At 39.1% G+C, this 72,089-nt stretch overlaps 4 protein-coding genes and 1 pseudogene across 6 annotated transcripts; 1 reads left to right on the top strand and 4 right to left on the bottom strand.

Annotated features, from left to right (window-relative positions):
• Positions 1-23,508: 23,508 nt before the first annotated feature.
• Positions 23,509-24,155, bottom strand: LOC148740044 (uncharacterized). Its single transcript, XM_088748083.1, has one exon. It carries the CDS (start codon positions 24,088-24,090, stop codon positions 23,509-23,511), a length of 582 nt encoding a protein of 193 aa, XP_088604209.1. The 5' UTR covers positions 24,091-24,155.
• Positions 24,156-33,683: 9,528 nt separating this feature from the next.
• Positions 33,684-34,976, bottom strand: LOC148740043 (uncharacterized; annotated as a pseudogene).
• Positions 34,977-35,639: 663 nt separating this feature from the next.
• LOC148740042 (uncharacterized) lies at positions 35,640-42,227 on the top strand. Of its 3 annotated transcripts, none has more exons than XM_088748078.1 (3): positions 35,640-36,629; positions 36,743-38,712; positions 39,367-42,227. In XM_088748078.1, exons 2-3 carry the CDS (start codon positions 36,893-36,895, stop codon positions 41,297-41,299), a joined length of 3,753 nt encoding a protein of 1,250 aa, XP_088604204.1. In that variant the 5' UTR covers positions 35,640-36,629; positions 36,743-36,892; the 3' UTR covers positions 41,300-42,227. The 3 variants fall into 3 exon arrangements, with proteins under 3 accessions (XP_088604204.1, XP_088604203.1, XP_088604202.1); XM_088748077.1 differs by having other exon boundaries at positions 35,640-38,712; positions 39,367-40,729; positions 40,874-42,227; XM_088748076.1 differs by having other exon boundaries at positions 35,640-38,712.
• Positions 42,228-43,316: 1,089 nt separating this feature from the next.
• On the bottom strand, positions 43,317-44,394 carry LOC148740041 (uncharacterized). The gene is made up of 4 exons (XM_088749633.1): positions 44,131-44,394; positions 43,738-43,852; positions 43,437-43,559; positions 43,317-43,354 (listed from the first exon to the last, which is right to left on the bottom strand). The coding sequence occupies exons 1-4, from the start codon at positions 44,377-44,379 to the stop codon at positions 43,317-43,319; spliced, it is 525 nt and encodes a 174-aa protein (XP_088605759.1). The 5' UTR covers positions 44,380-44,394.
• Positions 44,395-57,727: 13,333 nt separating this feature from the next.
• Positions 57,728-61,127, bottom strand: LOC148740040 (uncharacterized). Its single transcript, XM_088748113.1, has 2 exons — positions 61,006-61,127; positions 57,728-58,912 (listed from the first exon to the last, which is right to left on the bottom strand). Exons 1-2 carry the CDS (start codon positions 61,109-61,111, stop codon positions 58,284-58,286), a joined length of 735 nt encoding a protein of 244 aa, XP_088604239.1. The 5' UTR covers positions 61,112-61,127; the 3' UTR covers positions 57,728-58,283.
• Positions 61,128-72,089: the final 10,962 nt, after the last annotated feature.

The following is a 72,089-nucleotide window of genomic DNA, read 5'->3' as shown; positions in this document are numbered from 1 at the left end:
GTGGGTTGCTTGGTTTCCAGTGCATGATTCTTAGTTATATCTTCGTTAGGCTCAGACTATTCCTCCCCCCCCCCTTCCCACGTCTTAAGGTCCCCTAGCCTAATCCTGCTGACCACAAATTTTATGCTATTTATTCGTATATTTCGTACTATTTAATCGTATATTAATACTTAGTTATTTATTATTTTATTTAAATTATCTTGTTGTGTCCTTACTTAGTGGTTTTATTACTGCTATTTTATAATTGACGCATGAATAAAGTTCATCATCATTCAAAATTGCTTCCGGTTAGTGACCGGAAATGATAACTAGCATACGTAAACTTTCAGGCTTTATGTTTTCGTGCGGTAAGTTTTAACTAGCATCATGGCGGACGTAGAGCCAGAATTTGACTTGAAAAAAGACTTACCTGAATTTTTATCGTCAGTACTCGAAAGAACGGAGCAGTGTATACAGAAAAATGAAACGGATATCAATGACTTGCAAGCACAATCTGTAGTTCTCGATCGAACCGTTAGTCTTTTGAATTCTATTGCCTTAACTGACATTGAGCAAGGCCGGATCGAGCGGGAATCTCTAGTTACTACTTTTGCAGAAGTACTACGGGCCATTGAAAATCATCTCAAAACTCTAGCATTAAAATCTTCATCAATTTCTCGACGTAAACGTACAATTCTCCGAACGGGAAACCCTGGGAGACCACGGTTCTATATATCTCCTGACACGTTTGAATATCTTATCGGACTTGGATTTTCATTGTAAAAAAGTTCTTGGTTATTTGGTGTGTCTCGTTGGATAATTTATCGTAGCGCACAATCATATCTATTAAGTTTTAAATACAATGATATCTAGCTCATCGCTTTGAATAGTGTTTACAAGTGAAACAATAGATGGAACGTCACTTTCAAATGTTTTTACCGTATTGCACATAGTTGAGGGGGTGGGCTAGAGGTGCTACATTTAAAAGGGTTATGTTTTGCTGGGCTCGGCCAATATCTTGGGTATCATGTCAACAATGGACTTTAAAGACTGGGCCTAAATTGTTGTATTTCCAGCTGAGATTGTATAAGATGTTTAAATTTATATTTGAGATGTATGTTAGAACATGTTGAGTTGCAAAAATTGCTTTCTCTGGACCACTTGCACTATAGAGAGGACATGTTTAGTGGTGCCTTATAATTGTGCTGCACAAGGATTTGTCACAAATAGTAGTTCAACAGTTGATTTAAATAGGATTTTAAGAATTATGAAGTTTTTCAGTCCGCTTAAAAGTATTTTCAGTTGCCAGTGCTCATACAGTCATTGCACACATAACAATTCATGGGAAAGAATGAATTCCTCAGTAAAAAATTTGATTACAAAGTTGTGGCATGGTGTCTAGAAAATGAGGGACAACATAAGTTGCGTTTCATTTGTGAATTAGGTATCTATGTCTGTTAGCAGACTCTAAAAGAAAATCTTCAACAAAAATACTTTTTACAGTAAATGGTTTGAACCCGGGGGTAACATGTGAAGGTGTAGTACTTTTTAACTTGTTGTTAGACACAAGAACTTTCACCACTTGATTGTAGCATTGTATCTATTGAAATGTGAGGATCATACCTGTGCTATCAAATATAGACAGCTGCTTAAGTAAAAGAGTTTCTGTTTTAAGGTACCTGAATAAAGTTAAAGTTAAAGTCATTTTTGATACTAGTGGAAAACTGATTTTCTTTGGCAATTAGGTAGCCATATCACACCCTGTTGCCTGTTCTTTTTGCATTTGATCAATAATGACACTCAATTGTTAACTTTACTGCCTACACATCTTGCATAGCAATTGAACATGGACACATGATTTACCAAAAAGGTATAGTGTTCTTAACTGTTTTCAACACTTTCTTTTTCTTGTCGTTTGTTCGAAATATAAAGAAATGTATGGGAGAATATTGAAGAGTCGTAATATCGTAAACTTGAATTTTATCAAGGAATGTCTATGTTAATTCTCAAAATAAATGTAAACCTACCTCACTTGCTGTGTATTGTCGTTTCTGTGGTTTTAAATGGCGAATTTGAGCGATTTGGTAGATTTTGCGTTGACCGTTACTTTACTGTATAAGAAGGAGACAAGGATGGAAAGCTAATTTTCGACCGCTCCAGCGCGAAGCCAATTTTCACCCAGAAATTAGAATCGCCCGGCTTCCAAATCGAACACCAGATAAACTAAGAGGTTGACGCTTCTGCTCTCTTGTCATTCAATCGAAGGTCCATTCAAAATCCAAGCGCTAACCGCCAAAAAACTTTCGAGAAATGCAGCTTTCCAAGGGATCGGCATCCGCGGCACAGATTTCATGTTCCAGGGAGCAACTGTCACGCTGTTTGCTCCACGCTGACTGATGATGGTAAACAATGTCCTGTTTCAAATGCCTCATGTGAGAAGGGAGTCCGGGGCATATTCGCCCCGGCGATTCATCTACTGACTAGCCTGGTGTGAGGTTTATGGCGCGTCATAAAATCACCGGCTTGAATATGCCCCTGACTCCCCTCACATTAGGCATTTGAAACAGGGCATTGGATATGTTGGTTACACTCGCGGCTACCTCCACGAACGCGTTGGTGAACACAAACAAAAATCGTCGTCAATTTGTAAACATTATTTTAGCGAACATAACTCTAACGTACCACCTTGTCTTTCAGAACAATTTCACACGCTTACTAAATGTTCTAGCAACTTTGATTACCCACTTAAGGAGATGCTTTTTATAAGGAAACTCAAACCATCCCTAAACGTGCAAACGGACTCGATTCGCGCAAAGGTATTCACTTGAAGAACTTGTTATCCTTTGTTATTATGCTAGTTTGTAGAGACCACGGAAATAAAATATTTGCATTATTTATTCACTCTACCAATTCAACTTTGTTTATTCACTTTGCCTTGAGAATGGTGTCATGATGAGGCCGAAACGTCAGCATATTTATTCATTTATCAAAACATCAATTTAGTCATCTAATTATTCTCTTTATGCTTATCCAATCAAACATGTAGTGATTGATTTAGCTTCAGCATTTTCTTGATAAAAAACCGATTAAAAAAATTCACACATCTTGCATATTTTATTTCTGACATCACTGCACAGTCATCAATGGATACTTGATATTTCCTTGAAAAGATGAGGTGTGAGTCCGACTTAAAATCATTTTATTGAATATGAATTTCTCGAACAGGCTCTCATGGCATTTGAATTGTTGCCGGTGAAAATCTAAAGATGTTAAGAGATTTTGACGTTGCGGCTGGGGTGATGGTGAAGTTATTTCATCTTTGCTGGGAGAGGAAGAAGATGCGTTATTACTGACCATTTTAAAATGTTCATCTAATTTATATCACAATGTGTTATCAAAAAGATAATATCATTTTTACAAAGTTCTTCAGTTCTAAACTAAGTTTGAAAAATAAAGGCATAATTATCTTCAATGTATCCATAAGTTTAACGAGTAGGACTGGGATGGAGCGTTTCCAGTGTTAGCATCATAACCAAAGTCATGTTCCTAATGGTTTTCCAGAACAAAAGAAGCTTCTTTAGTTTCTGTGATTCCAATCCCGTGATCAGCACGTGCACAGCTACTTCCTCCTCCACCAATCATCATCACTGATCCATCACCATCTCTCCAGTCACACCAGAAGCCGATCTTGTTGGCGCTTTGAATGCTTCCACTGCACTCAGCCTGTTGAAAGCCGTCTGTTGACTTGTACTTTCCGCCATATTGAACCATACAGCTACCCAAACACTGATTACTGGCCCAAGCCTTAACTTTTCTAAAGTCGCCAAAACTTGTGATTTTGGATCGAAATGTTTGTCCACCCAAACATTCACAACAGCATTTGCAACAGAGGGATGTGGCTGAAGTCGTCGCTGCGTGTGACCATCCAAAATGCTGGTGAGATCATGTCAGCGTTTGTAAATGGGCTATTTGTCTTTCCAGTAGCAACTTGCTGGTCGTACCACCAATATCAGCTATCAGCCATCCAGTCCCTGGCGTCATTATTTGAGAATCGGGCGATAAGAGTCCAGCCTTTACCGTCTGTTGTCATGTCACAGAAGACCTACCGTAATGGTAAAAGAAAAAAGTGATTAACGGATACGGAACCCTGGAAAAAATGAATTGCTTCAAATACATTTTTTAACAATTCAAGTATGACTTTTTTTTTTCAATTCTGTTTTCATCGCTGAAATAAGCACACAAGACCGTAAGCCCGAAACAGAATACAGCCAGTGTACCGGCGGCCAGTCAGGCGGCCACCTATCTGTACACGCCCCAATAGCCTGCACCGTTGTCGGATTTGTTCGCGCTTCAAGGTTTTACGTGCATTAGCTGACGCGCGGCGAAGCTTTCTGAAATGGGGGTTGAGAGATACTTTACGGTCAAACCGTAGACACATGTTTAGACATACAACTGATACAACCAATCAAATAACAGCTCGTAGCAACTAACCGGTTATTTCTTCGAATAGGGGTAGATCCTCGCAGGTGAGATGCAATCAAATAAATTGCAGTTAAGAAGCCTGAAAGAAATCAGGCTTTGGTGGCTTTCGAACGATGTACCTAGAAAATTTAACCTTGCTTCCAATGCAGGACTTCGTGGGTCAGTTGTTCATAGCGCTCAACTGGTGTCTGGGAGGCACAGGGTCCAATTCTGTCGAGGCCTACATTTTTACTGGCGTATTTTTACAATTAATTCCCTTAATGGAATGAAGAATCTAACAAAAGTTGTCTCGTGTCATATGCGTGGCTTCGGTACTCAGTCAGAATAGCGCCAAACTAGTGTCTGGTATGTACGGGTTGAATTCACCTTGAAGGCTAAATTTTTGTTAGTTCTTACACTCACTCTAAGGGAAGGACGGGTGGGATAGGAATGGCATGAGGAAAAGTGAGGATATACACCTCGTCAGATTGGAAAAGGTTCTTCTCTTGCTTAACGTTAACATTATTTTTTTTGTGAAGGTGTAGTCTGATCGTCCGGGTGAGTGTAGTCCTGAGAAGGACTGTTGTCGGTGGCAGTGACTGACGTTTCGACAACCTGTGCGGAAGTCATCATCAGAGTCAAGTGAGTGATTGTTGTCAGTACAATGTTCTTATTCCAGTTCGTGTGAAATGATCGGTTGGTTTTGCCGTGATTTTATTGGCTGTAAGACTCAAGTGACGTAAGTCGTTCGTGATTGGTCTGTTTCGGTCTGTCGGTAGAGCTAGGTTGTTCTTTTTCGGTCGTTTGTGATGTTTATGTCGTGAATGAGTCGTTTGTATGGGGCGGGTAGTTGTTGACATCTGTTTAGGGGAGTCTGTTCTAAGTTAGTAAACCAGCTTTCCAGAGTCAGTCGTTGAAAGTAATCAGTGCTGTAGGTTAGGCATTGCGCAGAGTCCCAGTCAATGTTGTGGTTGGTAATTCGATGGTGTTCAGCAATGTGATTGCTGACATCACCTTTCCTTGTCGCCCGTCTGTGTTCAGTCAGTCTTGTTGTGAGGTTTCTGCCAGTCTCACCGATGTAGGAGGCTTGGCAGTCGGAACAATTGATCTTATAAATCGTTCCCTGTCTGTTCCTCGGTTCGTCTTTGTCTTTAACGTTGGTTAGTAACTGACGTAGTGTGGTGATGGGTTTGTGGGCGACGCGGATATTGAATGGTAGTAAGATGCGCGAGATGTTTTCAGACATACCTTTTATGTACGGTATGGTTGAACACACAGGAGGCCATCCAGATCGTCAAAGCCACCTGCAGACGACTGGTCAAAGCGCGGATAAATGATTGCCACAGAAGACTCAAACACCACAGAAACAAATTACGACAACTACACGACCAACTGAAACAACTGATACCAACTGACCTACTTGACACCGTTACGACAATTGCCGACAAACGAGCCAACAAGACGACTGAACGCGCCCGCACTGGACATCAACAAAAATTGACACGACTGCTACGAGACAAAGAAGAGAGACGAAGCAAACCGGACGACAACTGGGTAAGTAACATTTCTTCTCGTTCCTTAGACAAGACTGAAGCTCGGGTACTATCATACGGACTAAAACACTCAGTAACACCTAAACGCATACCGACTGAGGCTATTGTATCTAGTGTTGAGGCGGCCCTGTCTCGGCAACGAGAACTATCTGAGCCGACCAAGGATAACATCAGAAGCAGAATTGCCTCCACTATACAATCAACGTCACTACATGACAGCAACTTGACTAAAGACGAACAACGCGCACTGAAACGACTGAGAAACGACGAGAACATAGTTATCCTACCAGCCGACAAAGGACGAGTTACTGTTGTTATGGACAAAACTGACTATCACGACAAAATGGACGCACTAGTTAACGACAAACGAACCTACGAAGAACTCAAACGTGACCCAACTCCTGCCCTTCAACGTAAACTCAACAGTAAACTACTGACACTCAAGAAAACGAACGCCTTTGACAACCAACGGTACTATCGACTGAGGTGCTCGGTACCACAGCCACCGAAACTCTACGGTTTGCCGAAACTACACAAACCTGGTTTCCCGATGCGACCTATTGTTTCTTTCTGTGGCTCTCCCACATACCAACTATCCAAGTACCTGACGACAATACTACAACCGCTAACCGACAAATCCAGACATAAACTACAATCCACTGAAGACTTCATTAACGCTACCAAGACTGTTCAGATACCTGACGACTACAAACTAGTGTCATTTGATGTGAAATCACTGTTCACAAGTATTCCACTTCAATTAGCATTACAATGCACTGAGACTGCAATCCGAACATCTACCGAACCACTACCGCTACCGACAGACGACATCATGGACTTGCTAAACATTTGCCTAACGTCTACTTACTTTCAGTACAACGGTAAACACTACAAACAGTTACACGGCACTGCCATGGGGTCTCCAGTTTCTGTTGTTATAGCAGAAATTGTGATGCAGAACATCGAGGAACGCGCCCTTTCGACTTGCCGACAAACGATACCGCTTTGGTTACGTTACGTTGACGACACATTCACCGCCGTTCGACACGACGAAATTGACGCATTCCACAACCACCTTAACGAACAAAACACTGACATACAGTTTACCAGAGAAGTCGAAGAAAATGGCAAACTTCCTTTTCTAGACTGCCTGGTAAGCCACAACGACAACTCATTACGAGCGACAGTTTACAGGAAACCGACACACACCGACAGATTACTAGACGAGTCATCCTACAACCCTACATCACACAAAGCCACAACTATCAGAACTCTAACACGACGCGCACAACTAGTATGTGACTCGACAGACAGCTTATCCGACGAGAACAAATACCTTCACCGTGTTTTTACGAAGAACAACTACAACAACGACTTCATCCGACGAAACACTCACCGACCCACTACCACTACCGAAACAAACGACACCGCAACCCCTACGACTACAGCAACCATACCGTACATAAAAGGTATGTCTGAAAACATCTCGCGCATCTTACTACCCTTCAATATCCGCGTCGCCCACAAACCCATCACCACACTACGTCAGGGCTATTATTAAGCACGCTAAGAGAAAGTAACTTACAGTCTCATTAATTTCTCTGACCATACTGATTTTTCGAGAAATTAGAGTCTGCTTAGGGCTCGGACTTTTCACAGCATTCAACTTGGTCAACTTGGGATTCGTTAGTTTGTAACCAAGTTTGAGTATGACAGCGATCTTCGCAGTAATGAACACTAAAAATAAGCAATACTTAAAATAAGGCCTGTACGGGATTTGAGCCCCTGACGTCTGTTCATTATTGCGAAGATCGCTTTCATATTCACTTTTTTTTAATCGCAGCTTACGTATATGATTTTCACAAATTCACAAACGTTGACATGTCAAGTTTATCACTTGAGATGTTCGTGGGAAAATATCCCGTTCTAACATGTGATGGATTTCAGTGTACTGTGTTGCAAAAAATCAGGATAGTAACATGGTAATTAGCTTATGAATAAACATCAGAACAGAAAAAGCGAATGGTGTAAGTTCCAGACTCTTAGTCTTGTAAGTCGAGGAGACATGCTTTCGTAAAACATATTTTTTAATCAATTATCCCTTTAATAAACTGGTATTGTGTCCTTCAGAAAGATCACCACAAGATGTTCTTGGCCACTGTTGGTAAAATGTTAATTTAAAGGATGGCTTTCATTTGTCTGTGCCTGCGTAGCGGCCCTAGAGGGAGGGGGGAAGGGGGTGAGGAACCAAGCGGAGAGAGGCTTCGAGAGAGGAAAGGAAGGGCCTGCCAGCGACCCCGTGGACTCCTCGAAACTCCCACCGATTAATTATGTATATCCTGTTTCGAATGTCAATCAACAACTGTCAAAACTATCCAATCACGAAGGGCTATTTTAACACGAACGCCAGTGAAGCTTGGAGAGTACTAAAAATAGCAGAGCCCTGACCCATGCAAGCTGTCAAAACACTGCTGCTGCACGTGGGTGAAAATTTCGGACGACAAGAAAAATTTCAAAGAAAAACCTAAGAGAGATAAAAAGCCTAATATAGATATTCCGTCAATTTTCCGCTTTTGTGGAGATAACTTAAGATTCAAGTTAGGAACTGGGTTAAATTGTTACTAGATTTGAATAAATTGTTACTAGATTTGAATTGTGTTGATGAAAAGAGAAACAGTCTCGATTTGTCATATTGAGTTCCCCTTTATGTCAAAGTAAACTGTTTTTGCTTTTTATTCATTTATCATATGATCTATTTATTCTTGTATATATTCATTTATTTATTCCATTAAAATAAAAAAATGTTCGATAGAGCTTCAGCATTTTCTCCATCAAATAAAAAAATGAATATATTAAACATACTTTCTGTTACTTTGTTTTTGACATCACTGACCATTCATTAATGAATACTTCACATTTTTCTTGAAAAGGTGAGTTGTGAGTCTGATTTAAATTAACTCTACGGTCAACGAATTTGTCGAAAAATTAAATGGCAATTTTTCTTGTTTTGTTTACTTGTCAGTATTTTTTGTTGTGTTTTTATTTTTTTTTGTTTGTTTGTTTGTTTTTTTTTTTTTGCTGAAACGCTAAGAAAAATGGCAGTTTGTTGCCAATGGAGATCTAAGATGAGAAGATCTTAAGATCTTTCCTACATTCACAATGTTCAACTAACTTGGACCAGAATGTGAAAAAAATGAGTAATGTCCTCCTTTCAAAAGTTCTGCTGTTCTAAACTAAGTTTGAAAAAATAAACATCTGGTCATTCTAGCGGATCCATAAATTGAACGAGTAGGACTCGGGTGGAGCGCCGTCATATTCAGACTCGCTGATTCCGAGCTCAACAAAAGAAGCAGCGGCAGTTTCTGTAATTCCAATCCCATGATCTGCACTTGCAGGCTACTTCATCCTCCCCCCAATCATCATCACTGATCCATCACCACTACTCCAGTCACACCAGAAGCCGATCTTTTTGGCGCTTTGGATGTTTCCACTGCACTCAGCCTGTTGAGACCCGTCTGTTGACTTGTACTGTCCGCCATATTGAACCGTACAACTTCCTAGACACTGATCACTTGACCAGGCTTTGCCATTTCTAAAATCGCTATAACTTGTGATTTTAGATCGGAATGTCTGTCCACCCAGACAGTTACCTATGGTCTGTCACAGAGGGGTGTGGCTGGGCTCGTCGCAGCGCGCGATCTTTATTTTTTTTGCCGCTGACCGTCCAAAAGGCTGTTGAGATCATATCTTTGTTCACTGAAGGGTTGTTTGTTGCTGCAGTGGCAATTTGCTGGTCATACAACCATCCACCATCGCTACGCATTTAATTCTTGCCATCGCTGTTTGAGAATCGAGCGATAAGAGCCCAGCCTACAGTGAAAGAACATTCCTTTCCTTTTCTGTTACTGATAGCAATGTTTGGACAGTTTAATCTTATTTCTAGGTGTTTCTAGATAGCCATATGGCAAAGGATAGTTATTTATTCTTTTCCAAACTTGTAACGAATTTTGCAATGATCTCGGCCTTCTCTTTTTCTTGGTGTTATCATTAAACAAATTAACCGTAAGTTTCTTTTTTTCTGGTGATCAAAAAGGAAATATATTAATCGTAGACGAAAGTCTAATTGTAAAAGATGAAATCATTGAGTAGGCAAAACTCGTGGAGAGAAAAAATAGTTATAGTTTAGCTAATAGCTGACTCTGAGTAGTGTGAACGTGACTAACAGATTAAGAACAAATAAGCTTTAACCACACATGTTTTTCAATTTCCAAAGAATCCGCTCTTACAGGAACAACTGAAGGAGCCATAAGTGTTCTGACAGTTTGCATTGACGTCACAGGGCCAGAGGGAAGCACTGCACTCTATACGCATGAAATCGTGTGTAATTCCTATCCCTTTCCTTTTAAAAGAAACAGAGTGAACAACAACTTACTGCGATACTATATATAGTGATGATGACCCTGACTGGGGATGAGCTTGTCTGAGTTGTTGTAGATATCCGATGGAAGCAATTCACACATAACTTTGCCAGGGATCTCATGAAATGCAGCCAGGTTAAAAGAGAAACATGAAGGGATATTGACACAAGCAAATCCACATTCGCTTCCTTCAACAACAGGGTCCAAGCCAATAGTAGTGATGTTGAGGAAGAAAGACATTGTGAAGCTCAAAGTTGACATAAATTAAACCATTATTTCATATGTGCCTCGGCTGAGAGGTTTACCTTCAACCAGTACACTTTTATTTCCAGAAATGAAAAAAGAAATGAAAAAATTATTAGAAGTTTCTACTCATGCTCAATATATCATCAGAATTCTAAAACACGTGTTAGAAAAACTATTATCACTAGTACATGGAAACAACTCCTTGAATTTTTGGGAAGTCTTAATTATAAGATCATTTAAAGTTGTATGCTACCATCATCTCCATGTGGCCGAAATCTGATCAGTTCCCTTGCTCTTGAATTAAGCAATTTTATAGCAAACTGAAAGTAATTTTCCAGACTGTAAAATGATATGATAAAATAATTATAGGGGCTTTTTGTATATTTGGCATAACAGATCACATATCAATTGAGAACCTGTCGTAAATGTAAATATACCCGGACTGCAATTTGTCTATCAGTTCATACAGCAATAAACAGGGAGTCCACTCTTAATGATAACTTTATTATTGATTAGTTAGAGAGAGACATATATTTTTTTAAAAAAATGTTTTCTAAAATTTTTCAAGATTTCAAACTCAATAACTTATATCTAAAAATAAACTTTTTTCACTACACCAAATTTGCTTTTCTGTGTTGTCTTGTAAACTGACAACGTCCAAAATCTGACGTGCTTTGGAAATTGAACCAGTTAGTGTTAGCAATTTCCACTTAGAAAAGATATTGTTTCGACTCTTCATGATAAGAACTTGTCAGTGACAACAGTTCAGCAAAAGGAATGAAACAATTTCATCGTCGTGAATGACTTAACTTTATAAGTCTTCTTAAATACTCCTCACTTTATTTTCAGTAGAAGTTGATTTCCTTCCTATCTTCTGTCCCTTTGTTAGGACGAAACAGTTGTAAAACTTTAAGAACATGCAACTTTTAAAACAGATGAATGAATAATCGAAAATTTTCACCTTATACTCCTCCACCTTTTTTTTCCTTTTCTTTTTTCCTCTTTTATTTTACTATTATTCTGTGAAACAGTTTCTGTATAATTGCTCTTTCTATAAGGGGATAAGACATATCGTATGGTAGTCCCCTGTATTGTGATAAAAAGTTACTTCGTGTCTTGGTAATAATATTGAACGTTTCAAACAAGACACAGGTTGGGACTTTTTTCCCCTACTCCGGGAAGAAGATGATCTTTACTGCATTCGATTCTGGAATAGTTGAAAGAGAATACCGTGGGGATATGAAGAACCAAAAACGGGAGAAAAAAATACTTTAGGTGAAATGTTTGAATGCTATACCGGCAAAATGTTGAGTTTATGATACAACTTAGGAGAGAATGATAATTAACTCACCTTTGTCTGCTACAGTTCAGCCAAGTAACCATTCCACTAAAAACACAGACACAAAAATAAACAGAAGCAGCGAAAAAATGGAGCTTTTCCTTTTAAGATACATCACATACGACTGAAATATCTCTTATGTTGACAGACTATTCGTGCACTGACTGTTTTTTAGTTAGTTGCACGACTGAGCATCGCGGTGTGGGTCCTAATTCAACCATCATTAGAAGATCACTTCCCTTGTTCGTTTCTGCAAAGTTTCTGCTTTCTCCTCCTTTAATGCTTCGGGATCGTTCACGTGAGCGTTAACTTGGGTGTGGTCTTGAAAGTTGGGCCATTTTTCTTCTGGCAACTTTAGAAAGGATGGTCCCTCGGACCACTTCACGAGATGATTAAGATGGATTCCTCTCGTTAGAGCATCTGCAGGGTTATGGTTAGACTTGATGTAGCGAATTTGGTCTGCCCCAATTGACTCTTGGATTTCAGCCACTCTGGTAGATACAAAGGGTCTGAATTCCCGTGGTGGCGTTCTGACCCAGGACAAAACGGTTGTTGAATCGACCCAGAAGAATCTTTTCCAGTCTTGAGCTTCTGTCAACTCCAAGGCCTTTACGCATGTAACGTACATCCTTGCAAGTTCTAAACAGCCCAACAGTTTTAGTCTCGGGATGCTTTTCGTCTTCAGCGGTGCGACGAAAGCCTTTATCATGACTGGAACACATTGGTAGTCTCCACTAGTAAGTCTCCATCGTAGGAAGATTACTGCACCATAAGCCTGTTTCCCACCATCGGAGAATCCGTGAATTTGAGGCACACCCACTGCATTGCTTGGTTTTAGCTTGCGGTCAAACTGAAATGACAAGAGATCATTTATGGTCTGAATATTCTCTAACCATGTTTGCTGAATACTCTCGGGGAGGATGTCGTCCCAGCTGTAACCTGAACTCCATAGTGCTTGCAGATCAATTCTGAACTTGACAGTAACGGGTGAAACAAGTCCGATGGGATCCCATTTTTGAGCGAGAAACTTCAGGCAGTTTCTTTTGGAGAAGCCCTCCAATAGACCAACCACGTTTTCTTTCTTGAAGGTAAACTTATCTTCTTCTTTATCCCATTTGTGGCCAAGCAGATCTGTAAATATTTCCCCGCTAGACTGATCGATTTCCGAGCAGTTGGAGTACCACGCCTTAATTTGAAACTTGCCTTTTCCGAGGAGGGTGTCAATTTCTTTCGTTATTTTCTTGGCTTCTGTTGAGTTGCTTTTGGAGCCCGCGATATCGTCCACGTACGCGTGATCTCGCAGCTCACGGGCTGCGTCCGGAAGTTCGACTTGTGAGATTTTGGCTAAGTAATTGATGGCGTTTGAGGCGATGTCTGGTGCTGGCTTGTCCCCGAAATTTAATCTGAGCCACTAAAAGGCTGAGGGCGCTTCACTTTTGTCGCTTCTCCACAAGAACCTATGGAAAACTTGGTCGTCGGGGTTCACTAGGACTTGATTAAACATTTTTCGGATCTCACCCGAGTAAGCCACTTCGTTCCATCGCCAGCCCATAAGTACATTGGGAAGACTGTTTATGTAATTAGGTCCTTCCTCGAGGTGATCATTCAGCGAAAGACCGTCGTGACCCTTTGAAGACGCATCGAAAACAAGGCGGACCTTAGTGGACTTCTCTGGTGCGAAGACTGCTTGTAACGGCAGATACCATTCGGGTTGGCTGTGATCAATTTCTTCTGTGGGAACTTTAATTATGAAGTCTTGTTGCAACAGCTTTTGGACTTCGTCATTTACGATTTCGGAGCATCCTTTTTTCTGGATCGATTTCTCGGCAGACTGCATTCTTTTGAGGGCAATGTCATAATTGCTGCGTTTTGGGGGTCCATTCTCTTTCCAAGGCATTCTTGCTTGGATTCTCCCATCTACCAATGTAGTTGAATCAGACAGCGACTTGACGAACTTGTTTTCTCGTAGCACGTTCTCACTAAATGTACACAGTTCTGTTGGTTTAACCCCCAGCGTGTCCTGATAAAGTAGTTTCTTAAAGTGGTCTTCAATGCTCACTGTTCCGACTTCAACGGACTGTATCCTGTAACTGTTAACTTGTCCTGAGACGTACCAACCGAAGAAGTTGCATTTGGCAATCGGCTCTCCAGGTTCCCCTGACAAGGTATGAATGTCGACGAATGCATGGACGAAATCTGTACCAATTAGAAGATCTATTGTTCCCCAGATAGATGCAGTTTGTTCGCCACTGGTTTGAAATGAGGGAAGTGTTCAATAGTTCTCTTCGAGATCGTCTTCGCGGCACTACAAGGTTTCTTTATAGTGTATACTTCCAGTGTCTTTCTGATATCCTATTCTATAGTCGAGACAATAGTGATTTCGATGAGTTCTGAAGCTTCAGACCTCTTCTCTCCACCTGCTAGATTCATAGTAAGATGTGTAACTTCCCCAGCTATTCCAAGTCGTTCAGCCGCATTCTTTGATAGCAGACTTGTGTTTGATCCGGAATCTATCATCGCTAGTATTTCGACAAGCGTTCTACCTGAGTCCATAACTTTGACCCTCTGGACAGGACATAAACCAGTGATGAGCTTGAAATCTTTCTTGTGGTTAGTGGCGCAGTTGGTATTGCCTTATGCAGGAATATCTTGCATTCGGAAAGGCACTGCGTGCGGGCTTAAATTCGAGTTCATCTTCTCGTTGTGAAGAGAACGGTGGTGGTTCTTTTTGCATTTGTCGCAGGTAGTACCGTCTGGCTTCCTACAGTCGTTCGTATGATTTGCCCTGAGACATTTCCGGCATCTTTTGCTCTGTTTGACTACGTCCCATCTTTGATTTACAGTTGAACTTTGATACAACGGACAGGCCGCTAACTGGTGTTTCGACATACAACCGAGTGGACACGCTTCTTGCTCAGGGGTTCTATCATTGTTAGCTGCGTGGTTATCTGTTCTTCTAAAGGTTGGTCCTCGGTGGGTACGTTCTTTTTCGTCGGCGTTGTCATTGTCTCGTTTGCCTCTGGAGCGGAAGGTTGCCTCTCGATGTAACCAGGTTACGAGGTTTGACACATTTTCTTCCTTTCCCGCTCTTTGCATCTCCCTTCCAAAGTTTGTGACAAATACAAGTGGCCACCATGGTCTATAAATCTATACATGGTCTTGCGCCCGACTATCTTGGTTCTCTTTTCACTAAATATGATCCTCCATATAATCTAAGGAACTCTGAAAACAAACTAGCTGTTCCATTGCCTCGCACCAATTTCCTGAAAAATAGCTTTAGCTATAACGGTGCGGTTATCTGGAATAGCTTGTCCCCTGAATTGCGGCAAGCAAAATCACTTCAATCCTTCCGAAATGGTTGTCGCAATTTCTTCCTCTGAATCGACAAAACACACACGGCATCTATGTAAAGCAGAATTTCTTTATTTTTTTCTATTTTACTTTTAAATTTTAGATCATGTTTATATAGATTAAAATAGATTGTAACTGTAAAAATAGATTGTAATAATATTATTATTTTATCTGATAGATTTACCGTGTCTAAATAAAAATAAAGTTCAAAGTTCAAAGTTCAAAGTGTTGTCTCATGGATCGAGCTTCGATAAAAGCTGAGACATGAAAAACGGAGCTTATGAAGCTTCTAACACCATGCAGCCGCTGTCTTTCATATCATTGACAAATACAAAAATCGTCGTGGCGTAACGCGTGAGTGACTTGGAGTCTCGTTTAACTTGTTTCAGATTGTTCATTTCAGCTAAAAGTTCGTCCATAAGTTTTCGCTCATTTGCGAGTTCATTTTCGAGAATTTCCCAGGCTTGGTCAATATCTTTACAAGTCTTGACTTTATCTAGCTAGGTCCCGTTTTGGTGCCCATGGCTACACCATTGGTTTGTTTGAAGAAGTTCTTTCCGAATGAAAAACAATTGAGTGTGAGCACTACTTCGGCTAAGCGTAGTAGTATTTCAGATTTAGGTTCCTTAACAGTACGTTGATCAAAAAAATGTTTAAGGGCCAGAAGGCCATCGCCATTAGGAATGACAGTGTAAAGAGACGTAATGTGCATGGTGAAAAGAAGTTTGTTTTTTGGCCAAGGAAATTAAAGTCTCGAAAAATTTGAAGAGCGTGTTGGCTGTCTTTAATATATGATGGTAAAGTTTTGACGATGGGAGCCATAACTTTGTCTAGATAGCTGGAGATAAGTTCGGTAGGGCAACTGCAAGCCGAGACAATGGGCCGACCCGGGTTGTTAGGTTTGTGAATTTTAGATAAAAAGTAAATACGAGAGGTTCTTTGAAAGTCTTTGAAAGCCTTACACCTGAAGCCAAAAGCTTTCGACGTGAAATTATTTTTGATCAGGTTGCTCAAGCTTATTTATAATGAAATTACCTATACAAGTAAGCAATACTCGCGGAGAGGAAATAGTTATAGGTTAACCGACAAACTGACTCTTTGTAGTTCGCTAGATTAAGAACAAATAGGGTTTACCTTGACATGTTTTTCCATTCCCAATAAATCCGCTTTTATAGGAACAGCTGTAGGAGCCATAAGTGTTCTGGCAGTTTGCATAACGTCACAGGGCTGGATGGGAGCATTGCACTCGTCATTATCTTATGGAAAAACGAAATTAACTTTTAGGTAAGTTAACAGGAGAATTCGGAAATATACGTTAACACGTGGAAAGCTGTAAATAACTAAGCTCTGAGTCATTCTCCGGTCGTGGAAAAGAATTACACCTTTAGTTTACTGTCTTACCCGTTTCACAAAGTTCCTCAGTGTATCCACTCTCGCAAGCGCACACGTAACTATTATTCTCGTACTGTGCAGCGCATTTCCCATTGATGATAAATCGAACAACAACAAACATATGAAACATATGAGTGAACTGCGGTTATGAGACGTATATAAGAACGATCCTTCGCAGTAAAGCACTATTTGAGCAATAGTGGAAATCAGACCTGAAAAAAATTTCAGGCCTGTACGGGATTCGAACCACTGACCTCTGCGATACTAGTGCAGCGCTCTACCAATTGAGCTAACAAGCCAACTGGGAGCAGGCCATGAAATTAATTCGATATAAACCCGGGTTTATATCGAATTAATTTCATGGCCTGCTCCCAGTTGGCTTGTTAGCTCAATTGGTAGAGCGCTGCACTAGTATCGCAGAGGTCAGTGGTTCGAATCCCGTACAGGCCTGAAATTTTTTTCAGGTCTGATTTCCACTATTGCTCAAATAGTGCTTTACTGCGAAGGATCGTTCTTATATACGCATTTCCCATTGTTCTGAGAAAGCCAACTGATACATGGAGACTAAAAAAACATACAGGAATGGGAAAGAAACGCGGAAGATGTGGCCTTCGCTTGACAATCATAGTAAATATGATTATGAGTCGTCTTTACAAATGGAGTCAGTACGTCTAAATTAACCTTCTCTGCTAATACCGAAAATTATTTTAGTCTTTTCTCAAATAGCCCCTCTCCTTATTTCTACGATAACCTCACTCTGTATTTACAACTTATTGCGATGCTATAGTGATGGTGACTCTGACTGGGGATTAGCTTGTCTGAGTTGTTGTAGATATCCGATGGAAGCAATTCACACAGAACTTCACCATTGATATCATGAAAAAGTACGGCCAGATCAAAAGAGAAACATGACGGAAGATTGACACAAGCAAATCCACAGTCACTGTCATCCAGAACATAATCCAAATCAATACGGGTGACGTTGAGGTTGGAAAACTTGTGAAGCTCAAAATTGGCATAAGCCATTCCTTCATCTGTGCCTCGGCTGAGAGGTTTACCTTGTGCATTAAAGAATTTTTTTTCTAGAATTGAAAAAGTGAATGAAAAGAAAAATTATTCAAAAGAATTTTGCTCATGCCTAATGTCTCGTCAGAGTACTTAAACACTTTACGCACAATAAGAGGCACGTGTTAGATAAACTATTATTACTATTACTTTTATTAAACTATTATCACTTCACGTACACCTCCGCCAATGTAATCTATTACATAACTTGCACTTATTGCAAAAAGATATACATCGGTGAAACAGGCATAAGACAAGGAGATCGATTCCGAGAACACCTTCGAGACGTGGAAAGGAATGACAATGGACACATCGAAACCAGTCGCTAGACATTTTAATTTACCTAATCATTCTTAGCAACATATGGCAATCTGCGGTCTTTCCTTACACTTAGGTAGCACGGAAAGCCGTAAAAGTCTCGAACAGAAGCTCATCTTTCAAACCGGCAGTCTAAATCCCACAGGGATCAACGAACGCTTTTCATTCCACTAATTTGTTCTTGTTTTTCTCGTTGTCATGTTCCCACCAATAAGGTAGCTCCATGTTCTGCCTTTAAAAGCACACACAACCCACAATTCCTCTATTCGCTCCGACGAAGGGCTAACGCTCGAAACGTCAGCTTTTATAACCGTTACGGTGGCCAATTTACCATTTCAACTTTGTTGATATATCCATATTATTTCGTTACTCCCACTGACGCAGCCCCAAACAGTTTCTTTCGAAACTATCAGCCTTTATTCATGTTATGGAAGAGTCTGATAGGTTAAAGTGGAAAGTAAAAAGTTTCCCTTGTTAGACTAGGGAAAAAGAACTGAACCTCCTTTAAGATGAGGTTTGGATGGGAATATTTTTGTCTTTGCCAATGAGATTACAAAGAGCAAGATTTGGAATGGAGCATTGCTATTCATGATGGCAATTTTTTTTAATCCTTTACCTAGGACCTCATGCTCTCAAACCCCTTCCCCCCCCCCCCCTCCTTTATTTTGCAGATGGAGGATCTCGTTCTCAGACTTTTTCACGGCCAAGTGATTGCAAGTTACACAATACTCATGGCCACCGTTAGCCGTTTATAAGACCTTCAGTGTTGGTCCGGCCGGGGCTCGAACCGTCGACCTCCCGCACAACAGTCCAGCGCTCTATTTATTAAAGAAAGAACATTGAAGTTTAATTTGTTTGCATCGCCAAGCATAGGTGGGATTAAGAGGCTTGGTTATTTTAACCTTCACTTGCAATACTGGTACAAATTCAATTCGTGCTTTACCCTTTATTTACTTTCACTGCTTACCTGTAATTCCACATTCCCAACTTTTAGCCAGTATTCGCCATCCAGTAACTGCTTCCTATTCATTATTTGAGCCACTTCACCACATGAGTTGGCGACTGCGGAATAAATTCAAAAACAACATTTAAGTTCACTTCAGTGGAGTATAGTATCATTTAATTCGAGTATCACGGCTTTGAAGCCACTTTTTTGCGCCTTCTAGTTACGAGAATTTTCAAACCTAACAATTTTCTTCCTGATGCATTTTCCACTTTCTTTAAGAGCACCGCTAGTACTGAAATAATCACTTTTCTAATCTCTCTACCTCGATTGATATTTATTTCTAAATATTACACTTTAAAGCTTTTTGTTTGAAAGCATTCGCATCTGAGGGTGTAGCCACATCGATAAAAAATAGCCCATCTTTTCCGTGTTTTTAATAACTCTAAATAGAGACCTTAATCTTATTCTACGACTTTCTGGATGGGCATATCGTTACTATCTGATAGACTGTAACGACTTGTGCGATGGTCTCACCTTCCTTATGATTCTTGGCGAAATTTGAGCCGACAGAGTGCGGCCGTTTTTTAATCAGTTCAGGCATCGGATAACGCGCAGAAGGTGTCTTGAATATTAGATGCCGCGGGGGCAGTAAGGAGAAACAATTGGCGTTGTTTGTTGCTTTTGCAACCAGCTGCGTCAGAAAATATTTTGAAGCTTTTGAACCACTTTTGCCATTGGTGAACGAGAGAATTTTGATCGTCATGGGATCAAACGACAGAATTAAAGCGGTATTTAACAAGCACGGGCTCAATAAATCCTTGTAGCTAGTGTAATAACGTGTAATAATAGTTTTCTTCCGATCTGTTTTATCTTTAATGGCTGCCTATCCTTTTACACAACATCACAACACGACATCACAACACGACAGCACGTACTCGCTCTACGAATTTTACTCTCTGAGTTCGAAAAGTATGCTTTGCATACCATAGCATTTTGTCAACTATTGACAATTACAATGTCCTCTCATCTACGGTTATAACGTCTCTCCTGTGGGATGAAAATTAAAAAAAAAAATTATAATACACCTCCCCTTACCAGAATTTGCGCCTGTGAGAAAACAAAACATAACAAAAGAAATAGGCAGATCCGTTGAAGTGACTTACTAAGTTTAATTCTTGAAATCTTTTTTTTTTAATTAACAAAGATCCCTGTAGCGACAATGGGAGGCAGTAACGTATTTGAGCGATAGAATATTAACATTCTCTCATGCTAGATTATGATCACAGACAGCTCGAATCTTGTGTCTTCATCGGCCGGATTGTGTAAGTTTGCACAGTTTTCAACAATAATCAATTAAAAGATATCCTTGCAAATACGTTTTTTCAATAGTCAGAGGAATGGTATGCAGAGGGGCGATAATGTACCCACCATCAAAAACACTGGGGAAACGGCGGAGTCATCAAGCGCACTGGCTATAATTTTTCACGGGTGTATATTTGCCTCATTAAAAGCCATTTCTCTCGTATTTCATACTTAGTGGCGACAGCATATCAATGAACTTTCGGATCATGACTTAAGGGGAACAAAATAGTCTGTATTTAGAACCGATTCCGCTTTCAACTCCCGTTATGAAGTTTTTTCAAAAGCTGTTGTTATTTCATTTTTTGTCCAGAGAGTGAAAGAGTTCTGTCTTATTCTAAGATGCGCCAGCCAGCTGGATTTTGCTTGAGGAGCGGCTATTTACATGTTCGGCTCTATTGAGCACTCTTATTACTTTGGCCTGTTTTAAAGGTTTCACAAAAAAAAAAAAAAAAAAATTGCAATCTTACCAATTATTTGACAGTCATCTCCAGTCCAAGGATTTATTCAGGAACATGAAAATGTTTGGTTCTTCTCATAAAACAAACAAGAACCGCCATTGCGACAGACTGTCATGAGACATCCCTAAAAATAACAAACATCTATGTTCGTTTAACAGGCATATTTACCAAAAGAACAGACCTAAAACTGAAGGGAAGTACCGTGAAATAGAGGCCCTGCTTTTCAACATACATCGGTTACGACTAAAATATCATTGGCAGTGATATGCAGCGACAGACCTTATGCTTTTACTTAGTTACATGATTGGACGTCAAGATTGTGCACCCTAATTTAACGACCATGAGAAGACCACTGCCCTCATTTGTTTCTGCAACCCAAAGCATCGATATTTAAAGGAAATTGGCATAATATTTTTTTTTTTTACTGCGCGCCTTAGGATAGATGGGCTATCAGTAAAAAAGTTACGTTCATGATGAAACAGGAAGTTCATGATGAAACAGGAAGGAGATGATATACGCAGCCCACGTAGCGTTTGTGCGTTCTCAATTTGTTTGACTTAAATAACTTAACAGAACTTGCCTCATTTCTTTGCCACTCGAGATGATGAAAATCAATTTTATCTACGTCTTAGTTAATTAACTTAAATGCACGCAAGTTACCTTGAAGGCCGCTATAAATGACTTTAAGGTATCACAGAAGGAAAATCAGCTTTTTTATTCAAACTGTAATTTCGTGAAAATCATGCGCGCTATCCTTGTAAAAGTAACAGTCTTAAAGCTTAATAAACACTAACTTCGGATATTTAGTTTCATATCTAATTTTTGATATTGAACAGAATGGGAGCTTGTTTCTTTTACGTCGAGATATTTTACAACATAAGTTTGTTTGAAGACGCATTTTAACAAAAACATTTCGTTGTTATCGGAACGAGATCTACACATATTGCACTGAAAAAAACGTGTCTATATTTTTTCTTTTTTTCAACATCTCGTTATTTTTTAATCGGGACGTTGGTATTTATTGTTGTGCAGGTGTTTGTTTGTTGATGTTTGGTTACAACGCATTCCTAATTCACACCTGCGAAGGCTGTTATCCAAACACATTAAAGCAACCATTTGACACTATTTTCCTGTTGGCGCTGATGCTGCAAGAAAGTAAAGAGCGGATACAGTTGTAGCAAAGTAGGTCGAGCAGGTTATGTGTGACACGCGTGAATATGAAGCGATTTGTGTCGGTAAGAAAGAGGTCAGGCAGAGGAGAGAGAGAGCTACGAACACTGGAAACGCAAAACAGCTTTCCAACTTTCGAAGTGCAATGCTACGCGAATAATGATGGACTGTCGGCGATATTATTCGTGAACTAGCGCCCACGTCAACTTTGATAGAAATAGGCTTCGGCCACTGAATCTCTCTCTTTAACTGGAACCCCTATCACTATCGGTGAACAAGGTTTCCGCTCCTATGCAAACTGTAAAGAGATTTTCCTTTTTCCGGAGCGGCAAAAGTGACTTGTCGCTTTTGGAGATGATAAATGCTTGAAAGCAACACTTGGATGACAAAAACAACCATTATATATACTAGTTTATGATCCTGGGATGGCTGAAGTTAATTTTAAAGAATGAACAGGGAATTATACCCCACCAACAGCTTGGTTTCTTGTGGAAACGGAGGGGGATCAGTCGTCTTTAACAGAGTTTGAGGAAGGCGCCATAGAAAATTGACTACCAATGAGCGGAATCATTAGAATACTACAGAGCCTTAGGGGAATCGGGTAAGTTTCACCGTGACACAAACAAAACCCTCCCAACCCCCCTTCCCCTTAACTCTCCTTCTCCACCCCTTTTTCAGCGATAATAAAACGACCGGTGCCTTAGTTCTAGTTCCAGGATTTCTTCTGGTTTGCGGGACCATAAGATGTCCAATCAATCAGTGGCTTCTATTTTCCTATCATCTCTGTTGACAAGTTGGTAGAAAACTCGAGCATAATCTAAATACTTTAGACTTTATTTCATTTTTTTAAAACTGTTTAATAATTATGCACCAATGATTTCAGTTAATAATTTCTTGATGACTCTTATCAGTTGAATTGACTTCTTTGTTTTACATGGTCTTTCTTTGCATTTGTTTTTATTTATTCATTTATGAAAACATTTATTTAGTCATTTAATTGTTCTCTTTACGCTTATCCAATATAATATGTAGTGCTCGATATAGCTTCAGCAATTTCTTGACGAAATAATTGACTAAAACATTTAACTTACCTTGCATATCTTATTTCCGAGATACCTAATGGATGCAATCATTAATGGATGCTTCACATTTACTGGAAAAGATGTGTTGTGAGTCTGACTCAAAACCATTTTATCAAACGTGATTTTATCGAAAAGTTCTTATGGCATTAAAATTGTTGTCGGTGAAGATCTTAAGATGTTCAAAGATTGTAGCGTTGCGGCTGGGGTGATGGTCAAGTTATATTATCTTTTCTAAGAGAAGAAAAAGATACGCTGTTACTGACCATTTTAAAATGTTCATCTAACTTGCACCACAACGTGACATTAAATGGATAATATTATCTTCTACAAATTAAGCTTTTTTTTTTCGAAAAAAGAAGTGACTATTTCTAACGGATCCATAAGTTCAACGAGTAGGACTGGGATGGAGCGCTGTAGGTCCTAGCATCATAACCAAAGTCGTATTCAGTGTCAACGCCACCGTCTTCAACAAAGGAGGCAGGACCAGTTTCTGTGATTCCAATTCCATGATCTGCACGTGCACAGTTACTTCCTCCTCCACCAATCACCATCACTGATCCATCACCATTACTCCAGCGACACCAAAAGCCGATGTTGTTGACGCTTTGGATGTTTCCATTGCACTCAGCCTGTTGAAACCCGTCTGTTTCATTGTACTGTCCACCATATTGAACCGAGCAACTTCCCTGACACTGATTACTGGCCCAGATTTTACCATTTCTAAAGTCTCCATAACTTGTGATTTTGGATCGGAATGTCTGTCCACCCAAACAGTTACCTTTGGTCTGTAACAGAGGAGTGTGGCTGGGGTCGTCACTGCGCGTGATCTTTATTTCTTTGCCACTGACCAACCAAAAGGCTGTTGAGATCATATCGTTGTTCACTGAAGGGTTGTTTGTCGCTCCAATAGCAGCTTTCTGGTCATACCACCAGTTACCATCGTCACGCATCCAATTCTTGCCATCTTTGTTTGAGAATCGAGCGACAAGAGTCCAGCCTTCAAAGAAAGTACATTTCTCATCTTTTCTGTTTTCGATAACAATATGTAGACAGTTTAGTGTTAAGATAGTTATTTATCCTTTTTTCTAGCTTGTAACATATTCTGCAGTAGTCTCGCCTTTCTTCCGTTTTTGTTGGCGTCAGCAGTAAAAAATAATAACAACCGTAACAGTTTTTTCTGGTGACCATAGTAGGGAGGTATTACCCATTGCCGTAAAAAGGCCAAAATTTTTAACCGTAAGCCGTAGAGAAAAAACTCGAACTTAATTCAGCTCTTTTTGAAACATACATTCACTGAATTTATCTTTTTTTTTTTTTCACCTGATAATTCTGAGTAGTTACAGTGATCAACAAGAGTCTTAATGTTTCTGAGACTGTTGGCTGTACTTTTACAAATTTGTCCATCTCCGGTATATCTAGGTTTGCAGACACACACGCATGATCCGTATCTGTCATTACAAATAGTGTATTCGTGACATTCATCAAGGCATGTTTTCCATTCGTCAATATCTGTCCAAAACAAAATAAAACAAAACAAAAGAAGACAAAACAAGGAGGAAAAGAGCAAAACAATAAAAAACAGGATTTGTTTTTTATCCAAGAGCTGTACATGAACAAAGCGGAATACTCGTTTGCAATATTTAAACTTTGTTCACAATGGCACTGCAAATACTATTTAAAACGTCTGCTATCATTTCTCTTTTGTGGTACGGGAGCACAAAACACAATATGAACACAACCAGCGAAGATAAAACAAACAACAATTTGCATACTAAAGTACGATTAAAATCCACTTAAATCTACTAAATTATACAGAAGTAAAACCACTATTGATGTTGGAAAGAGACTTATGTTGTTTTGAACATTAAAGCCTCAGGTTAAATTACGCTTTTTTTCTGAAATATGTAACGCAGTATAAAAACCATTGAAACCCATCTGTTGAATTGTACTGTCCTCCATATTGAACCTTACAGTTTCCAAGACACTGATCAACGGCCCAACCTATGCCATTTTTATAGTCGCCATAACTTGTGATTTTAGATCGAAATGTTTATCCATTCAAACAATTACTTGTGGTCTGCAACAGAGGTGTGTGGCTGGGGTCGTCACTGCGCGTGATCCTTAATTCTCTACCGCTGACCAATCAAAAGGCTGGTGAAATCACATCGTTGTTCATAGAGGGGTTGTTTACTGTGCAATTAGCAATTTTCTGGTCATACCACCATCTGCCATCGTCACGCATCCAATTCTTTCCATCGCTGTTTGAGAATCGAGCGATAAGAGTCCAGTCTTTGTTTTTGTCTCCCATGTGGCAGTAAATCTAATCAAAAAAGAAAATAGAGATTTTAATATGTTTGCATCGCTAAGCATAAGCTGGATTAAAGGCTTGGTTATTTTAACCTTCACCAACAATACTGTTACAAATTCAAACCATGCTTTCTCCTTTATTTACTTTTATTGCTTACCTAAAATTCCATTTCCCCAATTTTTAGCCAGTATTTGCCATCCAGTAACTGCTTGTTATTTATTATTTTAGCCACTTCACCACATGAGTTGCGACTGTAGGATAAATCCAACAACAGCATTTAAGTTCACCTATCTCAATGGAGTATAGTATCATTTAATTCGAGTATCAAGGCTTTGAAGCCACTATTTCGTGCCTCCTACGATAATTTTTAAACCTAAGAACTTTCTTCTTGCTTCATTTTACAATTTGTTTAAGAGCCCCTTTAATACTCAACTAACCATTTTTCTAATCTCTCTACTTCAAGCGATTTCTATTTCTAAATCTTTGCACTTTGAAGCTTTTTGGACGAAAAGTATTCCCATCTCAGGGCATAGCCACACCAATAAAGGAACATTGATAATCTTTTCTGTTTGTAATGTCATTGCATGGGCAGCTTTATCTTATTCTACGACTTTCTAGATGGGCCTATCGTAAAGGATAGCTATGTATTATTTTCCTCGATTGTAACCAATCGTGTGATGGTCTCGCATTCCCCGTGTTTTTTTCTTGGCGAAATTTAAGCCGTGTTTTCCCGCGGAAGGTAAATATTCATTCAGCATTCCGCGATCGTTTTTTAATCAGCTTTTTCATCGGATAACGCGCAGACGGCGTCTTGAATATTACATGCCGCGATAAGGGATCAGCAAGGAAAAACAAAGAGCGGGTTTTGTTTCTTTTGCAGCCAGCTGAGTCGGAGAATATGTTGAAGCTTTTGAATCACTTTTTCGATTGGTGAGCGTGAGAATTTTGATCGTCATAGGATCAAACGGTGGAATTAAAGCGGTATTTACTGAGTTCAATTAATCCTCGTCGCCAGGTTAATAATGTGTAATAATAGTTTCCTTCCGACTGGTTTTTATTTTCAATGGCTGCCCATCTTTTTTACATAATATCACAACACGACGGCATATGCTCGCTCTACGAATTTTACTCTTGGTTGGAAAGGCATGATTTGCGTTAAGCATTTTTCCGACCATTGACTTTTACCAAGTCCTTCCATGTACGTATACAACTCCTCTACTATGGGATAAAAATTTTCAAGGATAAAATTCGAGTATACCTCCCCTCACCGAAATTTGCGCGCGTGAGAAACAAAACAAAACAAAAGAAACAAGCAGATCAGTTGAAACGACTTACTAAGTTTAATTCTTGAGATCTTGTTTTGGAATTAACTAAGCTTGATTCCTGTACTGACAATGGGTGGCTGTACCGTATTTGAATGAAGAAATATTTACATTCTCTTATGCTAGATTATAATCACAGACGGCTTGAATCTTGCGTCTTCATCGACTGAATTGTGTAAGTTAGCATTGATATACACTTCACATCTCCTTGAGAAGATGAGTCTGGGTCAGATTTCATATAATTAATTCTCCTAAAAAGTGACTTTTTCGAATACTTTTAGTGGCTATTTGTAGCCAGCGAAGATCTTAAAATGGCGAGATCCTAGCAGTAGGGCTTGGATCATATATGAGATCAAGTTATTTTAACTTAGTACGAGACTATAACATATAAATAAAAATATTACAAAATAACATTTGTATTTATATGCCATTATATTAACAATCGTCAATGAATACGTACTTCACATCTCCTTGAAAAGATGAGTTGTGAGTCCGACTTAAATCAATTACGCTGGATGTTGTTTTCATATAGAAATTCTAATAGCAATTAAATTGTTGCAAGTGAAGATCTAAGAATGTTTAAGGATCATAACGTAGCAGCTGGGGTGGTTGTCAAGTCATTTTATGTTGCTACGAGAGAGGGAAGATGCGCTCAGTATTACTGATCATTTTAAAATTCTTATTTGACTTGGATCACAAGTCATCCTCAACAAAGTTCTTCATTTCTAAACTAAGTTTGACAAATGAAGACCTGATTATTTTTAACAGATCCATAAGTTCAACGAGTAGGACTGGGATGGTGCGTTTCCTTTTAGAGCATCATATCCAAAGTCATATTCAGTATCAGGGCTTCCGCTGTCATCAAAAGAGGCTGTGTTGGCTTCTGTGATTCCAATTCCATGATCAGCTCGCGCACAGCTACTTTCTCCTCCCCCAATCATCATCACTGACCCATCACCAGTATCCAAGTCACACCAGAAGCCGCTCTTGTTGGCGCTTTGGATGTTTCCACTGCACTCAGCCTGTTGAGACCCATCTGTTGACTTGTACTGTCCGCCATATTGAACCATGCTACTTCCCAGACACTGATCATTGGCGTAGACTTTACCATCTCTAAAGTCGCCATAACTACTGTTTTTTTGATCAGAATGTTTGTCCACCCAAACACTTTCCTGTTGTCTGCAACTGAGGGGTATGGCTAGGGTCATCACTACGCGTGATTTTTATTTCACTACCGCTGACCGACCAAAAGGCTGTTGAGATCATATCGTTGTTCACTAAAGTGTTGTTAGTTGTTTCAATAGCAGTTCATTGGTCATACCACCATTTACCATTAGAACATAGCTAGCAGAGTCGCTCAATCAAATTCATTATACGTAAGCGTGCTCACAATCCCGATAGTGCACGCTGATAGCGTCAGAAAATCCGACTTCGCCAGAATTTGTTCTTTTCGCCCGAGCGGCCATCGTTAGCGCGGGGAAAAATAATATATTTCGCGACTATAATGGATACAAACAGAAACTCGGCCTACTGGTCCGAAAACGGAGTCAATGTTTCGACCTTTTCCCTTGGGTTAGAGTTCTTAAATGAGGCAGAAAAAGACAAAAACAAAGGAAAGGGAGACTCGACATCAGCGCCGTCACGATTCGCTTCAACTGATATTGTTGTCCGTTTTTCGCGTCCGATTTGATGCACAGTTCCACCGGCTATGTTCTAAAACAATTGGTTCATGCTTTCAGCTGTGCATTATCGAGTTATGGAGCACGTGGGAAGTTTGGAGAGCACTCAAGAGGCTAGAGTTTCCCTCGGCTATGGCCTCGGGCAAAACTTACACCTCTTTCGTGCTCACCAAACTTCCCGCTTGCTCTATAACTCGATAGTGCACGCCAAGGCATGAACCAATTGTTAATCATCACGCATCCAATTATTGCTATCCCCGTTTGAGAATCGAGCTATAAGGGTCTATCTTTTAAGACTTGCTGTGATATCACAATTAACCTTACGATCATTGCAAATGCATTAAACCGTTAAAGTCAAGAAGAGGACAGTTATCATTTGGTTCTAAGCTAGCGAGAAAATTGATATCATCCTTTAAAGATCTGAAGTGCTCTGATAGCTTTAAAACCATTAGAATAAAAACTGAAATAGTAACGAGGAGGCTGAGGAGCTAGTCGTAACTCTAACCCTCACTGGGAGGGAAGGATGAGATAGAAGGATGAGAGGGATAGAAGGAAGGCACCTCTTTATGTTTCTTGTTTCTTTTTACGTTTCTGAGGATTCGTACAGTGTACAGGCGAGAGGACAATTGGACATGTACTACCCTACTAGGTTCACCCGCCTAAACCAATCTCCAACCCACCCATCCACCCTACATCCACCACACGGTAATCTAGTGCGTGGGAAATTAACGTCTCCTACCACTAACCCTGCAGGAGACGGGACCTCCATTTATTCGTCCTTATCCGAGAAGACTAGAATATCTAATCATTTGTTATAGAGAAGAGGCAGCATATTGTTCTCAATTATTTTTAAGACTCAGAGTGTTGGTCCGGCCGAGGCTCGAACCCTAGACCTCCCGCACAACCGAGTCCAGCGCTCTAGATTAGGAAGGATTTTTCTCTTGCGCGGATTCTTTCTTTAATTCAGATAAGTAACCTTTTTGGTTGCCATCTCGATCGTGCTTTTGACTGCAAACCAAAGAGATGAAGCCCATTAAAAAATTAGTACTTCCTCGCGGGTATGTTGCACGAAATGTACTCGGCGGGAAAATGTCTATTCTGTAATCTATGATGACGTGTGTGAAGCTAAATTAGCGTCCGTAAAGCTTTTTTTTTTTTTTTTTTCGTCAGTAAGGCTAAGAAAAACATCCTGACCTCAATTTAACTTTTCATTTCGTTAGAAAAAATTCCCAAAAAGGATACGGAAAAAATTCTGAGAGAGGAATGATGTCATTACACTCACAGTATACCTCAAATTATTCGCTATAAGCTCGTAGCTTCCAGGACGTCTCCCCGTCTTTTTCTTCAAAATGTATTCACAGGAACTTACTGAAAATTGCTAAAAAGTGGTTAATATGAATAAGGAATAGGGAAATGATTACGAATTATTCGATGGGATTATTCCAGCTGCGTATCAGCTCTTCATTGCATATTAATCCAAGGGGCAAAATCTGCTATGATGGTAACACCATTAACTGACAAACATTGATCTCAACAGTTTAGAACTCCAAGAATTAAATAAAAATAGCTATTTCACAGTTAAGCGTTCCTCAAAATAGATTTACAAGCGCATGCTTGTCTGTTATTGTCATTATCCTCCCTACAGGATATATCTTGAGACCCAAAATAATAATGATAACACTAATTAACAAACCAGCACGTTTGGTCAGCACCTTCTTCAAAATATGAAAAGTTTCAAGTTTAGTAATTAAATATACAATTAAAATACATACGACACCAATCCTCCTCAAAACTACTGACGTGGTTGTTTCTGCTAGCCCGAAGCGGTTCCTCGCGCGACATATACTTTCCGTCGCTGTCATATTCAACTGGGTTGAATTCGAGGCAGCCTGGTTCATGGAGAGCCAGTAATGTATCAGCAGGGTGAAGGAGACGAGCACGTGACCATTCGACGCTTCTACGAGGAAAGCCAACAGTCTCACAACAGAGACTTAAAGCGGAGCCTTCATCCACGATAACGAAAGGTGGTAGTTTTTTGATAAAGGCCGGTCGCTCTGATGGTAGAACCGAATCGATACAAATCCGACGTATAATTAATAACATCACGTAATTGATATGCACCTGTTTGCTACAGCTACTTTTGGTATCATGTTGTAGAAAAAACACTGAGCTTTAAAAATAGCAAGGACAAACAACTAAACCCTATCATAATCTTTTAGGTTTATCAAGTAAACCTACTCTCCCTAAAGCAATCAGTATCAAAGGAGCTAAACTGCTATCTAAACACACTCAAGATCAACGGCTCGCTGTGGAAAGACAATAATGTATATTCGCAAATTACACCTTTAAAAAGAGGAAAATGGGCTACGGACAACCTTACCTTTTACCTGTAAAGTTCTGAAAGCGTCTAGACTCCCAAGACCTGTGTTAGATGAGCACACGTACCACTCAATATGTGACCTTTGAACGCTGTTTATTCGAAGCATACCATCTTTTACGGAAGCATCAGATAGAGTACCCCCAAGCTTACGCCGCGTGATTTTAGATGTCATCTGGCCTCGAACCCAAGAATAGAATATTGCTGGCTCGTTGATAAAGACTTCCCGGGAAGCTTAAAACACGCTTATCTCGGTTGGAACAACACATCCCTAAATACTGACCGGTCTTCTGCTGCCTTTGCTTCCTTTTACGCCAATATATCCCTTTTTGTCCTTGACGACCCTTCGCTCCAGTCTCTCCTTTTATCCCGGGTGCTCCAAGAGACCCTGTATCGCCTTTTTCACCCTTTGCTCCTTGAGGTCCCACAGGTCCTCTTTTGCAACTTATGCCTGGAGCCCCGATAAACCCCAAAGGGCCAGGTGGTCCTTCCTTTCCTGGGGCCCCTTTCTCTCCTTTATATCCGGGATACGCAGGAGCTTCTGGCGGTCTCGAAGGTCCTGTCTGGTATAATGGGGGTTTATAAACTTCATTGAACTTGTCATTTATTTCTTGGCGGATTTATTGTAAAGTTATTGTTCCTGCAGTTGGACTAGGAGCAATATTTCTTTCCTTTCTTTCGTAATGATCCACCGGATGTTTTCTCATTGCACCTTAAAAACCTGTTTATCAAACAGAAAAATAAGTAAGGGGTTTCAAATACTATTAAAAAAGATATTTTTCCATACTGGAGGTTTGAATTTTTGAATTTCTCAGCTTTAAGGTCGACGTCGCCTTTCACCAGAAAAAAATGAACAAGTGCGGCCCCTTCTTTAAATTACACAAAGGATGGAGGTCCTTCTTCTCAAATCATGAATATTTGGCGAAATGTTTAGTTTTCTTGGGTCCCAAAGGGATTGATTAAAACGAAAGCACTGAGACTAAGGATTCCAAAGCTCTAACATACATTAGTAATTTATTTTCTGAGTTTATCAGCTCATAACCAATTAGAACAATCCTCTCTCGATATCTCGTTCTGGACCCTTGAGACTGACCTATCTCAGGGCATCACTGTTCACTGATGTGTAAGAAAATTATTTTGTCAAGTCATGTCTATGTATAACCCGTAGAAGTGTATGGAATGTTATATTGTACTCATATTACTATCCTTTCTTTACGTAAGTAAATAATATGAATAAATAATAATGCCCCCACTGTTTAACAAATACCGACCTATTCATCCAGGCGAAATGATGAGGCTTTACGTTTGGCTACAGCCTATTATGATCTTCATAATTTCAAAATAATATCATAGTGCACAGCAAAAATTTTGGAGCTCATGAATAAATAGTGTGCCTGAGGCAGTTTAGCCATTTTCTTCATTTCATATTCTGACTCGCATGGAATAGAATTTGAGAAGCTAAACTAATTCATATCAAACCTCCAAAGTCGTTTCGATCAAAGTGAATTGTTTTATGCTTACCGGTAAACGTTTTTGCTTTGTTATCGACGTTTTCATCTGTTTTATTCGTCATCTTCAGATAACTTTCAACTGCTTGAATGCGTAGTTCGTTGATATCCGTTCGCTTGTTGTTTATTTCTATTCTCAAGAATAGCGCAACAATCAGTAGAATTGAAATAAAAGAAAGAACAGATGAGCTCTTCCGAAAAACGCTGTCTGTATATTTTGCGCGAGCTTTATTTTTTGAGTCCATTGTAGCTTTTCGGGACTTTTTGGGTCTTCTGGCATATAACGTTTGTAAAATACCTCTAACAGAACTGACTTATTTTCTTCCGCTGAAGAATTGAACTTTCCGTGTGACTGAAGTGGCTAAAGTTTCCTGTTTATCTTATTCTTCTGTCACGGCTGAGTTACTTGAGAAAAAAAAAAATAATAATATGACACGCTTACGATTGGAAGCCGAAAACCTGCCAGTTGAACTCATGTTGAATATAATTGCATAATGTATGTTTCACCTAGAATTTTTTATATTTCTTTCTTTTTTTTTATGTGGACTCAAAGGAAGTTGTTTTATTGAACTCGTTGACGTGATAATCGATTAAAAATGAATGCTACGTTTTCCGTTGTCTACTGTGACCTGCATTAATTTCGTGTAATAAATTTCGAGATATATGATATTACGCAAGAAAATATTTCAATCAACGTCCAAAAACACTGAATAAAAACTGAAAGTAGAAAAAAGGGCTTTTTTGAATAGTCACGTAGAGATGTAATGGAAGAGTCTGATAGGTTAAAGAGGAGATGAAAAAGTTTCCCTTGTTAAACTAGGGAAACGGAACTGAACCCCCTTGAAAATAAAGTTTGGAAGTGACTGTCTTTGCCAATGAGATTACAATCAGCAAGATTTGGAATGGAGCATTGATATTCATGATGGCAAATTGTTTTGATCCCCTACCTATGACCTCATGCTCTCACCACTCGTTCATTTCCGTTCGCTTGTTGATCGTCTCCATTCTGAACAACAGCCCACCAATTATTAATCGTCTTTGCTATTACGCATCGAGAGAAAGCTATTTGCTGGATAAGGTTCAGTTTTCAAAAATGTAAAGAGGACTATACCAGGTCACGCAATTGGCTTTCTGTGAGAATGGAGAGAGATCAACTGTCTTTAACAGAGTTTGAAGGAGGTACTATAGAAAATTCACTGCCAGTGAGAGGGATCATTAGAATGCTACAGGGCCTATGGTGGGGATGGGGTTGGGGTGGAGGGGGCAGGTAAATTTTATTGTGACACACACAACTAACATCTTCTAAATCCCCCTTCCCCCTCCCCTCTCTGGCGATAAAAAATGACCAGTGCCAAAGTTATTAGATCCAGGCCTCCATCTTGTTTATACCTGACATCACTACAAAATCATTAATGAATACTTCACATTTCCTTAAAAAGATTGATGAGTTGTGAGTCTGACTTAAATTGATTTTGAAAATATCTACAAAGTTGAAATGGTAAATTTGCCACCTTTACGATTATAAAAGCTGAAGTTTCGAGCGTTAGCTCCGCTCCAACGAAGGTTTGACGCTCGAAACGTCAGCTTTTATAATCGTAACGGTGGCCAATTTACCATTTCAACAAGAAAAATTTTCAACAAGAAAAAAAAAAAAAGAAACAGCGTTACCTATAGCTGTTATGTATACGTAGATGTGAAACAATATCACTTATCCTCGTTTTCAAATCGCATTTCCACGCTAAATACTTCGCCTCGTTAACCAATCAGATAGCTAGATTTAATTCAACGATGCAATTCTAAAGGCAATTCATTTGTTTCCAGTGAAAATCTAAAGATGTCTACGGAACGTAGCGTTGCGGCTGGGTTGATGGTCAAGTTATTTTATCTTTGCTTTGAGAGGAAAAGGTTTGCTATTACTGACCATTTTTAAATGCGCATTTAACTTAAATCACAAATCATCCTCTACAAAGTTCTTTAGTTCTACACTAAGTTTGAAAAAATAAAGGCCTGATTATTATTAACGGATCCATAAGTTCAACGAATAGGACTGTGATGGAACGTTTCCTGTGACAGCATTATATCCAAAGTCATATTCAGTCTCGCTGGTTCCAAGGTCAACAAAAGAAGCATCGTCAGCTTCTGTGATTCCCATCCCATGATCAGCACGTGCACAGCTACTTCCTCCTCCACCAATCATCATCACTGATCCATCACCACCACTCCAGTCACACCAAAAGCCGATCTTGTCAGCGCTTTGGATGTTTCCACTGCACTCAGCCCGTTAAAACCCGTCTGTTGACTGGTATTGTCCGCCATACTGAACCGTACAGCTTCCAAGACACTGATCATTGGCCCAAACTCTGCCATTTCTAAAGTCGCCGTAGCTGGTGATTTTAGATCGGAATGTTTGTCCACCCAGACAGTTACCTGTGGTCTGTAACAGAGGAGTGTGACTGGGGTCGTCACTGCGCGTGATCTTTATTTCGCTACCGCTGACCGACCAAAAGGCTGTTGAGATCATATCGTTGTTCACTGAAGGGTCGTTTGCCGCTCCAATAGCAGCTTTCTGGTCATACCACCAGTTACCATCATCACGCATCCAATTCTTGCCATCGCTGTTTGAGAATCGAGCGATAAGTGTCCAGCCTGCAAAGAAAGAACATTTCTCATTTTTTCTGTTTTTCATGACATTGTATGGACAGTTTTATGAAAGGATAGTTATTTGTTCTTTCTATAGCTTGTAACGAATTGTGCAATGATCTCGCCTTTCTTCTGTTTTTCTTGGGGTTAGCAGTAAAAAAATAGCCGTTAAAATTTTTCTGATGACCACAATGAGAAAATATTAATTATAAGCCGTAAATAGATCAAGATTTTTAACCGTAAGCCGTAGAGAAAAACTGAGTGAGGCACTTTTTCTGTTTTACCGTCTGATATCCATTGCCAGAAAGTTGAAAAAATGGTTGCTTCGATTTAACATAGAATCACTCTAAAGGTCGGCACACACGAGGGGACTAGTCCCTGCGACTAGTCCCAGCGACCAGTTTCATGCGACTAGTCCCTTCGTGCGAACTACACATTTCTGTGGTCGCAGGGACCAAAATTTGGTCCCTGCGACTGGTCGCACGAATTCAAACTTGTTTGAATTCGTGCGACCAGTCGCAGGGACTTGTCGCATGAAACAAATGTTTGTCCCCTCGTGTGAACTGTTTGTGCGACCAGTCCCTGCGAGTAAACGGTAAATAAGCCAATCACGGGTCAGTATGATGCGTGACTTCCGGTATTTGTAAACATTGCAGTCTCTGTCATGGAAGTGTTAGGAATTTATTTATTAAATGTAAATTATTTTTTTTATTCTCTTAGGATCAGTGTAGTTCGTGATTATTTGTATCTGTTACGTAATTTTTATTCTTCACTTGTGTAAACTGTTGTGTAATTAACCTTTATTGTGTATATCAAATAGTTTTCTTCATTCTTTTCGGGCACCTTGCGTCCATGGGTATTTAAGGATTTGGGTGGTTTGGTACGGTGTGGTTTTGTTTTTGAGAGAAGGTCACCGGCGGTGAAGGTTTGAAAGTTACCAAGACTCGTTCGGATCAGAGCACGTTTTAATCACTGAAGAGTCATTCAGCAAAACCGTTCCTTTACACGACAAAAGATCCATTTGTCGGGGAGCACATGTGTGCCGAGAAGCTGGCCGAAGAAATTAAAGCGCAGAACTTGAAGGAAAAGGAGAAGATTATCTTCTGTTAGACAGTAAGCCAGTGAAGACAACTGAGTCAAGAAAGATCTGAGCGAAGACCGAATTACGTGAGGTTGGAAACTTCTACGTTTAGCTGGGTTAAACGTGAGTTCGGTTTGTGAATTGTGAATTTGGTTTGTCAGTCGTTTGTTGGTGGAGCGTGGTGATTTGTGGACAGGAGAAGAACACGGGCGTAAGGTGAAACCCAACCGAACTGAACTAAAAAAAAAAAAACCTTTTTTTTATCTTAATAGTAATAATCTTGTAAATAGTTTTAGTGTACTGTAGTTTAAGTTAGCGTATTCCTGTAAATTAATTAGATCATTGTATTATCGTTATTGTTAGTCGCTTTATTGTTTTAATTAGCATAATAAATATCTCTAGGCCTACGTTTAGTTGTATTGTGGCGTGTGTTCTCGGGCTCGTTTATGTTCTGTGTTTTGTTGTGTTAGGGGGCACCCACCTTTGTGGCGCGGATTCGTCACATATTTTTGGTGTCAGGAGTGGGATCGCTCCTTAACAGTTTACATAAACAGCTCAACAGGAGACACGCAAGGTAATAGTATACGATTATTTAATATGGCTACTGCAGCGATCGGCTATGATTCCTGGGTCCTTAAAGATCTTAGAGCTGAGGCTATCAAACGAGGTATTCATTTTTCTCCTAAGGATGGTGTTAAGACTTTAGCGAGCAAACTCAGAACTTCAGATCGCATAGGTCAGAGTTTCGATGCACCAGAAGAAAACCTTGCGGAGGAAACTTTGGAGACTGGTCTTAGTTTTGAGCAGAGATTACAGTTACAAGAGCGTGAGCTGCAGATGTTAGAACTGCGGAAGAGAATTAGTCAGGAACACAGAGAAATGAGGGAGTTAGAAAGGGAGGTGGAGAGAGAAAGGCGTCAGGCTGAAAGGGAATTAGAGAGGGAGAGAAGGGAGTTTGAAACTCAAAAAGCCCAAGAAGAAGAAAGGCGTTTGGTACGAGAGGAGGAGAGACTCAGAAACCTTAGAGCTGAAAAGGAAGAATTTGCTGTAAGGGAGTTTGAAAGGAAACAGGTAAGTGACAATGAGGTTAAAAGGCCCAAGTTTATCAAAATCAGGGAAATGAGGGAGAGTGAAGATATAGATGATTTTTTCCGGATTTTTGAAATGACTGCAAGGGCGCAATTCTTACCCGAGGGGGAATGGGTTGGTAATTTAGTACCCAAGCTCACTGAAAAGGCTAAGTCTATTTATTTAGAAATCCCAGACCCTGCATGCCAGGATTACCACGAGAGTAAGGCAAGCATTATTAAAGCCTACCAGTTAACCGCAGATCACTATAGATATAGGTTTCGAACCTCAGAGAAAAAGCCCGACGAGGACTTCGTCCAGTGGGGAAACAGAACCCGAAGGTATCTCAGCCGCTGGATAGCTGTTGCCGAGGCTACTGGTGATGCGGATAAGATAATTGAACAGGTATTGATGGAGCGACTTCTTGATGCGGTAAGTCCTGAGCTTAGAGCTTGGTTAAAGGAGCAAAAGCCCAAAACTGCTGAAGAACTTGGCAACCTTGCTAATTTACATGTTCAATCTAGGAAAGGGCCACTTGTTGATGGTAAGTATATGTCAACCGCTAGTTATGAGAAATTTGGGAAAAAGAAGAGGCCAGATGTTAAGGCGGATAACCTATTGTCTGAACAGAAACAAGACCAATACCATGTAAGACCCTCCAAACCATCCTCCCCTCCAGCCCGTAGAACCACGAGGCCTGAAATTAAATGTTACAGATGTGGTAAACCAGGTCACATGTCGTTCAACTGTGGAAAGGGCCGTGGGAAGCCTTCACAGGGATACCTCCTGTGTATGACACCCCTAACGTCAGAACAATCTCAGTTCCCTCCTTGCAATGTTAGAGGTAAAATAAACGGGAAAATTGCAGAAATGGTCATTGATTCTGGTTGTACTAGGACTCTAGTCCAGAAAAGATATGTAAACAATACAGCCTTCACAGGGGAGAATATCACAGTATTAACAGCTGCGGGAGAACGTCTTACAGTCCCACTTGCAAACGTTGAATTTGACAGCAAAGAAGGTAAACACGTAGAATTAGTAGGAGTGTTGGAGAGGCTACCCGTAGATTGCTTACTTGGCAGGTCGTCTTTTGGAAGAACACTGTCGAGACAAAATGTTTTGGACCAATGGGAGAGAAATGTTCTAGCTGATGACATTGGTGGAGATGAGGCCTTCGTGATGACTAGGAGACAGAAAGCATTACAAGAAGCCCAATTGAAAGCAGACGAGCTAATTGACAGGGAAAATTCACTCGCCGTCAAGAGTTTAGCGAAGAAAGAAATAAAGCCTGAAGCTCCAGAGGAAGGAGATTTGCAAAGGTTATTTGAGGGCATGGTACAGGAAGAGACAAGTAAGAAGAATCCTGAGAGTGATACTTTGATAATAGAACCTAGTAAAGTTAAACCTCCAGTAAACATCCTAGATAGAGACAGAAACCAGCTGATAGCGGATCAGAAGTCAGACGTGACTCTCGAGAAAGTACGCAAGGAAGCATCCAAAATGGCACCACAAGAATCGGATGGGTACTTCTTCACTAACGACCTCCTGATGCACCGTAAATATCTTCCCGAAGAACATAATGGAACAAGGTTTGTTGATCGGATTGTAGTACCAGAATCCTATAGGAATGAAATCCTGCGTGTTGGTCACACAATCCCCTTGTCAGGTCATATGGGTAGCAAGAAGACAGTTGAACGCATAACCGCACATTTTTTCTGGCCTGGTCTAAGCTTTGATGTTCGCAAATATTGCGCAACTTGCCCGCAATGTCAGGTGGTAGCCAGGAAGCTGAAGTCAAAAAGGGCACCCTTGAGGCCTGTAGATATTGTTACTGAACCCTTTAAGAAAATTGCCATCGACATTGTAGGAGAATTACCCAGGACAACAACGGGTTACAGGTACATTTTAACAATCGTAGATTATGCTACACGGTACCCAGAGGCCATTCCTTTACGGTCAACGAGCTCAAAAGCGGTCGCAGATGCATTGATTCAGTATTTCTCTAGGGTGGGTATCCCCGATAAGATAGTGTCTGACCAGGGCTCCAATTTCATGAGTAAGCTTATGGCCCAGCTGTATGAGCAATTAGGCATAACTAAGATTAAGACATCAGTGTACCACCCCCAGGCAAATGGGTTAGTGGAGCGTTTCAACGGCACTTTAAAGAGTATGCTGAGGAAGTTTGTTCGAGAGCGGGTTCAAACCTGGGACAAGTATCTCCCATACTTACTCTTTGCTTATAGAGAGATTCCTTGTGAGTCCACTGGTTACTCGCCCTTTGAATTACTTTATGGACATACGGTGAGAGGACCCCTCGCCGTTATCAAGGAGACTTGGTCGGAAGGATCATCTTTAGAAGACAATCTGATAACTCATGTCCTTGAGATCCGAAGAAGACTTGCAACGATGCAACAAGTTGTTCAAGAAAACTTGAAGCAAGCCCAAGGTAAGCAGAAACGGTTGTATGATATTCATAGTTCAAAACGACACTTAGAAGTTGGAGACAAAGCCTTAGTTTTGCTTCCCACCCCTGGGAGTAAATTAGAAATGAGATGGCAAGGACCCTTCAAAGTCACTAGAGCACTAGAGGACGGATTGAATTATGAGCTTGATACAGGCAAGATGTACAAACAGCATCGCACTTATCACATTAATTTGCTTAGCAAATGGCAGAGCCGTGATGAAATGGCTGCTTTAGTAATGGCGGAGTCCCCAGAGATGCCACTGCCGCACGAAAGCAACGTTTTCCCATTTGGTCACGATGAGACTTGTAAAGATGTAGTGATCTCTGATAATTTGACGGAAGATCAAAGACGACAGGTAAAAAACTTGCTACATGAGTATTCTGATGTATTTTCAGGAAAACCAAATTTAACCAATGTAGCGGTGCATAAAATCGACACGGGTGATTCCCCACCCATTAGGTGCGCCCCTTATAAGGTCCCTCAAAAACTTGAGGAGGAGGTTAACAAAGAGATTGAAAATATGCTGGAAATGGGCATAATACGCCATTCTACTAGTCCATGGGCGGCCCCTGTTGTCATTGTTCCCAAACCAGATGGTACAATACGACTGTGTGTTGATTACAGAAAAATGAATTCTGTCACAAAGATGGATGCTTATCCTATTCCCTCCATGGAACGTATGATTGAGAAGATTGCCTCTGCTAAGTACATTAGTACAATTGATCTCACAAAAGGTTACTGGCAGATTCCCTTGGAGACCTCTACCATCGAAAAGTCCGCATTTATTACTACCAAAGGCTTGTATGAGTTCTTAGTTATGCCATTTGGTATGAAAACAGCTCCAGCATCCTTTCAGAGGATGATGTCTGAGAAAGTCTTGCAGGGGTTAGATTTTGCAGATGCCTACATTGATGATGTCGAGGTTGACACGTCAACATCTTTTCCCCAACACCTTTTTGAGCTCCAACAGGTTTTACAACGTTTACGAGAGTGCAAACTGAATGCTAGGCCGTCCAAATGTAAGATCGCGATGTCAACGGTCGATTTTGTTGGTCACAGAGTTGGAGGTGATAGAATTCAGCCCCGCACAGCTTTGGTTCAAGCCATTAAAGAATATCCCAGACCAGAAACTAAGAAGCAGGTAAGATCTTTTCTTGGCTTAATCGGGTATTATAGAAAATTTATCCCAAATTTTTCGGAACGGGCTGCTGTCCTTACCGACCTCACTAAGGGTAAAAATCCCTCTAAGGTTCAATGGAGTACTAATCATGAATCAGCTTTTCAGGATTTGAAAGTTGCAATGCAGACTCCCCCTGTTTTGAGGCCACCACACTGGAATGACGAGTTCATTTTGCAAGTAGATGCGTCAAATAGAGGTCTTGGGGCCATCTTAAGTCAGAAAGATCAGGACGGGGAGGAACACCCCATAGCATATGCTAGTAGAAAGTTACAGCCTAGAGAGGAAAAGTTGTCTACCACAGAAAAAGAATGTTTAGGAATTGTTTGGGCTGTAGAGCTATTTCGCTATTATTTATATGGCCGCACTTTTAAGCTGCAAACGGATCACAATCCCCTTGTGTGGTTAAATCAGGTTCGCGACAAGAGTAGGAAACTATTAAGGTGGAGCATTACCTTACAGGAGTACGACATAAAAATAGAACATAAGAGTGGTAAGCAAAATTGTAACGTAGATGCCCTTAGTAGGGCGTAAATACCTCATATTGCTCTACAGTATATTAATGTAATCTTTAATTAAGCACTATTTTTGTGTTTCCATGTCCCCCAAAAAAATAGCTATTTAAGGGGGGAGGTGTCATGGAAGTGTTAGGAATTTATTTATTAAATGTAAATTATTTTTTTTATTCTCTTAGGATCAGTGTAGTTCGTGATTATTTGTATCTGTTACGTAATTTTTATTCTTCACTTGTGTAAACTGTTGTGTAATTAACCTTTATTGTGTATATCAAATAGTTTTCTTCATTCTTTTCGGGCACCTTGCGTCCATGGGTATTTAAGGATTTGGGTGGTTTGGTACGGTGTGGTTTTGTTTTTGAGAGAAGGTCACCGGCGGTGAAGGTTTGAAAGTTACCAAGACTCGTTCGGATCAGAGCACGTTTTAATCACTGAAGAGTCATTCAGCAAAACCGTTCCTTTACACGACAAAAGATCCATTTGTCGGGGAGCACATGTGTGCCGAGAAGCTGGCCGAAGAAATTAAAGCGCAGAACTTGAAGGAAAAGGAGAAGATTATCTTCTGTTAGACAGTAAGCCAGTGAAGACAACTGAGTCAAGAAAGATCTGAGCGAAGACCGAATTACGTGAGGTTGGAAACTTCTACGTTTAGCTGGGTTAAACGTGAGTTCGGTTTGTGAATTGTGAATTTGGTTTGTCAGTCGTTTGTTGGTGGAGCGTGGTGATTTGTGGACAGGAGAAGAACACGGGCGTAAGGTGAAACCCAACCGAACTGAACTAAAAAAAAAAAAACCTTTTTTTTATCTTAATAGTAATAATCTTGTAAATAGTTTTAGTGTACTGTAGTTTAAGTTAGCGTATTCCTGTAAATTAATTAGATCATTGTATTATCGTTATTGTTAGTCGCTTTATTGTTTTAATTAGCATAATAAATATCTCTAGGCCTACGTTTAGTTGTATTGTGGCGTGTGTTCTCGGGCTCGTTTATGTTCTGTGTTTTGTTGTGTTAGGGGGCACCCACCTTTGTGGCGCGGATTCGTCACAGTCTCTATGAATTTTCCCTGAATTCTAGATTTTTACAACTGAAGAATAAAAAACTACTTCTAGTTTTGTAAACATATACAGATGTCTTGGAGCCGTTTTGATGGAATTTTTACCCTATTTGACTCTGTGTCTGTTAAAAATAAATAAATAAATAAATAACGGAACGTAAAAACATGAATAATCCGACTGAATAAGTGTAGTTGATTTGCATTGATGTTTAATAGTGCTACAATGAAAAGTTGCCAAATTTTCATTATTTTCGTGTAACGCCCCAGACTAAGAAACATCTTTTGCCTCTTAATTTTCCTATGTTCTTGTGCAATTGAGTGCCCTCGTGTGAAGACCTTAAGGGACTAGTCCCTGCTACCGGTCCCCTCGTGTAAACCCTTCAAAGACTTGTCGCCGGGACTAGTCGCACGGACTAGTCGCAGGACTAGTCCCCTCGTGTGTGCCGACCTTAATAAATTTTGTGGATTGATGTTTGAGTAACAAATTTTTTTTACACCATAATCATCAAGAGGTACAAAAAAAAAAAAAGAAAAGAAAAGAAAAAAACTAGAATTCAAACTCATCTCAGCGGTGAGAACTTGTAATGAGGGATGTTCTAATTCAGTGGCGGATCCAGGGGGAGGGTCCGGGGGGTGCGGACCCCCCCTATCCGACCTGACGCTTACAACTTTGAGACTGGAATTCTTACATCCGCAGTATCGTATATCACTCTTTAACTGGCTGATTCTTTTACTAATGAATCCAAGTAAACGGTAAGCGGCCAAGCAATTATAACGTGCAACCGCGACTGGTGGAAGGGGGTGTGGGGGAGAAGTAATTTGCCTCAAAAGAGTCTAACAGTCCTTTCTGAACCAAAGTTTGGACCCCCCCAATCAAAAATTCCTGGATCCGCCCCTCTAATGTCTTTGAACTTGGAGGATATTATCATCCCAATGTTAAGGTTCCGTAAGCGAAAATGATATTGGCCTCTTGACAAAGCACTGTTAGTGAAGCAGACATTGGTTTTCAGGTGTTGCAAAGCCTAGATATATCAAATAAAACAAAACTTGTAAAGAGGAAATAGTTAGAGCTTGACAAACAGATAAACATCAAATATGGTTTACCTTTACATGTTTCTCCATCCCCAATAAATCCACTTTTACAGGAACAGCTGTAGGAGCCGTAAGTGTTATGGCAGTCTGCATTAACCTCACAAGGCCGAGTGGAAGAACTGCACTCGTCAATATCTGAAGGAAAAATGAAATTAACCTTTGGGTAAATTAACAGGAGAATTTGGAAATATACGGTAACAGCAGGATAACGGCAAACAATTAAGATTTGGGGCAGTCTCCTGTGGTGGAAGAGAATTATACCATCAGTTAAGTTTGAAGCAGTCTTGTAAATGTGAACTTAATTGTGTCTTACCCGTTTCACAATGTTCCCCAGTGTATCCTCTCGTGCAAACACACACGTAACTGTTCTTCTCGTACTGTGGAGCGCATTTCCCATGGTTCTGACAAGGCCAACTGATACATGGAGACTAAAGAAAACATATAGCAATGAGAAATAAACGCGGGTGATGTGGCATAAGCTCGACAGTCAAAATAAATCTTATTATGAGCCATCTTTCCAAATAAAGTCAATATCCCTTAGTTGACCTTCCCCGCTAATACCCGAAATCCATAGTAAGTCTTTCGCTCAAATAACCCCTCTCCTTATTTCTGAAATCAACCCCACTCCATACGCATTCAACCGGGTGTAATTCATATCCTCTTCCTTTCAAAAACACAGAGTGAACAGTTTTCATTTGCAACTTACTGCGATACTATAGTGATGGTGACTCTGACTGGGGATTAGCTTGTCTGAGTTGTTGTAGATATCCGATGGAAGCAATTCACACAGAATTGTGCCATTGATATCGTAAAATGCAGCCAGGTTAAAAGAGAAACATGAAGGGATATTGACACAAGCAAATCCACATTCGCTGCCTTCAACAACGTGGTCCAAACCAATAGTAGTGATGTTGAGGAAGAAAGACTTGTGACGCTCAAAGTTGGCATAAACCATTTCTTCATCTCTGCCTCGGCTAAGAGGTTTACCTTCAACCAGTACATCAACGACTTTTGTTTCGAGAAATGAAAAAAAGAAATGAAAAAATTTATTGCAAGTTTCCACTCATGCCCAATATATCATCAGAATTCTAAAACACGTGTTAGAAAAACTCTTATCACTAGAACTAGGAAACAACTCCTTGAATTTTTGGGAAGTCTTAATTATAAGACCATTTGAAGTTGTATGCTACCATCATCTCCATGTGGCCGAAATCTGATCAGTTCCCTTGCTTTTGAATTAAGCAGTTTTATAGCAAACTGTGAGTAATTTGCCAGACTGTAAAATGGATATGATAAAATCATTAATTCTAAGGGCTTTTTGTATATTTGGCATAACAGATCACATATCAATTGACAACCTGTCGTAAATGTAAATATACCCGGGCTGCAAGTTGTCTATCAGTTCAGACAGCAATCAACAGAGAGTCCACTATTAACGACAACTTTATTATTGATTAGTTAGCGAGAGAGATATATTTTTTTTAAATTTTTTTTTCTAAAGTTTTTCAAGATTTCAAATTAAATAAGTTATATCTAAAAACAAGCTAATTTCACCACACCAAAATTTGCTTTTCTCTGTTGTCTTGTAAACTGACAACGTCCAAAATCTGACGTGCTTTCGAAAATGAACCAGTCAGTGTTGGCAATTTCCACATAGAAAAGATATTGTTTCGACTTTTCATGATGAGAACTTGTCAGTGACAACAGTTCAGCAAAAGGAATGAAACAATGAAACAATTTCATCGTCGTGAATAACTTAACTTTATAAGTGTTCTTAATTACTCCTCACTTTATTTTTAGTAGAAGTTGATTTCCTTTCTACCTCATGTCCCTTTGTTAGGACGAAACAGTTGTAAAACTTAAAGAACATGCAACTTTTGAAACAGATGAATGAATAATCGAAATGTTCACCTCATATTCCTCCACCTTTTTTTTTCCTTTTCTTTTTTCATCTTTTATTTTACTATTATTCGGTGAAACACTTTCTTTATAATTGCTCTTTCTATAAGGGGATAAAACATATCGTATGGTAGTCTCATGAATTGTGATAAAAAGTTAATGTGTCTTAGTAATAATTTTGAACGGTTCAAACAAGACACAGGCTGGGAATTTTTTTCCTCTACTCCGGAAAGAAGATGATCTTCACTGCATTCTATTCTGGAATAGTTGAAAGAGAATACCGTGGCGATACGAAGAGCCAAACAAAGAAGAAAAAAAATTAATATACTTTACGTGAAATGTTTGAATGCTATACCAGCAAAATATTGAGTTTATGATACAACTTAGGAGAGAATGATAATTAAATCACCTTTGTCTGCTACAGTCCAGCCAAGTAACCATTCCACTAAAAACACAGACACAAAACCAAACGGAAGGAGCGACAAAATGGAGCTTTTCCTTTTAAAATACATCACTGCATAGGACTGAAATATCTCTTATGCTGACAGACTATTGGTGCACTGACTGTTTTAGTTAGTTGCACGACTGAACATCGCGGTGTGGATCCTAATTCAACGACCATTAGAAGATCACTTCCCTTGTTCGTTTCTGTAAAGCAGAGCAGTAAATATTTAATGCTAATTGGCTTAATTAAGTTCTGTGATTGACAACGCTCCTTGCCCCATGCAACGGCACACCTAAATATTTAACTATGACGGGCCTTAAGATAAAATCACATTACACTTATGTGGTAAAGTGATTTACGTGATGGTCCATCTCGCTTAGGATAGATCAGTTAGCGATAACAAACCCACGTTCATTATTAATTTTTAAAGATGATTCTTCGGCATTTTTGTTTTTTTCAAAGAAACATCATTTAGATACACTTAAGAACATCTTTGATGCAGTCAATTCTCTACTTTCTGTTCTTTCAAATAACCTCTTCTAAATGTTGTTGACGAAGAAACCATTACATGCAATCGTTACTTTCCAAAATGTTTCTCGTTTTACAGTGATATTAATGGAATGAGGCAAGATTTTCTCCTTAAAACATTCAAAACAAGCCTAGTTATTGGCAGGTTATGATATATAGACGTAGCATTTGTGCGTTTTCTTGTTTATATCTAAAGTTTTCATTGATTAACGTTTAACGTAGTAATGGGTGTTTGGAAGGGAAAAGTAAGGAATAAAAATAAGGAAATAAGGTGATCAGAGACTTATAATTAGTAGCCTCGAGAACAGTTGTATATTTTTTTGCATGAAGTGCGAATGTCTCTTCATAAGACAAACAGATGAGAGGCAGTAATGGACCAGCAGGTATCAATTTAGCAGGTGAAATTTAAACATGGATTGCAGAGTTCACTTTTCTTGTATTCAAAATGCAAGAGTTTCCTATGACTCAGTTTGAATTTCCTGTCTTGTCCACTTATTTTCGTGGTCTATTGTCAGTCCATAAGCCTTTGCGCGCGGGTACAGTAATTATTCGATTTAGCGCCCCCTTTCAGAACGTGCCCCTTAGCGATACTACACAAAAAAAGTCTAATAAGATATATATATATATATATATATATATATATATATATATATATATATATATCTTATATATATATATATATCTTATTAGACTTTTTTTGTGTAGTATCGCTAAGGGGCAGTTAGATAGCTCTCGCTTGGCTTTGCCCTTTGGCTACCTTGCGATTGAGCACTCTACACTGGGGTTGCCATGCACTTAGCCTTCGGGCGAAGCTCATCACCTTAGTTGTGATTAGAGCACTCGCGCATGGCAACGTGTCTGCACTTGGTCCCACAAGTGTAGCGCCCAGGCAATGGTTTATTCCAGAGCTTGGCCCAGTGTATGCACTGCACTGATGAGACCCACATAGGTCGAAACAGTGTGCACTGTCTGCAGTTATATATATATATATATATATATATATATATATATATATATATATATATATATATATATATATATATATATATATAGGAAGTCTGCAAGTCGATTTTCGCGTGGAACAGTGCTCAATACGTTGAAGCAGAGCAGAATAAATATTATGAGAGGAAATGAAATGTAGTTACGTCCTTTTTTCCTCTCATAATATTTATATATATATATATATATATATATATATATAGGAAGTCTGTAAGTCGATTTTCGCGTGGAACAGTGCTCAATACGTTGAAGCAGAGCAGAATAAATATTATGAGAGGAAAAAAGGACGTAACTACATTTCCCGACAAGCCTAATTCGTGAATCGCTTCACTCTTCAGGGGTTTAATGAAAGAATATACATGTGACTATCGTTTATATACTAGGAAAATTTGCATAATGCGCGGTAAACTTAAAAACTTTAAAGTTCAGTTGTTGCGTAGCAACGCTTTGTTTCTGTGTCGGCATGAAGATACGAGTTCGTTACGCTTATTTAGTGATGAGAGGTCGGGTCGGTAAATTATCAGGAATTTTTCTTTTAGGCAGAGGTTGCATCTTTTATTGGAGCTGTTGTAGGGAGAGTTAGATGATAAGATGCGCCATGAGATAGAATAGTCAATGTTGTCGTTCTTGAATGTCCAGATGTGTTTGCTAAGTTCGGTAGAGTTTTTGTGCTTGGCGTGGCGGAATGATGCGGTGTGATTTCTGTGTCTTGTTTTGAAGTCGACTTCAAAACAAGACACAGAAATCACACCGCATCATTCCGCCACGCCAAGCACAAAAACTCTACCGAACTTAGCAAACACATCTGGACACTCAAGAACGACAACATTGACTATTCTATCTCATGGCGCATCTTATCATCTAACTCTCCCTACAACAGCTCCAATAAAAGATGCAACCTCTGCCTAAAAGAAAAATTCCTGATAATTTACCGACCCGACCTCTCATCACTAAATAAGCGTAACGAACTCGTATCTTCATGCCGACACAGAAACAAAGCGTTGCTACGCAACAACTGAACTTTAAAGTTTTTAAGTTTACCGCGCATTATGCAAATTTTCCTAGTATATAAACGATAGTCACATGTATATTCTTTCATTAAACCCCTGAAGAGTGAAGCGATTCACGAAACAGGCTTGTCGGGAAATGTAGTTACGTCCTTTTTTCCTCTCATAATATTTATATATATATATATATATATATATATATATATATATATATATATTGGATAATTATGACAAATTTTATCTATCCTCCCTTTTTAGTGATTTATTTTCTTTTTTTCTTTTCTTATTACTGAGTAATAAACAAAACAAGAGGTCGCTTAGAGCGGAGAGTCAGCTTTTGGAGGCGGTATTTTTCTAGATGAATGTGGGGACTTGTCTCTCTTAAATGCTGTTTTATGGCATCATCAAGCATCAAAAAGCTTTAAAGTACTCAACTCAGACGTCAACCATATGGCTTGTAGACGTAGATTTCGTAAATAACTGAGTCCACTTTTTGTTCATTGTTGGGTGGAATTTCGAAATGTGCAATTTAAGTTAACTGGCTGAACTAGAAGTTCACCGTAACCACAACATATTTTTATATTTCTATAACCTTCTACCCTACTTAAGCTAGTCTGAATAAAAACATCATGAAAGAAGAAATTAGAATTTCGCGCTACGCCGAGATTAAAAGCTTGTATATTTACAGTCATGACGGCAAAGGCGAAGCAGGTGTCAGACGGAAAAAACTATTTTCAATGTAAGAAACCGTTAGAAAGAAAAACTCATATGACTTGTTCTCACAAAGGATCCATCTAAATATGCGAAGCAAAAATAATACCTCAAACAAGAGTTTTGTGGAAAGACGAGTAATTCAGTTTGTGCCATTTCTGATGATGGGCGCTGTCGAAAACGGGCCCGTTTGAGCGCTTAGACGATTTTTGCTTGGAAAAATATATATTACAATATTTCGAAAACCCATGGAGGTTTCAATTTTTTTTTTTAGACTAGGACAGATTCACGGGCAAATTTTGAAAGAAATCGGTTATTTTTTACCCGAAAAGCATCCGGCCGCTTTTAAAGAGACTGCCCAAATAGTAGATAAACACATGGAGCCACCAGTAAAATTCTATCAACAAACCTGTGTCCTTTTTTTTGCAATTTTTATTTCTCAGCTTCGCCATTGTGTCTACGTTTTAGGTCCCTAACGCACCGCAGAGTGAAACTCCACGCCTACTCATTTAGCACTAATTATTCATTGGTTACAAGCGGAGGCCCATACCATGAAAAGTATTGCAATGATGTAAGCGCATGTGCCAACTTCTCAAGTAACAACATTTAATCATTGAATTTCATTTAAAGTGTTTAACACCAAAGGAAAGGACTACTTTCTACAAACTATTCGAGACCATAATGCATAGTTGCTGTTCTCACCGTGAAGTAACATGCATTGGTTCATGCCCTACAGGAGAACAACGATCTGCGTGGGTTGATCGGCTAGATCGGAAATGATTTGCAAGAGCTATTATTAAACGCTATTTGGCTCTTTCAGCATGTGAATCATTCGTTATACAGCGTGATAGTCCATGCTGCTTAGAATGGATCAGTTATCAATAACAACTCACGCTTATTTTTCTTAAAGATGATTCTTTGGCATTAAGGTTTTACTTTCCAAGAAAGATGTAGATGCAATTAAAAACATCTTTGAGGCAGTCAGTTCTCTAGTTTCCCTTCTTTCAAATAGCCAGTTTTCGAGGTTGTTGTTAATAAGTAGCCTTGAGAAAAGGTTGTATTTTCATTCTCTCAGTAAACTGCATGAAGTGAGATCGTCCCTTCATTAAGCAAATAAATGAGGAGCAATAATGGACCAGCAGGTATCAATCTAGCAAGTGAAATGTAAACCTTCATTGCATTGTTAAATTTTCTGGCGTTTGAATTGAATGATCATGGGCGTACTTCGAAATAGTTCAAATTTCCTGTTTTGTACACTTATTTTCGTGGTCTAATGTTAGTCTATGAGCCTTTGCGCTTGGGTACCGTAATGATTCGACTTAGCGCGCGCCCTCCTTCTAATAAGCACCCCCTCTCTAAAAAGCGCCCCCTTTCTATTAAGCGCCCCCTCTCTAATAAGCGCCCCCAGCGTTGAATATATATATATATATATATATATATATATATATATATATATATATATATATATTAGATATAGCTCTTTGGCATACAAAGCTTTGCTTTCATGTCCAAATTGAGCACTCTAACTAGGATGAGTCATTGCTCTGCAATTGCGCATGCTCGCTAGTTTACTCTAGTTTGAGCACTCTGGCATGACTTAGACGATACCACAAAGGTTGGATCGTTTGGGGTGACCATATTGGTTCTCCTCCATCCTAGCATTAGCACTGCACTGATGAGGCCCAGAAGGCCGAAACAGTACTGTCTGCAGTTAGTTATATATATATATATATTTTTTTTTTATCAATAAGCGCCTCTATTCTAATAGGCATCTTTATTTAGAATGCACCCTCGTTTTGATAAGCGTCCCTATACCATAAGCGCCCCCTATTCCAATAAACGCTCTTATTCTGTTTCAGGCATAGCACTGTACAGAGTAGATGTGCACTGAGACCAGCCGTGGTCCATCTTCCTTTAGGTGGTCTGGTAAAGTCTTATCACAAAAACAGTGGTCTTGGTCTCAGTTTCTCAACCATTATGTCAGTACACAGTTCCTTCAAATAAAAGATACCATCTTAACATGTTGCGACGATTGCTTGGCTATAGTCGTTTAAGCAAGGAATGATCCAGGGGTGAAACAAGTTCGTTCAGTTTCCAATCTTTTCTATCCTTTTCAAATAAGACTCGAAGTTTGTTTCACATTCTGCTGTCTCTCAAAACAGAAACTTACATTTTTAAGCAACCTCAGTTCCAGTAAGCACCCTCCCTTGCGGAAACCCAAGAGTAAACAGGCGCCCTGGAAATAAAAAATCGAATCATTACGGTACTCTAGTAGTTTTGCGTAGCATAAATAACAATTTTCAGTCGAAAAGAAAGTATTTTTGGAAGTATGAGCCGTTTTCATGTCCATTTTAGGAAACTCTATTTCGGATCTCGAGAATTTCTTCTCGATGAAGATCCTACTAATTGAACTATAATGCATTTCTAATACATTCAAAAAACCGTCCAAAAAGGAACGAAATCAATATATCTATTGTGGAAGCAGAAAAGCCCCGAGTACGGCAAGAGAATATATATATATCTGATTAGACGCTTTGTTGTGTAGTATCCCTGGGTATTTTTACGAGGTGTGCCGTATTATGACGAGCCCGTAAGGGCCACAGGCAGCCCTAGCTTACTACTAGAAAAGCGGACGTGACTCTTACAGTGTTGCGGAACGTTTTATATTTATAAAGGTTTGTATGGAATGTTATCGCTTTGCCTTAAAAGAAAGAAGAAATGTCTTGTTTTGAAATAAAATGGAGTTACCTTATTCCTTTGTTGTTTTCTTTGTTGATTACCAGCGTCTCAGGCCTTTTTGATGCACTTTCGGCGAGTTAGCGATATTTTGGTTTTCAACTGCCAAAACAAAGCCTTTATTGTAGCAGTTGAACACCAAAATATCGCTAACTCGCCGAAAACGCTTCAAAATAGCCTGAGACGTTTCTGGCATATGATGGGCACATCGTAAAGGATAGTCTTTAATTCTTTTTCTAGCTTGTAACGAATTGTGCAATTGTCTCGCCTTTCTTCAGTTTTTCTTGGCGTCAGCAGTAAAAAAAATAACCGTGAAAATTTCTCTGGTGACCACAATTGAAAGATTAACTATTATCCGTAAACAGGCCAAAATTTTAATCGTAAGCCGTTGGATAAAAGAAAGGAAGGGAGGCACTTTTCGCTTTCACTATCTAATGATATTTGAAAAAGTGTTCCTTTTTTTAACATTAATGCGCTTGAATAAATTTTGCGGATCGATGTTTGATTTAAACACTTTTCACACTATAACAAAGAAGGCTTCCGAAAGCAAAAAGGATATTGGCCTCTTGGATGAGTTCTGCTGGTGAGCCAGATACTCGTTTTTAGCTGGTGCACAACAATATTTGTATGTTTTTTACACCGTAGATTTTCTGTGACTTTATCTTCTCGCTCCTCGTTAAATAAGTCTTTGAAAGGCTTACACCGGAGGCCAAAAGCTTGCGACATGAAATTATTATTAATCAGGTTGCGCAAGCCTATTTATAAAGATGAAATTACCTATAAAAGTAAGCAAAACTCGCAGAGAGGAAATAGTTATAGCTTAGCTAACAAACTGACTCTATGTAGTGCGCTAGATTAAGAACAAATAGGGTTTACCTTGGAATGTTTTTCCATTCCCAATAAATCCGTTTTTACAGGATCAGCTGTAGGAGCCATAAGTGTTCTGGCAGTTTTCATTAACGTCACAGGGCTGGATGGAAGTGTTGTAGAGCGTTTTCAAGGATTGATATTTCCAGTATTTTTAGGTTTACCTTTTGTTTTATTAAGTCTCGCCTTTTCGCCCCTACGTGCTATTTTGATGAAGCTATAGTTTTGATCATTTACTTTTAGTGTGTGCTTGAACTTGGCTCAGATCTCACCATGCTGGACATTTTAATCGCTTGTTATGGTTGAGGATAATTAGTTTGCTAGGTTGTCATGTTTGGGTTGGTAAAACTGACCTTGTGTTTTACCCACACTGAATATCCTGTTTTGGAAATTCCCACGGTCAGCTAACCCAAACATGTCTGTGATTTTTGTATTTAATACTGGGGCACTCCTTGCTGAAAGTAGTAGAAATAAGCAGTGGAGAAAGAGAGAAAATTAGCTGTAGTAGAAGCAGCAGTATAGGATAATAAAGAAGAAAATTACAGAGTCTCAGTACCTCTTGTTAATTCGTCAAGCGAGTGGTAAAACCCCCACAACAGAAGCATTGCACTCGTCAAAATCTGAGGGAAAAAGGAAATTAACTTTTAGGTAAGTTAACAGGAGAATTCGGAAATATACGATAACAAGTGGAAAGCTGTAAACAACTAAGCTCTGAGTCATTGTCTAGTCGTGAAAAAAGAATTACACCGTTAGTCAACTGTCTTACCAGTTTCACAATGTTCCCCAGTGTATCCATTCGCGCAAGCGCACACGTAACTATTCTTCTCGTACTGTGCAGCGCATTTCCCATTGTTCTGACAAGGCCAACTGATACATGGAAACTAAAGAAAACATACAGGAATGGGGAAGAAACGAGGAAGATGTGGCATTCGCTCGACAATCATAGTAAATATGATTATGAGTCGTCTTTACAAATGGAGTCAGTACCTCTAAGTTAACCTTCCCCGCTAATACCGAAAATAATTTTTAAGTCTCAAATAACTCGTCTCCCTATTTCTACAATCAACCCCACTCTGTATTTACAACTTACTGAGATGCTATAGTGAAGGTGAATCTGATAAGGGATGAGCTTGTCTGAGTAGTTGTAGATATCCGATGAAAGCAATTCGCACAGAACTTTACCATTGATATCATGAAATACGTCCAGGTTAAAAGAGAAACATGACGGAATATTGACACAAGCAAATCCACAGTCACTGTCATCCGGAACATAATCCTGACCAATACGGGTGACGTTGAGGTTGGAAGACTTGTGAAGATCAAAGTTGGCATAAGCCATTCCTTCATCTGTGCCTCGGCTGAGAGGTTTACCTTGTTCATCGACGACTTTTGTTTCTAGAAATGAAAAATGGAATGAACAGAAAAATTATTCCAAAGTAGTTTGCTCATGCCCAATATCTCATCAGAATTCTTAAGCACTTTATGTACAATAAGATGTACGTGTTAGAAAAACTGTTATTACTAGTACATGGAAACCACTCCCTGAAAGTTTGGGAAGTCTAAAGAGCATTTTCAGTCGGAGTTGTATGTTGCTATATTTCACCATGCAACCGAGATCTGATCAGTTCCCTTGCTCCTGAATTAAGCAAGAGTGTTCAACGGTATATAATTCTAGGGGCGTCTTGTATATTTGGCTCAACAGATCACATATCAATTGATAACCTGTTGTAAATGTTTCTATACCTTGACTGTAATTTGTCCATCATTTTACTTAGCATATAAAGAAAGGCCATTCTTGACGACAACTTTGAATTATTGATTAGATAATTTCTTCTAGGAACACATAGCTCTCTTAGGGGCGGTACCTTCGGTACGCCTTTTCTTCCCCCAATTCTCTGTTAATAATAATAATAATAATAATAATAATAATAAATTAATTCTTATTGAGCGCTATTTACAATGACAGATCAACAGCGCTTTACAATTAATGTCTCTGAATACTAACCCACCCATCCCACCCATCCCACCCATCCCACCCTAGGGGAGGACATCCATCACACAGTAATTTCGTGCGTGGGAAATTAACGTCTCCTACCCCAACCCTGCAGGAGACGGGTCCTCCATTTATTCGTCCCTACCCGAGAAGACTAGAATATTTAATCATTTCTTGATGTTATAGAAAGGTAGCACATTCTTCTCGATTATTTTAAGACCTTGAGTGTTGGTCCGGCCGGGGCTCGAACCCTCGACCTCCCGCACAACAGTCCAGCGCTCTATCCATTGAGCTAACCAGGAGGCGGCTGTTTATTTTATTGAATAAAGGCTGATAGTTTCGAAGGAAACTGTTTAGGGCTGCGTCGGTGGAAGTAACGAAATAATTTGGATATATCAACAAAGTTGAAATGGTAAATTAGCCACCGTAATGATTACAAAAGCTGACGTTTCGAGCGTTAGCCCTTCGTCGGAGCGAAGGGCTAACGCTCGAAACATCAGCTTTTGTAATCATTACGGTGGCTAATTTACCATTTCAACTTTGTTGATATATAAAAATTATTTTGTTTATTTTATTGTTAGGTAACAATCTTTAAAGACAGTTTTCTGTCTAGTTCTCTTTCTTAGTAAAAGTCTAGTTCTTTTAATTGGTTTGCTATAATTTTTATATCGTCGATATTGGTTCGTTTTACCCGACCTTGGCTGAAGATTAAGAAATGGAGCAAAGAAAATGATATGTCAAGTATAAATATCTCGAAGGTTAGTAAGTGTCACACTCAGTATGCGGGATCTGTTTCACGTAACTTGAAGTTACTCGATCGCTAGCTAGGTGAGAAATTATAACGATACGTGAGGATTGAGAGCTTAGTCAGTATCACCTTTATCGTTGCTTTCTCTAAAAAGGGGTGAACTACCTCTTGGTTGGATTCGCATTATTGTTGGTAACGATTTTGAACACTTTACCCAAGACATACAGGCTAGAATTTTTCTCTCGTACTCCTGTGCCCTCGGAAAAAAAAAAACCCTCCTTGCACTCTAAGAGAGTGCCATAGGGATTCTAGTTCATGGATGGATTCAGCATGGCATTTCCGAAAAATGCACCGAAAATAAACTTCATCTGATTGCTTTGAATTCTGAACCAGGAAAAATATTGAGTTCTTGATATAACCAATAAGATAATAACAATGGCATCACCTTCGTCTGCAACAGCCCAGCAATGAAACCACCCTACCAAAAGAACAGACCCAAAACTGAAGGGAAGTACCGTGAAATAGAGGCCTTGCTTTTTAACATACATCGGTTACGACTAAAATATCATTGGCTGTGATATGCAGCGACAGACCTTATGCTTTTACTTAGTTACACGATTGGACGTCAAGATTGTGCACCCTAATTTAACGACCATGAGAAGACCACTACCCTCATTTGTTTCTGCAACCCAAAGCATCGATATTTAAAGGAAATTGGCATAATATTTTTTTTACTGCGCGCCTTAGTATAGATGGGCTATCAGTAATAAAGTCACGTTCATGATGAAACAGGAAGCTCATGATGAAACAGGAAGGAGATAACATACGCAGCTCACGTAGCGTTTGTGCGTTCTTAATTTATTTAACTTAAATAACTTAACAGAACTTGCCTCATTTCTTTGTAACTCGAGATGATGAAAATCAATTTTATCTACGTCTTAGTTAATTAACTTAAATGCACGCAAGTTACCTTGAAGGCCGCTATAAATGACTTTAAGGTATCACAGAAGGAAAATCAGCTTTTTTATTCAAACTGTAATATCGAGAAAATCATGCGCGCTATCCTTGTAAAAGTAACAGTCTTAAAGCTTAATAAACACTAATTTCGGATATTTAGTTTCATATCTAATTTTTGTTATTGAACAGAATGGGAGCTTATTTCTTTTACGCCGAGATATTTTACAACATAGGTTTGTTTGAAGACGCATTTAAACAAAAACGTTTCGTTCTTATCGGAACGAGATCTACACATATTGCACTGAAAAAACGTGTCTATAATTTTTTTTTTTTCAACATCTCGTTATTTTTTAATCGGGACGTTGGTATTTATTGTTCTGCAGGTGTTTGTTTGTTGATGTTTGGTTACAACGCGTTCCTAATTCACACCTGCAAAGGCTGTTATCCAATCACATTAAAGCAACCATTTGACACTGTGTTCCTGTTGGCGCTGATGCTGCAAGAAAGTAAAGAGCGGATACAGTTGCAGCAAAGTAGGTCGAGCAGGTTATGTGTGACACGCGTGAATATGAAGCGATTTGTGTCGGTAAGAAAGAGGTCAGGCAGAGGAGAGAGAGAGCTACGAACACTGGAAACGCAAAACAGCTTTCCAACTTTCGAAGTGCAATGCTACGCGAATAATGATGGACTGTCGGCGATATTATTCGTGAACTAGCGCCCACGGCAACTTTGATTGAAATAGACTTCGGCCACTGAATCTCTCTCTTTAACAGGAACCCCTATCACTATCGGGGAACAATGTTTCCGCTCCGATGCAAACTGTAAAGAAACTTTCCTTTTTCCGGAGAGGCAAAAGTGACTTGTCGCTTTTGGAGATGATAAATGCTTGAAAGCAACACTTGGATGACAAAAATAATCATTATATATATCTAGTTTATGATCCTGGGATGGCTGAAGTTAATTTTCAAGAATGAACAGGGAATTATACCCCACCAACAGCTTGGTTTCCTGTGGAGACGAAGGGGAATCAGTCGTCTTTAACAGAGTTTGAGGAAGGCGCCATAGAAAATTGACTACCAATGAGCGGGATCATTAGAATACTACAGAGCCTTAGGGGAATCGGGTAAGTTTCATCGTGACACAAAAAAAATCCTCCCAACCTCCCCTTCCCCTTAACTCTCCTTCTTCACCCCTTTTTCAGCGATAATAAAACGACCGGTGCCTTAGTTCTAGTTCCAGGATTTCTTCTGGTTTGCGGGACCATAAGATGTCCAATCAGTCAGTGGCTTCTATTTTCCTATCATCTCTGTTGACAAGTTGGTAGAAAACTCGAGCATAATCTAGATACTTTAGACTTTATTTCATGTTTTTAAAACTGTTTAATAATTATGCACCAATGATTTCAGTTAATAATTTCTTGATGACTCTTATCAGTTGAATTGACTTCTTTGTTTTACATGGTCTTTTTTTGCATTGGTTTTTATTTACTCATTTATGACAACATTAATTTAGTCATTTAATTGTTCTCTTTACGCTTATCCAATATAATATGTAGTGCTCGATATAGCTTCAGCAATTTCCTGACGTAAATTGATTAAAACATTTAACTTACCTTGCATATCTTATTTCTGACATACCAAATGGATGCAATCATTAATGGATGCTTCACACTTACTGGAAAAGATGTGTTGTGAGTCTGACTTAAAACCATTTTATCAAACGTGATTTTATCGAAAAGTTCTTATGGTATTAAAATTGTTGTCGGTGAAGATCTTAAGATGTTCAAAGATTGTAGCGTTGCGGCTGGGGTGATGGTCAAGTTATTTTATCTTTTCTAAGAGAAGAAAATGATACGCTATTACTGACCATTTTAAAATGTTCATCTAACTTGCACCACAATGTGACATTAAATGGATAATATTATCTGCTACAAATTAAGCTGTTTTTTCAAAAAAAGAACTGACTATTTCTAACGGATCCATAAGTTCAATGAATAGGACTGGGATGGAGCGCTGTAGGTCCTAGCATCATAACCAAAGTCGTATTCAGTGTCAACGCCACCGTCTTCAACAAAGGAGGCAGGACCAGTTTCTGTGATTCCAATTCCATGATCTGCACGTGCGCAGTTACTTCCTCCTCCACCAATCATCATCACTGATCCATCACCATTACTCCAGTGACACCAAAAGCCGATGTTGTTGGCGCTTTGGATGTTTCCATTGCACTCAGCCTGTTGAAACCCGTCTGTTACATTGTACTGTCCACCATATTGAACCGAGCAACTTCCCTGACACTGATTACTGGCCCAGAATTTACCATTTCGAAAGTCTCCATAACTTGTGATTTTGGATCGGAATGTCTGTCCACCAAAACAGTTACCTTTGGTCTGTAACAGAGGAGTGTGGCTGGGGTCGTCACTGCGCGTGATCTTTATTTCTTTGCCACTGACCGACCAAAAGGCTGTTGAGATCATATCGTTGTTCACTGAAGGGTTGTTTGTCGCTCCAATAGCAGCTTTCTGGTCATACCACCAGTTACCATCGTCACGCATCCAATTCTTGCCATCTTTGTTTGAGAATCGAGCGATAAGAGTCCAGCCTTCAAAGAAAGTACATTTCTCATCTTTTCTGTTTTCTATAACAATATGTAGACAGTATAGTGTTAAGATAGTTATTTATCCTTTTTTCTAGCTTGTAACAGATTCTGCTGTAGTCTCGCCTTTCTTCTGTTTTTGTTGGCGTCAGCAGTAAAAAATAATAACAACCGTAACAGTTTTTTTCTGGTGACCATAGTAGGGAGGTATTACTCATTGCCGTAAAAAGGCCAAAATTTTTAACCGTAAGCCGTAGAGAAAAAACTCGAACTCAATTCAGCTCTTTGCAGGATATTATCACCCCAACGTTACAGAAAAGGTTTCTTGAGCGCAAAAGAAATAGGCCTCCTGGCCAAGAGCTGCTAGTGAAGAAGACATTGGTTTTCAGCCGTTGCAAAAAAAATATTCCTGGGTGTCTTAAGCCGTACGTTTTCGTCATTTTATCCTCTCGGTCTTTGTTAACAAAAAAAAAAAAAAAAAAAAAAAAAAGAATAAAAAGACTTTAAAAATCTTATACGAGAATTTTGAACCTAAGAATTTTCTTATTGATGCATTTTCTTATTTCTTTAAGAGCGCCTTTAGTACTGAAATAACCAGTCTATTTCTAAATATTTGCACTCAAAAGCTTTTTGGATGAAAGTGTTCCCATCTTATAATTAGAGTATAGCCGCATCAATAAAAGAACATTTCTCATCTTTTCTGACTTTGATAATACTACATGGACGCTACGACTTTCTGGATGGGCATTTCGTAATGAATAGTTCTAAATTTTTTCCTAGATTGAAAAAAAATTGTGTTATGGTCTCGCCTTATGTTTTTTTCGGCGAAATTTGAGCGAGCAGAATGGGGTGTTATTCCAGCATAGGAAAATATTAATTCAACATTCTGCTGCCGTTTTTTAATCAGCTTTTGCATCGGATAACGTGCAGAAGGCGTCTTCAATATTAGATGCCGCAGTAAGGGGTCAGCAAGGAGAAAAAAATTGGCGTTGTTTATTGCTTTCGCTTTCAGCTGCCTCGGAGAATATTTAAAGCTTTGAACCCCTTTTGCCGAGTTGGTGGACGGGAAATTTTGATCGTCATGGGATCAAACGGCGGAATTAAAGTCGTATTTAACAATATGGCCATGGGTCCAATTAATCCTCCTTTCCAGTGTAATCACTTGCAATAATAGTTTTCTTCCGATCGTTTTATCTTTAATGGCTGCCTATCCTTTTTACACAACATCACAACACGACGGCATATGCTCGCTCTACGAATTTTACCCTTAGGTCGAAAAGCATGCTTTGCATACCATAGCATTCTGTGAACCATTGACTAAAACAATTTCCTCTCATCTGCGTATACAACCCCTCTCCTGTGGGATAAAAATTATCAACCAAAAAAAATTCGAGTGCACCTTCCCTTACCGAAATTTGCGCGTGTGATAACACAGACAAAACAAAAGAAACAAACAGATCTGTTGAAGCGACTTACTAAGTTTAACTCTTGAAATCTTGTTTGAAATTAGCAAAGATCATTGCAGCGACAATGGGAGACTGTTACGCATCTGAGCGATTGAATATTTACATTCTCTCATGCTCGATTATGATCACAGAAAGCTTGAATCTTGCGTCTTCATCGGCTGAATTGTGTAAGTTAGCACAGCTTTCAGCACGAATCAAATAAAAATTATTCTTGCATAACCTTTTTTTCAATTGTCAGAGGAAGAGCATGCACGGAGGTGATAACATACCCACCATCAGATACATTGTTGAAACGGCGGAATCATCAAGAGCGCAATGATTTTAACGGGTATCTATTTGCCTCCTTAAAAGCCACTTTTCTCGCATTTCATACTGAGTGGGGACAGCATACTGATGAACTTTCAGATCATGACTTAAACGGATTCGCTTTCAATTTCCACAATGACGAAATTTTTTCAAAAGCCGTTGTTATTTCATTTTTCTCCAGAGAATGAAATAGTTCTGTCTTGTTCTTAGATGTGCCAGCCAGCTGGATTTTGCTTAAGGAGCGGTAATTTACATGGTCGGCTCATTAAGCACTCATAATACTTTGGCCTGTTCTGAAAGTTTCATATAAAAAGAAAGCAATCTTACTAATTATTTGACAATCATCTCCAGTCCAAGGATGTATGCAGGAACATGAAAATGTTTGGTTCTTCTCATGAAACAAACAAGAACCGCCATTGCGACAGCCTGACATGAGTCATCCCTAAAAAATAACAAAGATGTATGTTCAATTAACAGGCATATTTACCATATTGAGTGGAAATCTTCCTATTCAGCTGCTGTCATTTTGTGTATATGTTGTGGTTCAATTTACTCCTTGGTTTAAATTTTATTTTCTATTGTTTCAACCCTATTATCATAAATTACCATAACCAAAAACAGTGGAAAATAATATTTAAACCAAGGATAACACTGAACCACAACATATATTTGTAAAGTAAACAGAACTGAACGACTCGCAAAAATCTCAAACTAATATACATGAAAGCGCGAAGCCCCTTTACAGTTGAAAATAAAAAAAAAAATTTCTTTCTGCAAGTGCTGAAAAAATGATATATATATATATATATATATATATATATATATAATTAATTATACCTCAAGAATTAGGTTACTTGAACTTTTACTGCAACTCTGAGTTTCATGCCTCTTGCGAAGCAATCGTCAGGCAACTTGCGTGCGTGCAAGAGGCATGAAACTCAGAGTTGCAGTAAAAGTTCAAGTAACCTAATTCTTGAGGTATAATTATCCATAGCTCTAGCCCTGCTATTGAGCACTTTTTAGTAGATGATGATCTCATTCCGCTATTTTGGTTATATATATATATATATATATATATATATATATATATATATACCTTGAGTACCATAGAGAAAGTAAAACCTTCTTGATCATAAAACTGAGCATTTCCGTCGAGGATCCCATGCTTGTTGAGTTCACAAGTTCCTTTATCGTCCTTTTCAGTTGGTTCTTCGAAGTTTGTTGTGGTACACCAGGAGTTTCTGAGGCAAGAAAGGCTGCATGATATTTGATCGGGAGATTGAAATCGTTTGACAGCATGGCCTGCAAGTCGCTTGTTCTCCTTGGTGGTGAATAACGCTGAACGAGAAAGCGTCGAGTCTTCTTTTGCGAAAATAATGGCCATTCCTTGAAAAAGGAGAAGGAAGAAACTTTCCTTGATCGCCATCTCTAAACATACTCGGTACGAACACAGTGAGATGATAGACGTAGGTTTTATTGGCATTGAAACAGAGCAATACGATTGGCTAGTTCTTATCGAGGTTGGATAAGGGAAAGGCTTCATGGTAATTTCATGGACGAATATTTGTTAATTTTCCGCCTAAACCTATGAAATGGTCCAATTCTGTGTTGCTGATATAACACAGACAGGCGAAACGTAAAATTGAGCTAGATTGATTTTTAACCAAGTCAAGTTTATTACCGTGAGATATTTGAGGGAACCGACACAGTTGAAACATGTGATGAATTTTCTCGTCCTTGTTGTCTTTGTAAAGTTCTTTGGTTCTCAGTTACTGTTTTAGTCTCAGGTGATATGGTCACCTCTGGCAAGGAGGCACTTTTTCCAGCTTCTCCTTTCTGTCCTGTCATTCCACGGGGGCCAGAAGCGCCTGTAAGTTGAAAATTTGAAAAAACAAAAGAAAAAACACAAAATAAATAAATCAAAACTCAATTGCTGTTTTTCTCTTTTTGATGAATGCGAAACAAAAATAATCTTAACTGATAGAGAAATCGGCTCGATTACCTTTTTCGTCTTTTTTGCCTCTCTCCTCCCAGTCCTTTATCTCCCCTGATGCCTTGCTTGCCGTGTCTTCCAGGTAAGCCCGTTATACCTTCTCACCTCTCTTTCCCTTCGGTCCCTGCGCTCCTCGCCTTCCTCGGGGAACCTCGGCTCCCTTTCTTACCAGGAGGACCTGGGACGTAGACTTTAAATACGTTGATACTGAGGACGAATACCACTACATTTCATTTAAAAAATGAGATACTGCCACTGTTCACTTTCAATCATTTCAAATATTAAGTGATAAATTGTTTAGATTGGGAGCAAGAGATCGTCTTGCATTTTTTTTTTTTTTTTTATGGGGTTAATCCAAGAATTAAGGAAAACAAGGAAAATAAGAGCTTGTTTTTTTGGGGGTTGCCGTAAACGTTATTTTCAAACTCTTTAAACAAGTAGGTTCAAAAAGTGTAAGTCGGAGTTTCTTATGGATGCAAAAAAATTGCGGATGGTACTTGTTTATCCTTTTCCACTGTCGGGAAAAGATTAATGAAAAATAAATAATTTCTAAGTTGTTGATTTTTATTCTCTTGATATGGCAACTAGAGCGCAAAATGCTCATATATGTTTGTTTTTTAACAATCAGCAAAAATTATTAATTTTTAGCAATTAAAGTACAGTAAAACAATCCCTTCCTGCAAAAAAGCGAAGCTAATCCGCCGAGGCGGGAGGTAAACCAACATTTGCAAAAATTCTTGAACAATAAGTTTGACCGACCAGAGAGGCTTGGAGAGCATATCTATACATGAACAACGAAAAACAGTACTATAACTTATAGATAAGCGAATTTGGTATCAAAACATGCGGCTAGAATAAAATTCCACACACAGAAAAAAAAAAAAAACAACAACAACAACAACAGCATAAGTAGCTAAACGTACTATTATAATTTTCTCATTTTATCAATTGAAGTATGGACGTCAACATAATCATTATCTCTCATCAAAATGTTCAGCCACTGCATGTCTATGCAATACCAGTACTCTTTTGATTCATCAAGTTAGGTAGAGAACGAAGACAGATAGGAATACTATTCCAGATCCTCACACCCAGTCTCGAAAAAGAAGTTTTCATGTGTGCTGTTCTCGAATGTCTAAGATTGGCAGCCGCTGAGGACTTTGTATAATAGTGGTGTTTTCCTGACAAATAACTAAATAACTTTGAAATGTTAGAAGGTGTTAGATTATTGACGAGATGATACATAAACCAACAGATTGTTTTGACATTGATAAGATGAAGAGGAAGAATGTTTGACATGTTAAACAAATGTATAGCATGAAAACTAAAGAGGAAGAGGATTCAGGAATTTAAGGGAGAGGATGTGGTGAGGATCGGTATTTTGCAAATGAACGGATATGATAATTTGTGCGTCATTTAAGGGGGAAGTCTGGATATGTGAAAAAAAAAGACTCTCTGCAATCCCCGTATCAATGGCCGTTCCCTGAAATGCTTAAAACCGAAGAGGAAATATTTACTCAATTTCATTTTATAATAGTGACATGTCCTCTCCGCTGAAACGTCATGTTTTAATTGATGGCTCTGCTTTTTAATCATTCCATCAATCCTTTATTTAAACACGAGACACCTAGGAGTACAGAAGTTCTCGTTAAACGTTTTTTCAAAATCTTTTCTTCTACCGTGGCAAATTTATATTACTTTAAATACGGGTGCAAATTTTATATCTACATTTCATCTGTTTTGCGGTCTTATGCGTCTGGTATAAGATTATGATCACACTGTACAGCAAATACTGACCTATTCATCTCGCCAAAATAATGCAAGAGGCTTCCTTGTTGACTAAAGCCTTCGAGACCTTAATCAAATCAAAAGTTGAAGTTCAAACATTTGGAGCTCGATCACGAATAAACGCCAGGTCTGAGGGCGGCTTAGTCATTTTAGTCATTTTAAATTCTGTCTTGCAGGGAAGAGGCCCGTAAATATGTTCTTCAGTTAAGACTAGCTATAAATATTTTCCTTTTGATCAAATTAAACAGTTTTTTGCCTTCCTGTGGACGTTTTGGTCTTATCTCCAACGTTTTAATTTTCTTTATTCGTTACAGCGTGCAACTTCATGCAACTTTCAACGGCTGAAATGCAAAGTTCGTTCATCTCCGTTTTACTGTTTATTATTTCCATCCTTAAGAACAGCGCAAAAATGAGTAGAGTTGAATTGAAAGAAAGAACAGAGGAGCCTCTGCGAAAAGCATCGCTTGAGCATTTTGCGGAAGGTTTCCTGGTAGGGTCCATCCACGTAGCTTCTAGGAAATTCGAGGGAACAGCTTTCCTCAACAAACTCAACTGCTGCGAGATACGAATTGTATACTTAAGCTGAAGGTTCAGGCTTCCTGTGTAACTGATATCCTAGAGAACACGTCCAGGTCAGTTGTAAAGTAAACCGTTATTGATTTTTCTGTCATCGCGTCACAGGGGTAAGAGTTCAGAAGCCTGACCTAATGCCAGAATAAATCCGGGTTTAAGAATGTGTGGGGTCTGGAAAGTGATAATTGTAATTTAAGGTCAGTTTGGAATAAATTTTGCTTTTCTGATGACGTCAATTTGACGAGCAACTTCTGGCCTGCGCTAATCTCGCACACTGTTTTCCCCCCTCCATTTTATGTCGAATTAGTGCTGTTCATAATTGGAATATGGTGTTCTCGCGCAACTGATAAAAATTTAAAAAAAAATCAAAGACCAAAAGAAAAGAGAAAAACTAGTGCTGTATGTTGGAGGTTCTCAGTGTTGTAAGTCAAAGTGACGCACGTTTTCAAAAACATCTTTCCACTTCATCATTCCTACAACAGACTGGTATTGTATTCCTTTGAAAGATCACCACGTCCGTCCATAATACCATACTTGCGGCCACTGTTACCAAAATTTTTAGTTCAAAGATCGTCAATGATATATACGATTTCGATATTATTCAGTCACAAAATGTTCAGAAACCGGGAAATCCTCAACTGTTTGGTATTTTTCTCGACGAAAGAAAATCGTGTTCGGATATCCCCCCTCCCCCAAGAGGGGGGAACTTGGGTACCCTAGGTTTGTGCGACTTGCCTCTCATAAACCCCTACCCTATTATATTTTGTTCTTTGGCCACTTAAAAACCCCATCTTATTCACTTTAGGAAAATCTAACAACTTTTAAATTACGAATCTTACAATTTTCAAACCCCTAATTACCCGGAATTTCCTTACCCCTGATGTGCGATCCATTCTAGTAACTATTGAAAATGCACCTTCATTTTGGCCAATCCAGTAATGAAAATGCGACGCCATCCAGCAGTACATCGCCACAGGTATATTATTGGAAAATGCCCCCCTCCCTCACTCCTTCGTTTCCGTTCCCTTATTGATGACGTCCACTCTCAAGTACAGCGCAACGCGCAGAATTGAAATAAATGAAAAATTCGATGAGCTCTTTCAAAAAACGTCGTCCTTACATTTTGTGTGAACTTTCTTTGAAGTAGCCCTCCCTTTTTCCTCCCCATCTCTTTTCCGGCGAGAAGAAATGACCGGTCCCATAGTTATCGGTTCCAGGCCTCTTTCTGGTTTATGGGACCATAGGGTGTCTAATCAATTGGTGGCTTCTATTTCCTATCATCTCGGTTGACAAGTTGGCAGAAAATTCGAGTATAATCTTTTGACTTTATTCGATTTTTTTTAAAGCGTTCAGTGATTATACACTAAGAGATATTAATCTCTTGATGACTCTCGTGAGTTAACTTCTTTGTCTTATGCGGGCCTTTTTTTGCATTGGTTATCATTTATTCATTAATGACAACATCAATTTGGTCATCTAACTATTCTATTTATGCTCATCCAATCAAACATGTAGTGCTCGATAATTACTGATTAAAAAAATAATCTATCTTGCATATTTTATTTCTGATAATACTAAAGAATCACCAATGGATACTTTACATCTCCTTGAAGAGATGAGTTATGAGTCCGACTTAAAAAAACATTCTATATTGAATATGATTTTCTCGAAAAGTTCTCTATGGCATTTAAATTATTGCCGGTGAAGATCTCAAGATGTAAAACTATTATAGCGTTGCGACTGGGATGATGGTCAAGTTATGTTATCTTGCTGTGGGAGGAAAAAGATGCGCTATTACTGACCATTCTAAAATGTTCATCTAACCTGTATCACTATGTGACATTAAATGAATGATATTATGCTCTACATAGTTCTTCAGTTTTAAACTAAGTTTGAAAAATAAAGGCCTGATTATTTTTAACGGATCCATAAGTTCAACGAGTAGTTCTGGGATGGAGCGATAGATGTGGAAGCATCATAACCAAAGTCATAGACCGTCTATTTACTCGGGTTTCAGAGGGAAAGCCCGAGTCTTAAAATGCAAGCCGTTCTTGGTCGCCAAGAGGGGGGGGGGGGGGGGGGGTCATGATCCCAAGCGTTCCTTTCTTAAACTGTGGAAACTGGGGACAAGAGTGTGACAACTCGTATTAGCATGTGCTCGCAATAGCCCATTTCCGAATTACCCTTGGCCTCAGTTTCAAAACGAGTCCTGGTGCTCATCCTTTCATATGATAATAAATTAAACTCATTTTCACAACAATGGTTGAGCACCAGGCCTAGTTTTGAAAAAGAGGCCAAGGGTAATTCGGAAATGGGCTATTCGTAAACAACATAATTTATAGCACGCTGTGTCTTGTCAAGACCGCGTTGCTAAGATTCCTGCCTTATACGCTTATCGCACATGCAAACGCACACGCCGTTCGTAGTAGGCCCACGCTAAATAATGTCGAATGTTTTTGGAATGGGCCGGTCCACAAACTTCATAACTTGAAAGCTAGCCAAATGTGCCAACGTCATCTCACAAGATAACAAATGAGCCACTGTATGTGAGTTCTAACAACGAAAATAGTGGCAAAACTGTGACGGCCGATTTACAATGAACTACGATGTTGAGACGGACACCTAACTTGTTGAAAAAATCAATAATGTTTCGTGAACACAACTTCGTAGTGGCGCTAACAACAGCGAATTGGATAAGGATACTGACAGTAGCAACTTGAGTTATAATATTAATTATATAAGCTTAGCTCTTCCCTTAGATATCCTATTCCTGTTATTAGTTTTCATAGGGTTCAATACTTGTAAAGTACGATTTGGTGTTTCGTACACAGTGACAATTATTATTGCACAAGCGATCGTGTTGATTTGCTCTTCGCATAGAGTTCTAATGCACATGAACATAATGATGTTACAGTGTCAATAAAAGTACAAAAATTCAGATCTCGTCATGCAAATTATGTATGTTATAATTGTACTCGTGTTTCGTGTGAGTGCCATAACTACGAACGAAGCCCGAGTGAACGTTCCACGAGCGTCTAGTCTTAAGAGCAAATCAACGCAAAAGTCAAACATTGCATGGCAAAGTTAAAAAAAATAAAATTCGGTGTCCTTTTTTATACAATTAATCTTTAGAAAGTTTACAATTGCTGTGTATTTTTTTTCCTTCAAAAAAGTATTTTTTTTCTGAAAAACGAAAAGGTTTTGTCTTTAGTCCCGGGATCGATTTGGCCACACCGAACAGGTTTAAAATATTACCAACACTCAGGGTCTTAAAATAATTAAGAAGAATTTGCTACCTTTCTATAAATCGATCAAGAAATGGTTAGATATTCTAGTCTTCTTGGATAGGGACGAATAAATGGAGGTCCCGTCTCCTGCATCTATTAATTAGGTAATTTGGTTAGGCAGGGGACGATAAAGAACCCACTTCACGAGATTACTGTGATGTGGTATGGCCTGGTTACTGGGAATTTGGGGGAGGGGGCAAATGTTATATTCGCCTTTATTTGATTATAAACTGCCTAGCAGTCTGGTAAAGTCCCCCGTACAGTGTTGTAAAGCGCCATGAGTTTAAGATATGAGTTATTATTATTATTATTATTATTATTATTATCATTATTATTATTATTATTATTTATTACTATTTATTATTATTAAATAGGCCAGGATTCACTCGACTCGCGTATCAAGACAACTGCGCCAGAAAAAGCTATTATAGTTCCAAGTTGTAATAACAATAATAAGCTTCATTAAGATGTGAAATCAATAGCAGTTTCCTACAAAGTAAGGACGCCTAAACTAAACTAATCTAATATACATAGAACACACAAAATATGCAATCCTGCCCCGTATAGTTGACCCTATATATATGTACTACCCTACCCTGTGTAATTAAAATTACGTAAAAGATTAGAAATACGATACTGACAATATGAAATATTAAGATTTACATCAAATACAGTTTTTGCAATTGTCGGAGGAGATTAAGATTACGAATGACAATATTAGAGTTGATGATCTTTCATAATATGTAAAGTTTCTTTCGGGGGAAATGAATTTAGGATTTTTAAAATTTTTTGAAAAATCGTGATGAAAGACAAAATCACGCCATCCTGTTGTGTACATGTGACCATCTCCCCTACGAGCAGTGCAGAGGCCCTTCGATCTTGCTAGACTAATCTAGGAAGATCGAAGGGCCTCTGCTCGCAGGGTAGTGACCATCAAGACTTTGATGCAATAATAATTGACACGACTCCGATGCATATAGGAAAGTAAATATCATAACCTTAACTCAAATATTATATTCGCTCCGACGAAGGGCTAACGCTCGAAACGTCAGCTTTTGTAATCGTTACGGTGGGCAATTTACCATTTCAACTTTGTTGATATATCCAAATTGTTTCGTTACTCTCACCGACGCAGCCCCGAAACTATCAGCCTTTATTATTATATTCTCGGCTGTTCGTATGAGCCCAAACTTTTTCTGTTAATTTTCTCTATTCTGCGGTCTCCGTATGCTTGACATCTACACCGTCGCTTTATGTCGCGGCTCGATCAGAACGGCTGCTCCTGAAAACGTCTAATTATAAGCTTTTCAATTTGTGTTCCTTGTGCGCTTGATACGACATGTTGGTGTTCTCTGCTACAAAATTGATTAAAATAACTGATCGAGCCGACTCTTTAAAGCTTATGTTCAGAGTTTTCTATCGTCGATCCTGTTCATCATCTATCTGTTGTTTGACAGACTGTATGCAGTTTTTTTCGTTAGAATTTATTTAAAAATTAGCATAGAGGCTGAACAAGCTTGCGTGACCGTTTGTTCATGGGGTGGGGAGAAAGGAAGCGTGTGGTCTCTTTCTATAATTCGTTACTTTGAGGTATTTTACCGAGAATTGATCTTTTTCGTTACTTATTTTGGAAGAATCGAGCACCTCAATTTTGTGTAATTAAATTAGCCTCATTGGGAGTGTATGTTTATTTCTCACGTGAACTAAATAAAGATTCTATCTTAAAGAAAAACCATGTTCCTGCTCTTAGGGAAATGATGTAAGTTTTTATCTCTCTTGGAAGTATAGTAGGCAGTCCATGTTCATGAATTTATCCGTTTTATATTGTCGCGATATGCAACTCATGTAAGGTAGTTTTGTCAATTAAAACCATCGAGACCTCTTTCCTATTTTGAACTGATTTGATTGATAACGTCGGAACAATTATCGTCAAAAACAAAAAAAAAAGAGACATCTGGCAAAAAGACTCAATCTTGGCCATTTGGAGTACCTCATGATCCACCCTATGTAGCAATCACTGTTACAAACTCTTGCTCAGCTTGATATGCAAATGCTGTGTTGCTTTAGAAGCGAGACGTAATTTGCATATGGTCTCACAACGGATTCACTGTAAACTACATGGGAACACCTGCTTGAACAAGTTGACTTTGTTGTCAGCCCCTGAGGGGTTTCCTTCCGAATTTTCAGGAAAAATTGTATTAACAGTAGCCTATCTTTAAAACAGGGAACGGGGAATATGAGAATGGGGAATGGGGAATGGGAAATGGGGAATGGAAAATCTTTAAAACGAGGAATCTTTAAAAGCGGGGAACCTTTAAAACGGGGAATCTTGAAAAGCAGGAACCTTTAAAATGAGGAATCTTTAGAAGCGTGAAATGAAATCGACCAAGCGAACGGTGATCCGTGGAAAAGTTGATGGTTTTTTTCAATTTTAAGCAAGTGAATCCATCAAAATTCCTGATTGTTGACACAAGTAAACCTACGCTATAATGGAGGGACACTCAGCACATGTTTTCAACTCTCAACATGATTAAATCAATAAAATAATTCCAGCATTAGAATCTTTATTTTGATCAACAAGTTTCCTTGTGGCAATTCCCCATCTAATTAACAAAGCGTAGTGAATTGATAAATTTTTCGGTGTTTGGGGAATGGGGAATGGAGAATGGGGAAGGGGCAATGGGAAATCTTTAAAATAGGAATCTTTAAAATGTTGAATCTTTAAAATTGGGAATCTCTAAAATGAGGAATTTTTAAAACAGGGAATCTTTAAAACAGGGAATCTTTAAAAGCGGGAATCTTTAAAATTAGGACTCCTTATAAGCGGGAATCTTTAAAACAGTGAATCTTTAAAGCGGGAATATTTGAAATGGAGAACCTTTAAAAGCGGGAGTTGTTATAGGCGGGAAACTTTAAAATGTGGAATCTTTCAAAGCGAGAATCTTTAAAATGAGTAATCTTTTGAAGCGTGAAATGAAATCGACCAAATGAATGAACGGTCTGTTGTTGTTGTTGTTTTTTTTTTCAATTTCACGCCAGTGAATCCATCAAAATTCGTGACTGTTTACTCTGGTAAAGAAAGCTACGCTACAATGGAAATCCCGCCTTAAGGTTGAAGTTTGCTTTAATCGAAAGCTTTATTGCTAGTTGAGTCGATATCGTTAAAAGTACTGCAGACCAAGGGACGGTGAAATGGGTGGGAATACATGATGGTATTTATAATATTCACGTGAATATAACAGTGCATGGGCTGAGTGACATTGAACAGTTGGGGGAATGTACAGTTAACATATCCCTCATGTCATATGGTAGTGTTCTGATCCTTTTTGTTCCTGATTTCAATTGGTTTGACTTTATCGTCAATTGAGTAACCGGAATTGTCATACGTTACCCTTCACCCAAAAAATTATGGGAAAAAAATATGTATACTCAGTATAAAGAGAAGTACCACAACCTATTAAAAAGCCAGATTCTCCCTAAGCTGCTCCAGATGGCAGGAAAACGGCGAGGAAAATTTATAGACATTCAGCGATATCGTGACCGGTAATACTGGTCAGCTAGAAAATGTGTATTCTCATCTTCGCATTGCCTGCATGGGCGCGAGCTATCCCAATTTTACAGGAAGTTTCCTTTCGATTCCAATGGAATTTGTAGTACGTTTCCGTGTGGAACACGTTAACAGGCTTATCTCGGAGTTTGAGTGGGCCCCATAATTCTCCTGCTCTCTTTCAAGGGAATGTTTAAACTCAAAACTGGACGAGTTTGTGTTC

The sequence above is a fragment of the Stylophora pistillata genome, chromosome 2, assembly GCF_964205215.1.
Source record: "Stylophora pistillata chromosome 2, jaStyPist1.2, whole genome shotgun sequence".
Classification (NCBI taxonomy): Eukaryota; Metazoa; Cnidaria; class Anthozoa; order Scleractinia; family Pocilloporidae; genus Stylophora; species Stylophora pistillata.
The sequence above is the reverse complement of the archived record's forward strand: the minus strand, read 5'-3'. Positions and strand labels throughout refer to the sequence as shown.

What these genes read in the sequence shown, in the direction of transcription:
- LOC148740044 (XM_088748083.1), bottom strand. Translation starts at nt 24,090, where the DNA reads ATGCGTGACGATGGTAACTGGTGGTATGACCAGAAAGCTGCTATTGGA.
- LOC148740041 (XM_088749633.1), bottom strand. Translation starts at nt 44,379, where the DNA reads ATGGTTTATGCCAACTTTGAGCGTCACAAGTCTTTCTTCCTCAACATC. An exon ending in ACCATCACTATAGTATCGCA is followed by an intron (nt 43,853 to 44,130) that starts GTAAGTTGCAAA and finishes TGTTTTCTTTAG; the next exon opens with TCTCCATGTATCAGTTGGCC. An exon ending in TGGGGAACATTGTGAAACGG is followed by an intron (nt 43,560 to 43,737) that starts GTAAGACACAAT and finishes TTTTTCCTTCAG; the next exon opens with ATATTGACGAGTGCAGTTCT.
- LOC148740042 (XM_088748076.1), top strand. Translation starts at nt 36,653, where the DNA reads ATGGCTACTGCAGCGATCGGCTATGATTCCTGGGTCCTTAAAGATCTT. An exon ending in GAAGAACATAATGGAACAAG is followed by an intron (nt 38,713 to 39,366) that starts GTTTGTTGATCG and finishes CTTTGCTTATAG; the next exon opens with AGAGATTCCTTGTGAGTCCA.
- LOC148740040 (XM_088748113.1), bottom strand. Translation starts at nt 61,111, where the DNA reads ATGTCAGGCTGTCGCAATGGCGGTTCTTGTTTGTTTCATGAGAAGAAC. An exon ending in AGATGATTGTCAAATAATTA is followed by an intron (nt 58,913 to 61,005) that starts GTAAGATTGCTT and finishes CTTTCTTTGAAG; the next exon opens with GCTGGACTCTTATCGCTCGA.